The sequence below is a fragment of the Euprymna scolopes genome, chromosome 36 (assembly GCF_053919585.1).
Source record: "Euprymna scolopes isolate OS-2025 chromosome 36, ASM5391958v1, whole genome shotgun sequence".
NCBI classification, from domain to species: Eukaryota; Metazoa; Mollusca; class Cephalopoda; order Sepiida; family Sepiolidae; genus Euprymna; species Euprymna scolopes.
In genome coordinates, this window is record NC_136517.1 from 43,965,220 (window position 1) to 44,037,308 (window position 72,089).

The 72,089-nt window shown below is 32.7% G+C and overlaps 2 protein-coding genes and 1 pseudogene across 3 annotated transcripts in view; 1 reads left to right on the forward strand and 2 right to left on the reverse strand.

Annotated features, from left to right (window-relative positions):
- Positions 1–12,794: 12,794 nt before the first annotated feature.
- On the reverse strand, positions 12,795–31,094 carry LOC145260434 (uncharacterized). Its single transcript, XM_080118438.1, has 5 exons — positions 30,812–31,094; positions 22,166–22,237; positions 17,477–17,531; positions 15,438–15,474; positions 12,795–13,970 (listed from the first exon to the last, which is right to left on the reverse strand). The coding sequence occupies exons 1-5, from the start codon at positions 30,980–30,982 to the stop codon at positions 13,880–13,882; spliced, it is 426 nt and encodes a 141-aa protein (XP_079974564.1). The 5' UTR covers positions 30,983–31,094; the 3' UTR covers positions 12,795–13,879.
- LOC145260933 (5S ribosomal RNA) lies at positions 25,118–25,234 on the forward strand (annotated as a pseudogene).
- Positions 31,095–64,441: 33,347 nt separating the features above from the next.
- The window catches only part of LOC145260435 (uncharacterized), a 110,298-nt gene continuing 102,650 nt past the window's right edge, over positions 64,442–72,089 (reverse strand). Inside the window, exon 2 of one of the 2 annotated variants that reach the window (XM_080118440.1) lies at positions 64,442–68,055. In XM_080118440.1, the coding sequence (XP_079974566.1) occupies positions 67,912–68,055 (144 nt within the window). In that variant the 3' untranslated portion in view covers positions 64,442–67,911. The remainder of the gene's footprint in view (positions 68,056–72,089) is intronic. The other variant, XM_080118441.1, reaches the window with a different exon arrangement.

Below are 72,089 nucleotides of genomic sequence, written 5' to 3' on the forward strand. Positions count from 1 at the left end.
ATCTCTCTCCTTGAAGAAACCCCATTTTTTCATATGCTACTTACTTTCATCTCAGATCTCGGTTGGAAGATGTATAGCCAGTCTGTTGGTACGGTTGCTGGAAAAATGGTTGGATCATTCTACTTCTCCAGAAAGTACCTGACTCCTGATATAATTCTCTACCTAAATAAAAACCAGATACATCCAACAATGGAATACTGCTGCCACATCTAGAAAGGTACCACACCGCACTTTCTATCCCGCCTTGACAGAGTACAAAATCGACTTCAAGGTCTAGTGCAGTGGTTCTCAACCAGTGTGCTGTGGAATGATACTGGTGTGCCGCGAAGAGATAATAGCTAGAAGCCATTTAATTTCAAAGACATTTAATTTGTTAATAATGATGATGACGTGCCCCTTAACCCTCTGGGTTCATGGGGGCGCTGTATTATTTAATGCAACATGTCTTTGGTAAGAATAGCCTGGTGGCGGCCATCCATCTCCAGGCTCCGAGCACATACAGCACTTGGCATTACTAAATGGTCACTCATTTTCAGTATTGGCTAGGCTCAACATCGCTTAATTTCAGTGATCTAATCGGAACCAGTATGTCAACGTGATTATGTCGTATATCAGGATGATTAATCATGATGACACCGCCCAATTAAAAAAATCGTTGAATTTCTGGAATCTAAACGTTTCGCACACACTAATTGGTAAACTCTTTTTTTATGGCTTTATATTAGTGATGGGACGATTAATCAGAATATTAGAAGTTTTTCGTATTATCGGGAATCAGTATTGGAGCTGAATAATTCAGACCCGATTTCGATACGAAAACAATTTCTAAATACACAGGTTATAAGATAAAACGAGTTAATTTCAAGCTGATGTAACTTTATGCAGTAGCAGTATAGACTATCTTCTAAATTAATGTATTCTTACTCTTGTCAGTGGTATGAACTGTTGCAACATAGCGCAGACACGTATATGAAAATGCATGTGAAATTACGTCACCGGTAAAAAAAAAAAAAAAGGCAGATTATAAAAAAGGAAGAAGATGACAATCACGTGAAAAGTGTGAACAATGTTCGGGATAACATTCCAGATCACGTGGGTGACATCACGGTCATGGCAACGAAGAAATAAATGTCGTCGTTACAAAAGAAAAAGCGAATTGAAGTTCTTTTTTATTTTTTGCTTACTTTGCGACTGGGGCATACACTGTGTGTTGGTTCCTGGACAACGTTACACCGTGGACAAAAATTTAAAAGAATGATCATTTGTAGTTTTAAAATTCGGAATTCAACTGATGGCTGGATCGAATAAAACCTCTTTAATACATTGTTACCTAGCATATTGTTAATATTTTATTGCAAACAAGCTTTATGAAAATAAAATATTTATTATTTTCTGTGCCGCTAAAATTAATAAAAAAAAATCAATAGTGTGTCACTATGCAAAAAAGATTGGGATCCATTGCTGTAGCGCCTTGGTAGGGAAACTTGTTAAGCAGAAGGAAAACCTTCGAAATAATGCCAGCCAGAAGAGATAATAGCTAGAAGCCATTTCATTTCATTTTTGTTTAATAAAGACATTTAATTTCTTAATCATGATAACACCACACAATTCAAAATCGTCAAATTTCTGGAATCTAAACGCTTCACACATACTAATTGGTAAACTCTTTTAAAATTTTTATTGTATATATTAGTGATGGGACGATTGAGTGAAATATCAGGAGTTTTTCAAATCAACATTCACCATCATTATTTACCAGATATTGAATACAGGTAATGTTGATTTAAGTGAATAAAAATTCTTATATAAGAAATGTTTCTTTTTTTTTTTTTTTTTTTTTGCAAAAAGGCTTTACAAGTAGAAAATATGTCTCTTTTACAGAATTTGGACAAGATTTTGTAGTTGATAAATGGAGTTTTCAGATAAAAAAAAACAATGGTTTCAACTGATTTTTTTGTCAATTCTAATAAGTTACAATGGTAGCTTCCAAATTATACAGTTGGATTTACCTGAATATTACTGAATTATTAAAAAAAAGACAAAAATAACCTACTTTTATCGTGTTAGCAAGTGAAAATTTTCTGCCATTTTGTTTAAATCAAAACGAAAATTACCTCCCTTTTAAACTCTCCTGCATCTTACGATCATTTTCATCAAATTCTATTTTTTATTTTCTTTAATAAATAATTTTTTACCTCATCGATTTTCGTAATTTTTGGATATAATCTTAAAAATATGAGGAATACATAGATACCATTGTTTTCATGTGAAATTCAATATTACGATTTCCAAAATTTCATCCCAATAGTGTAGAAGTGCTGAAAATATTTATTTTTTGTGATAGATGTGGCGCAAAAATTTTTATACCTCAATAATGTGCTGCCATGTAAAAAAAAGAGTTGGGAACCACTGGTCTAGTGTGTGTGACCTCTTTTATATACCAGCAGTTCGTTGATAGTTTCTCTCTAGTCTATCTATTTCAATGGAAGGTGCTCAAATGAGCACCAGTGTTTTTTTTTTTTTTTTTCCTTATAAGATATTTACAGTAAGATCTCTAGTCTTTCTATTAGAACAAAATATGTACAACTTCTTTGCAAAAGCTTCCTTCTTGTAGACAACATTACCGTAGAACTGCTTCCCTGTTGATTACAACTTGTCTTCAAATTCAATGTCAACAAGTCCTTGTTATGACCTGCCACATAAGCAATCAAACGTAGTTCATATCATTGACCAATATAAGTACTCCCATAGTGCTCCTAAGTTTTTCAGCTGATAATCATTTCTGTCTCATTGATCCTTATTCTTGTCTTGATAATATTCAAAAAGAATTCTACCTTATTTTGTTTAAATTTAATCCTAAATAATAATAATAATAATAATAATAATAATAATAATAAAAAAAACAAAAAAAAAACGTTTAGACTGCTGAAAAAAAAAGAAGCTTCTAGCAATCCATGATACTTTAGCGACATGGTAGGTGTATAATTAATGTGCTGATAAATTATTATTAAAGTGAAATCGGATATTCCTGCAAAACAGTTAATCCGGCAAGCCTTTAGAACTAATGGTGCAAAAGCTCTACCATATATTTTATTGTTAGACAAAGTTACCTCCCTTAACATTTTTAGCATACAAAATATTTATAAAGGGACATAATTCTGCCGCGAAAATCTTATTACCTTCCTTAGTTTTCTGTAATCTTTTTTTTTTTTTTTTTTTTGGTCACCCGATTTATCGGAGAGGGACCTATGTTTTCAGTGGCGGATGTTAGTCCGGACGATTGCCAGATAACCGTCCATTAGTTTTTCCTGAAATTTTGCCACAAATTGTATTTCATTAAATACATGTGCACAGTAAAAAAAACTTTTTTTTGCAAAAATTCCCGTTGCGTCCCCAGGGGCTCAAAAGAGGTCAAAAATGCCTCAAAATGGCTAAAAATGACACGTTTTGCCCCCCATAACTTTGGATCCATCCATTAGATTTTTCTGAAACTTGGCCAAAATGTCGAGCCCATTATTCTTAATATAAATCCAGTGTGGGTGACCCTTGCAAAATTTTGGTTTGCGTCCCCGAGGACTTTCAGTGATAAAAACGCCCCTTTTTGTGGCTCTTTTTTCATATTTCTCAACAAAAACTTGATATGCCAGACTATATAATTGTTTTCCACAGTGATCAACTCAAATATACATGTATTAAGGCCTGAAACTGCATCATAATCCATTTACACTGGGATCGGCGTCCCCAGGATGTCAAAAATGCCCCCAAATTACATTTTTTGCCCATAACGTTTGATCCATCCATTAGATTTTCCTGAAACTTGGCCAAAATGTGTAGGCCATTAGTCTTAATATAAATTCAGTATGGGTGACCCGAGCAAAATTCTGGTTCGCATTCTTCTCGAATTTTTAGGGTTAAAAAAATGCCTTTTTGGAGTTCTTTTTTCATATTACTCAAAAACTTTATATGTATTTCTATACAGTGGTTTTCCATGGTGCTGAATTAAAATATACATGTCTTAAGGCGTGAAACTGCACTGTTCGTCCACTTTCACTGGGATTCGGCGTTCCCAGGAGCTCAAAAGGGGTCATGAATGCTCCAAAATTGCAAAAAAATGACACTTTTTACCCATAACTTTTGCCCCATCTATTAGATTTTTCTGAAACTTGGTGAAAATGTGAAGGCAACGTTGACCCTAGACATTTCTCACATACATCATTTCTTCACTATTTTTTGTGGTATCATCTCACATGCAGCACCAGAAGGGGATCAAGCACACACAGCTTGTTTTTCATTATTAAATGATGGAATAAGTTTCGCTTGTTAAAACATAAATATTATGTGTTGTATTATTTAAATTGTCATTAAAATACAATTTTGAATGTATCGTAGAAAACAAAAGAAATGTTTCAACAGTGCTTTGGAGACTTTTTATGTTTTTCTTCAACTCTAAAAATATTGGAAAATAAACATTGCATACATATACTTTTTAACCGGAAACAACATATAAAAAAAGGGCGCTTCTACAGAACTGGGATGAAATTTTGTAGTCGCTAAATTAAGTTTTCAGATAAAAAAAAACAAAACAATGGTTTAAACTGATTTTTTTGTCAATTCTAATGAATTACAATGTTAGCTTCCAAATTATGCAGTCGAAATTACCTGAATATTACTGAATTATTAAAGAAAACAACTTTAATCGTGTTGCCAGGTGAAAATTTTCCGCCATTTTGTTTAAATCAGAATGTGAAATTACCTCTTTCGAATTCTCCTGTGTTTTACGATCGTTTTCATCAAATTCTATTTTTTATTTTCTTTAATAAATAATTTTCTACCGTATCGATTTTCATAATTTTTGGATATAATCATCTTAAAAATACGAGGAATATGTAGATACCATTGTTTTTATGTGGAATTCAGTTTTACGGTTTCCGAAATTTCATTCGGATAGTGTAGAAGTGCCAAAAAAGGTGCTTGTGTAGATTGCCGATTTTTTAAACTAACACATTTCAGGTGAAAACATTATTACATACTAACGTGTCATATGGAAATTAATACTCCCCCCCTAAAAAAAAAGTGATCCAGTTGAAAATAATTACAAATAAAATTAAAATTTATTCAATTATTGAGTTTTATCATATGTTTTAATGTGGAATAGCTGTGCGACCAGTTCAATATGAAAAAAGACTTATCTCCCTTTACTTAAATTAAGGTCCACCATTTTTAAAACAAATGCAATTATGGATCTAGCACATCTACTTGATAAGTTTTTGTGATCTTGGGAAGTTAAAGTAATTTCAACATAATGTTTTCATTTGAACTGCATTGGTTTACAAGATCACCGATCCATGCAAATACAAAAAGTATTTATTTTCATGTTCATGTATGAGAAAAGTTTATATATATATATATATATATATAAGTGAAAGTGTCTGTGTATGCACATTTCCCTATGCAATAACTGTCAATTTTAAGTCTATAGACTCGAAATTTGATATACAGGGTATTGAGATTTGGGAAAATCGATGTGATCGACCAGAAATTTGGTGATTAAGGGGTCACAGTTAAACGATTTGACCTTTGGGAACTCCCGACAATTTTCAGTCTAAACACTTGAAATTTTAGATATTTTTTAGACAGAATCTAATGAATTCAGAAATAATGGTCTAAAAAGAAAGAAAAAAAAAAAAAAAAAAAAAAAAAAAAAGTACTTTTGGAAATTATTAGATGAAATATTTAACAAAATTTGACTGGTATATTGATATCTGTTATTAACAGAGATTTAGTAATTGTTTGCCTAAAACCAAAACTATATTTTAATGCTTAATTCAGTTTGCTATACTATTTCAGACTATTGAACTATCTTTCAGTGTTCAATTCATGGGGGGGGGGGCACTTTTTTCACTGGAAAATTCATATAGTATCTGTTGTCAGGATATGCTCAGGCATTACATTCTCTATTTTTTAGAGAGTAAATGTAGCATCAGTTATGTGATATGACCTAGCCCATTTTAAGAGTGGGTAGTGTAGTATCTGTTCTGTTGTCATGAGACAACTCTTCCCCAGGAATTATCTCCTCCATTGAGGTGAGGTGTAGTGTGGTATTAAAGAAAAATAAATAAATAAAATAAAAAAAAAGTGATTAAACTAAGAAACTGAAAATTTTGTTGATTTTTTTATTCTTTTAATAGCAAAATCAGTTTAAGCAGGAAATGTTCAGTTTTATTTCCTGAGGAATTACAAATTTCTTTTTTCATCTAAAACAAACTGTTTTTTGTTTTTTTTTTAAATCTAAGTCCAGAGTTCAACCTTAAAAAAAAAAAAAAAAAAATACAGGAAGCGTTATGTTGTTACATACCCATCATGGAACGAAAATGTCACATTACAAAAATCTCATAAATTGATCAAATAGTTTTTCTATAGAAAATCATTTTTTAATAAGTTTTAGTGATTTATAGTATACTGTGGACATTACAATATTGATTTTAAATTCTCGGTAGTTTGAATTGAGTTGTGTTCCTTTATTATAAATGTTGGATCAAAACAATATCTCACTTTCTCATAATATTTGATTCTCTTAGTTAAAAAGAATAACTACTTGATCAGTTTATGTAATTTTTGAAACATGACATTTACGTTCTGTAACGGATATGTACACCATAAATATTTTTCTGTATTTAAAAATCTCCTTTTTTTTTCTTTTTAGATTGAATTCTGAATAGGAACCCTTTTTTTCCCATAACAGAAAACATTTAAGAGACAAAACCTGGATGATAAACATCGACATTGCTAAAAGTCACCTGCCAGAACAACAACAATTTACCATCATGCATAAAATTGAGTTTTCTTTGAAATATATATTATGGAAAGTCAGTGTTGGAGAATTTAGAGCATGAGAGTCTGAAAAAAAAAAAAAAAAAAAAAAAAAAAAAGCAAATATAATCTGGTGGGGGGGAGAAAAAAAAAATTCTAAACTATTTTATTATTGCTTGTGAATTTTACTCACCTTACAGAAAGAAAAATGACAGAGCTGCATGAGATTTTTTTTTCTTCTTTCTTTCTTTCGAAGAGGTGGTTGAGGTAAAGAACACTCATTAGGAAATACAGACAAGTGTTTTATTAAGCCATTTCCCAAAGACCATGCATGCACCATGGGTTGACAAGCAATGCGAGTGAAATTCATAACAATGAAAACAGATGTCAAATGACAAACTGGAGAAGGATGGGCGCCACCAGTTCAAGACATGGTGCAGGACAAATATTCAAGATGCAGCCTTCTTTTCTCCATGTCTGGTCAGGTCCAAGATCAAGTGCAATGCTCCATTTTAATGGATGATGTAATCGTTTTATGAGATCATCCAGTAAATATTTACTTCCTTCCCATCGCAGGAATCTGTGACACAAGGTTGAAAGCTGGGGTAGAGTTAAGCCAGCGCTGTTAAAGGAGAGGCCCTCTAGCCCTTTAAAAATTCAGGCAGTAAGCAATAAACTTACCCGACCCAAAAAGACAGGCGGCAACGACCTGGGAGGGTAGATTCCTTAAGATTACTTAGAATCAAACCATAGCCCGACAGATGCAAGGTCATTTCCTTCTAAAAAAATGGCTATGGATAGACTGTGTCAAGTATGAACGCTAACAAACAAGATGACGTCATCCTTTTGTGAAACAAACAGCTTCAGACTGACGTTCCTATTTTGTATTTAGATGAACTCGTCTTGTTTCACAATCCCATTTTCTTTCAGTCTTTCCATTAGACGCAAAATAACAATCCCAAAATATCAAGTTTCAACCACCATGTTTTACAGTTGAACCATTGTTTTGATTTTCAGAAAAGCAAGAAGCAGCCTCAGGCCTTTAAGCTATTGAACAGAGAGCAACTACTAAACTGAATTAAAGTTTAAAAGCAAAAGTTCTTTTTTTTATCCTTAATATAAACAAGAGGAAACAAAATGTCATGCAGCCCTGTTGTAAAAAAGACTTCTGAAGAATATTCTAATTTTATATTATAATAATCAGTGATTAGTCTTGGAAAAAGCTATCATTCTATTTGCATATGAATGAACATCGTGTTAACTATGAAAACTCATTTCTTTTAATATATATTTTTTTTATTAAGTTCTCAGCAATCAAAAGGAGCTCTCTTCCTGGGGGCTAACACTTGATCTCTATGAGATACATAGATATCCGAATGTTCAATTGAATTCTTCTTTTTCATTCTCGAATGTTAAATTATTAAAGAAGTGAAGAATGTTAATTTTTTTCACTGCCCCCAATTAATCAGTTAAATATGTTATCTTTCTTGTGGTCCCTTGATCTTAGCGGATTCCAGGATAAGAATTCATTTATTCTGGTGGAGTATTCAGCTAAGTACTGTTACTTGAGGTAACATCACTCGGAGAAAGTGAACTATTTCTCGTATGAGCCAGTATATAGCAGTGTCAAGGAGATCTTATTTTGGCTTTAAATTCTATGTTATCTTAAATAGTTGGTCAGGGTTTACTTGTAGGAAAAAGTATCCTCATATCAGATTATCCTGACAAATCCTTGTAGAGAGCAAAATATTCTAGTATGGTGTCTAGTAAGTGATTCTAACTTTTATATGATGAACCATTTTGTAATGTACAAGATATGTCAATTGGAATACTGAAATGCATCTATTAAATGCATGAGACAAGACATAATATTTCTTAGTGGATTTATTATATCAGAAGTATAATGTTAATATTCTAATATTATGCCTTTGGTTTTGAATGTAGAAAATGTTGAAAATATTGGAGAGAGAGAGATAGAGAGAAAATATCCAATATATATTCCTCTCTATACGAATAAGATGACAAATATTTTAAAATAGAAAACATTTTTAATAATACTAAAACTGATGATCTTGTTTGCTTATTTATCTAATAAACGTTTTAAATGGTGGGAGAAAGAGGTGAATGAGACTACTGATAGTTTGTCGTATTTTTATTGTTTGGAGTATTATTCTCATCTTAGGTGCTATTGTTATTTATTTATTTTTATAATGTAAACATTAAACTTCCAACCTTCTTCAGGTGCATTTTTTTTTTAAATTCAAAAATCCTTCTGACAAACTCAACAACCCATACAGTCTTAAACTAAACCACTTGAATAAATAAAGGGTTCAATTTGAAACGATGTGCAAAAATATAAAGAAAAAATAGTGTTATACCTGTACCATATACGTTGTTAGACAGAGTTACCTCCCTTAATATTTTTAGTATGTAAAATATGTATAACGGGACATGACTCTGCAATAAAAACATATTACGGCCCTTTGTTTTAGTAATATGTTATTTTATTTATTTTCATTATAAAAAGTGATGGAACGATCTTTAGCTTTTTAAACATGATTTTTCTGTTATTTAAATTATCAATATTAATAAAAAAAATTTTTTTAATGTGCTTTAAAAAACAAAAGGAATGTTTCAATAGTGCTACTTAAGCCCCTTTTTTCACTCCTAAAAATATTGAAAAACATCACATCACAATATGTATAGAAAAGATCTTAAGTTGAATCTCTTAAAGGCAAATCTTGGTCACAGAATAAATGGTCGACAACTTGAGCACTTTTCCATACGCCACTGATTCTCCATATTGTCAGATATTTGCATCCATAAAAATCAAGAGCACAATATTAATAATGTAGAAATATAATATTATTGTAACAATACATCTATGAAAAGTCAGATGAAATATCAAACTGATGGTCTATGTCCAAAATGATGTCAGAATTTGGTTATGATTTTATTTATTCTTTAATTGTCAGATCTTGAAAATAGGTTAAAGTTTTTTTTTTTTGTTCTTTGTTTAACAACATCAGATCTTAATGAAAGTAGGTTGTGGTTTTAAAAATTTTTTTTTTTTAAAACTCAACAAATATTAATACTGATCGCAGGGTAAGGTTTAATTTGTCATCTTTTTAATGATATCAGATCTTTGCAATGAAAGTAAGTCCAGGTTTTATTTTTGAAATTTTAATGTACCAGTTTTTTTTAAATTAAAAGTAGGTCACGTTTATTTTTCCTCTTTTTTTTTTTTTTTTAAAACTTAACAGATCATGACAATGAAAGTAAGTTATAGTTTTATTTTTTCTCTCTCTCTCTCTCTTCTTCTGATGCCCTCTATTTCTTAAAAAAAAAAAAAAGGACAACAACAAACCTAAAGCACATCAGATTTTGAGATTTGGGAATGTGAAAAAAATACTCAAAGTAAATGCTACCTTAAACTTTATCCAAGATTGTACTTGTAGATGAAAACACAGCATTAATACTTGGAATGCAGATCTTTGGTTATTTTATTTTGTTTGTCTCTTTATGTAGACATGGTGTCATGAATTTCAAAAGCATCAGAAAAGAGTCATAGAAAAGATTTAAATTTATGTACGTCTGCCAATTTAAGATTTTATAATTGCAGAATGAACTAAACGCACACATAGCAGGGACCATTTGGCTACAACTAATATTTACTACTAATACTTTGAAGTAAGAATCGGTCAGAACTGATCTAAACTGACAATTCCAAAAGGATTGCAGCTAAGGCTTCAACAGACATCTATTTTGTCAATGTGGTTAGCATAACAATGACTTGTGATTTAAAAAAAAAAAAAAAAAAAATCTTCTGAAAATTAAAAGGTCCTTATCCAGAATTCAGTCTAATTAAAACATTAAAAAATCTTAATGATGCACATACCGGTCACGAAACGAAAATGTCATACTTAAAAAATTTATGTAAATGGATCAAGTTTTTTTTTTTTTTCTATAGAAAATCATTTTTAGTGATTAATAATACATTGTTAATATTATTTAAAATCTCGAATTTATTTCATTTAGTTGTCTCCCTTTATTTAATGTGGCGGTTCAGAACAGACTGTTCTCGCTTCATCATAAAAAAAAATATTTATCAATTTATGCGAGTTTTGGAATACAACATTTTTGTTTCAGTGATGGATACATACATCATAAAGATTTTTCTGTATTTTTTAAAAATTAGGTTTAATTCTGGACTTGCACCAATTAAAAAAAAACAAAAAACAAAAACAAATTTGAACTAAAATAGCATTTATGCATAGATTTCACAATAGAAATAAAATGATTGAGACGATAACTACTAACCAAATTGTTTCAGATATATGTTGATGCAAATGATGATTTAAAAGTGATGGAGATCCTTCACAAAAAGAAGGAGTCTTAAATCAGTTGCCATCTTGGCTCAACCTATTTGATTTAGTTAAAACTTATTAAAACTTTTATAATTAAATTTTGTTTTTCTTAAATTAACGTATTCAATTTACTACTACCATGAAGTCTGCACACACACACACCACACACACAATTATCAACATACACAATCTGACATGGCATTATCTAATAATCACCAATCCTACTGATTAATCCCAATAAATTATTCTATTGTCAGTCTTTAATTGCATTATTCAAACTCTCATTCTGTTTGTACCATTAAATGTGTGAAAGAATGTTTTTAGTCCGATCACACAAACACCATAATGGACATCAAAACTGCTAATAAAACTTCATTTTCCATACACATCCATTATGCAATATACTTCAATGTTGTTGAGATGTTTTACTAAAGGAAATAACAGATTCCCCATTAGAAATTTATTTTATTATCTGTCCTATTTGGTCATCGCTCGAATGTAATTTGAGAGAATGATGGTGGTCACCCAATAATTGATGCAATGGCTTCAATATATTTTTTTTTCTTTGTAACTTGTTGATATTCTTGTATATGTATCAAGAATTTGTGATTGTAAATCAAAGCCAACCTCTTTTCTTTACCATGTTGGCTTGGTCATTTCTAAAATGTTGAATGATGTAGTTTATGGTTGCTAATCTGATAGTAAGATAAAAATCTGGTGCAAGTCCAGAATTCAACCTAACTAAAAAAAAAGAAATAAATAAATAAAAAAAAGAAAAAAAAAGAAAAATCTTTATGATATACGTACCGGTCATACAAAGACAAATGTCATATTACAAAAATCATGTAAACGAATCAAGTAAATTTTATTTAACTAAGAAAATAAAATTTTATGGTGAAGTAACATGGTTGTTTCTTGATCAGTAATATTTAATAAAGGACAACTCAATTTCAACTACCGATATATAAAAGTCAGTCATTTTATGGCTGCAATATACTATTAATTGCTAAAAAAAAATTATTTTCTATATAAAAATATACTCAATCAATTTACATAGTTTTTGGAATATGATATTTTCGTTTTGTGAAGAGTATGCACATCAAAGATTTTTTTTTTTTTTTAAAATTAGGTTGAATTCTGGAAAAGAGACAAAAATTTTATCGAACAATCTACACTATTTCCTAACGCCAGTAACAAATACAATTTAGAAGTTATTTTAATGATTGCTAATAAGAGGTTTGCTGATGAAATTAACAACACAATCCTGGCTGCAACATATCGGATGGAAAAATTGTCGGTCTCACTTTACAAGCCTCCATAAGAGATAAAAGAAAAGTGGATGAAGAGGTGGAAAAAAGAAGAGGGGGAGGGAAATAGAAGGGGAAGATAAAGGAAAATGTGATGGGAAAATAGAAAAAAAAGGAGGGGGAGGAGATAGGTTCAAACCACTTTTTACATCATTTCATATTGCTTTAAAAGATCTTATGAAAGAAGTATCATTGTATATTCTGATGCGACGGTGCAAATGAAATCAATTTAGAGAGATCAAAACTGTAAAACCAGTTCGCAGGTGGGTTAGGGTTGTTGAAGGCTAAACAATTAACACACAACATGTAATGCATTTTTTTTTTTTCTTTACTCCATCAAAACCAGAGTGTTCAAAAACGCACACCGTTTTCGGCTGCTCTCAAAATTCATCTTCATCAAATGAGCCAGTGTTATTGCACAAGATTTAGGATGTAATTTTCTCTTTAAAGGCAAATATGACAAAAATGAAAGGCCTTTTTTAGAGTGCACTGATCTTGAGATGGAGAAAAAAAAAATTGGTTGTTTCTACAATTACTGTTTCCAGCGCTTGTACAGTTTAATGAAGACATTAAAAAATGAAAATATCGAAAAAAAAAAGGTTATATTGTACGTATCCGTTTTGAACTGAAGATCTCCGAAAAAAAATTTAATTTGATCAAGTAGTTTTTATTTTACAGCAGAAAAACATGGTTTTATGAGAGCGCGTTGAAGTCAGCCATTATGAAATTTGCTGAACACGCCATGGGGAGATAACTCCAGTTAAAGCGCCGACACTCCCTCCCCATCTTTATTACTGGCTTTTCTTCCTAAAAATCGAACCTTTTGCCTGGTATCATAACAAATTGTTTTTTCGCTGTAAAATAAAAACTACTTGATGAAATTAAGTGAATTTCTTTTTTGAGAACTTCGTTTCATAATGAATATGTACAATATAACTTTTTTTTTTTTTTTTTTTTTTTTTTTTTCGATATTCATATTTTTGAATGTCTTGATTAAACTGTACAAGTACCCTGTTTCCACTTCTGGGTTGCCCCTCCCCATGTTAAGAATGCTTTTTCCAAATAATAATGTAATTATTTAGTAAAGCCGTTCTTAACATGGGAAGATAGGAGCTTCCTTTATCTATTCTGTACTTTCACCTAACAATTTGATAAAAAAAAAAAAAAAATCAACTAAAAACAAAGAAGCAATCAGAAGTGGGGTGGAAACAGTAATTGTAAAGATATTAAAAACATTAAAAAAAAAAAAATAAAAAAATTGGAAAAATAACTTTTTTTTTTTTTTTTTAAAACAGCAGGAAACACAAGTTAAAAAAAACAAAAACAACAAAAACATCTTCAAAACAAAATCGGTGGGGAATGCATATGAACGAATGATGTTAGAGTCTGCCTTTTTTAAAGTTCTTCCTTCTTGTTCTTATCGATCCACGTTTTAACCGAATCAATGTCTTTGTTGATGTCATCTTTGTCGTGGAATGGTAGGGAACTGCAGAAAGAGGTGATGTAAAAGAGAAAAAAAAAAAAGATTGGAATTCTTAGATAAAAACTTCAAATAAATGACAATAGCAATATTATCAAATGTTCAAAAAACAATATTACCAGATAAAAGGAGGAAGACATGGTTAAACAAATAAATAACAATAGCAATATTATCAAAAGTTCAGATGATAACATCACCGGAGAAAAGGACAAGTAAAATATGCCCCTGCCGGCTAGTTAGTTGGCATCAGTCATTTTGGTTCTTGTCCAAAATTCATCCTATATTAAAAAACAAAAATAAAGCAAAATCTATATGATGTATGCATTTGTGATGAAATGAAAGCATCACATTCCAAAAATTATGTAAATTGATCAAGTAGTTTTATTTTTATAAAGAAACTCATTTTTAAGCGATTAATGGGAATTTGTAGGCATTACAACATAAATCTAGTAAGTATGAATTAATGCTGAGTTATCTACCTCTGCTTTGTAAAAATTTTTTTTATTTTTTAGGATGTTATTTTTAAAATGGCGGACAAGACAGCCATTCTTCGGCTATTCATAAAATTTGATTTTCTCATTTAAAAATAAAACGTTTTAATCAATTTATGTGATTTTTGGAATACGATATTTTTGTTTAGTCATGAGTGCGCACATCATACAGATTTTCCTTTATTTTTGATAGAGGGGAAATTCTGAATAAGAACCGCCTTTTTTCACTGAGTTCTCTCCCCACTTATATCTTGTTAAAATTCAGGTTAAGAAAATGACAGGGTCAATAAATAAATAAATAAATAAATAAATAAATAAAATTAAACAAAAAAAATTTTTTTTTAAATTTTAATTTAAAAATAAATAAATAAATAAAATTGAAAAAAATGTTAGACTTTAGTGAAAATGTTCACATTAATATGATTGAAAAATATTTCTCATAATTCCTTCAGCTAACAAAGCCGCCATTCGGCCATGCTTGGAGCATTGTTGCCACATCAGGGCTGATGTACCAACCACTAGTCTCCCTTTTTTGGACAGGATACACAAAAAAAAAAAATGCCTAACCCGGTTCTGCACTGTATACCAAGCCCCATCCACTATTTGATTACTGCAAGGTTGCATACCTGTGCTTGCCTCACAAATACTTCTTTAGAATGTATTCCAACAAACTGCACTTGTACTCCTGGTACAAAATCGTTCAACTTACACCATTGTTGTTCCTTTTCTTCAAAAGGTGTTGCTTTCATTTCATCTTTCAATGCATATCTTTGAGTATAAGTCCTATTTTCTCTTCAGTGAAAATTGAACCTTCTTTTAGAAATAAAAATCTCTGCAGTGAACGTAACAGAATTTGAACTTAGTTTGAATATTTCACCATCCATGTTTGTAAACATTACATCACTTGCACGACACACGTTTCATCAAATATGAATCAAATTGAAAAAAAAAAAAAAAAAAAAAAGTTGTCATAAAAACTCACTTGAGTATTGCAGCAGAGACTTTGTCGACAATTCCACCTGCAAGCACAAGATAATAATAATAATAATAATAATAATAATAATAAAATAAAAAGTAAAATGCAAGCATAAGATAATAAAAAGTAACATTCAAATTGGAAAATAAAAAACAAAAAGTTTAACTTAGTAAAGATGAAATGCCTATACCTGGCAGGGGACATTGTTTTACAACTAGTTTTATCCATTTTTCATAGCAGTGACAATACAAGGGTATCCTATTTTGAAATTCAACTACGCTAATTAATTTTGTGTATTAAAAATTTTCCCTGATACTCAGTTTTTTCTCCTTGGCAAATCTCACATCCTTGCTCTTCGTTAGATTAATCTAGATCCTTCTATTGATAGCAACGATCCACATCTGGATGATTATTTGCCTCTTGTCTGCTTAGACACTTTCATACATTTGCATGGCTCGTAAAATCTATTTTAACGTTTCTGTCTCATAACTTGTCCCACATTGTCACTTTTCGTACACACATTACTGATAATGACCATCAATCATCCTTACGTGATCTTTTTCTCACTTGTTCAATCTGGTTTTATTTTCCTTCATTAGGTTCTTCTGATTATATTGAGATTTGAGCTTCCTGTGAAATCATCTACTGATTGTCTCTTCCACAGGAAGACGTTTAACTACTGGAAGATTGATTGGGATGGTTTGGCTTGGTTCTTTTGTTTTATAGCATATCAACCCTTTTTGGGTTATTTAATGCTGAATTCGGTTATTTTAGAAACAGTTTTTACACTTCAAGTTCTTTATATTTTCAAATATATATCTGTACATTTTGGTTTGCTTGCTTTACGGCACATCAGCCCTTTTCAGGTTATTTAATGCCGAATCCAGTTATTTGGGAAATAGTATTCACGTTGCATACAGTCATTTTGTAGAAAGTTTTTATTCTTCAAGCTCTTTGTATCTTCAATTACTAGTAAGTGTTTGGTTTAGTTGTTTTATAGTGGATTTTATCGTTTTTGTTCCCTGACCTGTAGAATATGAATGAGTTTTGAATGGGAGAGGGAAAAGAGTTACAGTATTAATATTTGGTACAATTTAAGTAAGGAAATCAGTTAGAAAGTGGGAGAGATAGAAAGAGAAAGGGGAAATGGGAAGAAGGAAAAGGGGGAAAAGTAGATTGTTGTTTTTGTTTTTGCATAATATAATTAAGTTTTGTAAAAGGTTTCATTGGTTTTTGCAGTTCTTGTTAGGAGGTGTCAACATCCTCCTACACATAGTGCCTGGTATTTTCAAATGGTCACCCATCTGTCATTGACTAGGCTCAATGTTGCTTAACTTGATTAATGTGATTATATCATATCAGGACTCTATGGACAAATATGTCTTCAGTTGACCTTTGACAACTAAATATTTTCGTTTATTAGCCAAATAGAAAAGTTACTAGCCAAACCCATATGATTTTTAGAATATGACATCTTAATTTTATGACGAGTATATGCATCATAAATATTTTTCTGTATTTTTTTTAATAAGTGTAATTCTAAATATACAACAAATTTTATGTTGATACTTGAAGGTATAAACATTCTGTTTTCCTTCAGATATTTTTAAACAGCCTCCATAAAAAAAAGAGTATATTGTTCTATTAAACTTTTATTGTTTAAATAATTAAACTTTGTTCGTTTTATTAAAAAAAAAAAAAAGTTGAAAAGATATTTTTCACACAGTAGTGAGCTTTGGAAGATTGTCAGTGAAAGAAGTGTAATCGCCAAAAGATAAGCGTTTCATTATTTCTAGTCGCCACTTTGAAAAATCACTCGCAAATGCGACTGATTCATTCGCAATGTAGAGCCCTGTATATATCATAGTATTAATGACAGATATTTTCTTGAATATATATTTATATATATATAAATATATATATAAATAAAAATATATGATAAAATAAATAATATACAAAATTATAGATAAAATAATAAATAAATAAATAAATAATGATAGATTAAATAAAAAAAAAATGAAAAAATGAAAATCAGTTTCACTCACCGGGTTTGCAGAAGGTGTTGCAGGCAGCTGAACACAAGTAGCAGTATTTGCAATACTAGAAAAAAAAAAAAAATGAAGAAAAAGAAACAAACAATTTATTGATGTTTTTTTTTCCCCCGACATTCTGCAAATCATTACATGCATCACATTTTGTTTAGACTTTTTTGAAAAAGTACATTTTAAAATTGGATGCTATTTGAACGAGAATGGATCCATTCTTTAGTGACGTTTTAAACCGAAGTGATAAAAAATGCTATTTTAAACTGGAGTTTGACAAAACAGAAACTTTCAAACTGCCATGCGACAAAAATAAAATAAAATTTCAAACTAGTGAATATATAAACAATGGAATCTATTTCTGACAATATTTTTTATGTTTTCTTGTGGAATGTGCACATAATTGACCTGTTACGTTAAATTTTAAAATAGCAAAGAAAAATAAATATTGTAAGATACTTTGTAGGCTGTTATTGTACCTTCAAGTCACCAGAAATTAACACAAGAATTAAGGAAAATAAAGTATCTATAAATACCAAATAAGTCATTATAAACACACGGACGTAACTGTTTTTTTAATATAAATATTTTTTTAAATTAGGATATCAGCATAAAAGTATGTTTTAGTCCCTTTTTTTTATTTTTTTTTTTTACTCTTAAATTTATAATAAATGTGGTTTCTTGCTTAGAAAGGTCATAATGTTTTTAAAATAAAATACATGGCTATTAAAAACAAATCTATATGTAATTTGACATGCGTGACGATTCATTGTTGCAATAATTAAAACCATTTATGATGGACAGCTGTCCGTTGGATTAGCTGCTGCTGCTGCTGCTACTTCTATTCTGCATAAATATGTCTTCAAGTCTACAGGTTCATTTTACAATAGATAACTGTAAGAAAAAGTGGTAAAAAGAAATAAATGTTACCAAAGGCAAGTTAGTCTATCTAGCTGGATAAGTTTTTAGTGTTTTTGCTTATTTTAAAGCGTTTATTCAGTTCGAAAAGCAAGTAGTATCTAGACTTACGCGAGAACAAGAAAAAAATGGCCGCGTCTTGACACTTGCATCATTGAAGTCTCGATAATGACTTTAAAATGAAGCAAAATACTGTTAGAAACCTATCCAATAAATGTCACGATTATGCAATTTTAACATTAATTGATGATTTTATGTTAACAGCATTTCAATCTTGATGGTCCTTTCATGACAAAAAGTGTTCAAAGTAATAAGTATCTATACATATATGTAGTTTAATATAAGTATCTATACATATATATATATATATAATTTAAGATAAGTATCTATACATATAGTTTAAGTATCTATACATATAGTTTAAGTATCTATACATATAGTTTAAGATAAGTATCTATACATATAGTTTAAGATAAGTATCTATACATATAGTTTAAGATAAGTATCTATACATATAGTTTAAGATAAGTATCTATACATATATATATATATACTAGACAAAGTACCCATCGTTGACTGTGTTCAAAAACAGCCTACAGAAAATGGACTTTGATTTATGAAAGTATGATAGGTTATGAAAAGGAAGGGTTGTAATGAGAGCTTCGAATTTGGGGGTAAAAGCAAAATATGATGAAAGTAAAAATAAAATAGATAAATCCCATAATTTATTATACCATACCAGTTCACACTGAAACACTTATCACAATATTCTGTGGATCTATATTAAAAACCTTGTTAAACTTTGTGACATATTTCCATTCTATGGAGGTCAGGCGCGAACGAACACCCCATAATTTTATTATACCATATTTCTTCAAACTGAAACATAATTATCAAAGTATACTCGCGCAGATAGATATGAAAAGTCTTTATTAAAGTTTGTGCCTATTTCCATTCTATGGAGGTCAGGCGCGAACGCAGACCCCACAATTTTATTATACCATCCCTATTTAAGTTAAAACATACTTATCAAAGTATTCTTATGTATATCTATATCAAAAACACTTGTAAACGTTTTTTTTTTAATTTTTAAATTTTTTATTTCCATACTTTGTGGACCAGGCGCGAACGCAGACCCCACAATTTTAATGAACCACTGTTCTGCCAGATCAAACATACCCATTCCTGTATCTCGATACATCTTCTATCATTATATGTAATCAGTTTTTTAAATAGTCAACCATATAGAAGCCTATTCGTGACCAGACACACACAGACATTCAGCTTTATATTATATATATATATATATATATATATATATATATATATATTATTTAAGACAAGTATCTCTAAGTATCTCTACATATATATTATTTAAGACAAGCATCTCTACATATATATTATTTAAGACAAGCATCTCTACATATATATTATTTAAGACAAGCATCTCTACATATATATTATTTAAGACAAGCATCTCTACATATATATTATTTAAGACAAGCATCTCTACATATATATTATTTAAGACAAGCATCTCTACATATATATTATTTAAGACAAGCATCTCTACATATATATTATTTAAGACAAGCATCTCTACATATATATTATTTAAGACAAGCATCTCTACATATATATTATTTAAGACAAGCATCTCTACATATATATTATTTAAGACAAGCATCTCTACATATATATTATTTAAGACAAGCATCTCTACATATATATTATTTAAGACAAGCATCTCTACATATATATTATTTAATACAAGCATCTCTACATATATATTATTTAATACAAGCATCTATACATATATATTATTTAATACAAGTATTTCTACATATATATTATTTAATACAAGTATTTCTACATATATATTATTTAATACAAGTATCTATACATATATATTATTTAATACAAGTATCTGTACATATATATTATTTAATACAAGTATCTGTACATATATATTATTTAATACAAGTATCTGTACATATATATTATTTAATACAAGTATCTATACATACATACATATATATCTATAGTTAAATATAAAAAAGTCAATGCACTCCAAAATAAACAAATAAACGAACAGAAGATAAAACTTATATACCTATTTATGTATGTGTGTAAATGTAACAGTACATGTGGGTTAGGGTTAACCATAGCTATTTCAGCTGCTGCAAACCGTCCTGCCTGTTCATTCGGAACAATGTATGTTTTAGCATTTACTTCATACATTAACATCACTTCAGTGAGGCATGATGGGAGTAAATTTTATGTTATTTGCTTTTTTTTTTTTTTTTTTTTTTTACATAGGCGTCACCACATTATCAAGGCCCAGAGGCCACTCAAGGATAAGGGTTAAAGAGTGTACAGTAGAAATTGGTCAATATAGTAATCATTAGTAATGAAAATTTGGTAAATTTGATAACTCATATGGAACGGCTCATCAAGAACTTATTTACTTTAGACTTGAACACAACCATATTGTAGTCAGCCGGAAAGCAGGAAAACGGAAGACAATTCCACAGGCGTGCAGTTCTAAGAAAGAAGCTTTGTTCATGGAATCTACGTTTAGGTTTAGGCACAGATAAAGAGTGGGGGAAATTATTGATAGTGTTTACAGCTAGACGAGTGTTTCTTGTGAAAGTTTGGCGAGGGGGGACCATAGATTGAAGCTCAGTTGAACACTTTCCATGAAAATAACGATACATCAGAGACAAACTCGCAACATCTCTTCTGTGAGATAGAGGTTGCAAGGAGGAGAAAAGGACATCTCCTACGAGGCTACGAAGTCTATTTTGAACTCTATCAAGGCAGGACAAGCCCTTTCTAGCAGCTCCTGCCCAGATGTGGCAACAGTATTCCATCCTTGGACGTACCTGGCTCTTATATAGATAGAGAATAGCATCAGCAGTGAGATATCTACCGGATCGATAGAAAGATCCCACCATTTTTCCAGCGGCCTTGGCAACAGATTTGATATACGTGTTCCATTTAAGATCAGGAGTAATGGTCAAGCCCAGAAGCTTGTCAAAACTTGAGGCCTCCTGAAGACGAGAGCCATTCATTTCAATTGATGACAAATGTGGATTAGAATGTTGATGATGTAAAGAGAGAAGCTTGGTTTTAGATGCATTAAAAGTAACCAGCCACTCCTTTCCCCATTGTACTACGTGCTCTCCTACTCTTGTTTAAGAAAGGAAAAGATGAATGCAAATAAATTGCAAGAAATGGCCCGATTAAATACTTTCTCTATTATACAATATTCCAAAAAGATTATTGGTCATACCCTTCCTTCTTCTCTGCAACTTCTCTCTTACAGATGTTGCTAGTCTCAGTCTTTTCTATAAGTACTATTATAACGTGTTCTTCAGAACTGTCTGATTTATCCCTTGCTTCCTTTGTTCCAGCTCGTTTGACTCGTTGGTCTCGTGGTCTCCATCGATTTTCTTTTTTGATACCTCATTGTAATACAGCCTCCTATTCCAGTAGCTTTTTTCCATTACTGCAGGCTTGTGGAACTCTCGTCCTGCTGACTGTTTTCCTCTTCTACCTACAGCCTTGGTCTTTTCAAGATTAAGGTCAATAGGTATCTAGATATCCCCTATCTTTGCGACAATCATCCATCATTTTTGCTAGCTCCTTACAGACTTACTTTGTCCCCCGTCCCTTACTGGATTTAAAAAAAAAAAAAAATAAAAATAAAAAGAGCTCTCTAGCAACACTGTTTTTTTGCTTATTCTTTTTTAGAAGGAGAAATATACTTACTTTGCACATCTTACAATTGGGTTTGGTTGGTGACACTTCACATGGACAATCCTTATCGCATAATTTGCAAAACTGAAAAGAGAAAACATTTTGCTGATTATTACAGCTATACAAAACATTTTGCTGATTATTACACCTATACAAAACATTTTGCTGATTATTACACCTATACAAAAAATTTTGCTGATTATTACACCTATACAAAACATTTTGCTGATTATTACACCTATACAAACTGAACATGCAAAAAAAACAAAAAACAAATGAATGGTAAATGTTAGGTGTTAAGACATTATGTTGAACAAAGATGGCAGCAGTAAATCAAATCGACGAAGAATCAATGTAGTCTTGATCTTGAGTCGTTCGGTGACAGAGGCGACGGCGAACTGATCAAATCCAAAATTCGACATTTTTTAGAGTAACTTTTGAAGCTTCTGATTGGTTGATTATTATAACTATGGTTATAAAAATGATCGTCAAAATCCAATATTGGAGTCATACCCCCCATTATGAGTCAAAAACATTTTAACAGTAAAACATGAAGGATTTTTGTCAAAAGCTCACCTCCTACCCCCACCCTCACTACAAGCAAATAAATAAAACAAAAAAAAATCTTACATATAAAGTTATCTTGTTGTCAGATTTTCAGTCAAACCCAAATCGCATTTAAACTGAAAAGTCAAACTTTGTTTCTGGTTAGCCAATTTTCATTTGTTATTATTGTGCCAGGTTATTAGCAATATAATAATGTCCTTAATTAGAATTTATACGAGGAGAGTATTGATTGTTTTTGCTGTTAATCTAATGTATAAAGTTATTTTGTGGGATTGTCAATCAGACCCAAATCGCATTTAAGCTGAAAAAATCAAACTTTGCTTCTGCCAATTTTCATTTGTCATTGTTGTACCATGTTATTGGGAATAACATAACATACTTCACTAGAGTCTATATAAAAATCAGTCTGGCTCAGATGACCGACATGGCAGCAGTACAGGATGGGTTATAGAAAATAAAAAAAGTTCTATGTTCAATGTGTTAAATTTGAAATTGATGAGCAGAGGCATCCTTCAAGAGTTTTGGAGAATAGCAAACAGGATAATCTAAAACTTCTATCATTAATCACCAGAGGTGATTTCTTCAGCGTCTCATAAAACAAAGCTTTTTGCAAAGAACTTTGTTTCAAATTCTACCTCTTGCAATCAGAGTTACATACTTCGAAAATTTCTTCTTATGAATAAAATTACTTTAAGTAATACCCATATATCTGCCTGAGGTGCTGCCAAACTTATTGAGAACCTTGATGTCAGCAAGGCATCTGGTTGAAATAACATTCTGATCATTGTGCTTAAGAATCTGAAGCTGGAACTAGCTCCTATCCTTACAAAATAGAAATGCTTTTGTGGCTAAATTATTAATTGTTAACAATTTTGCACTTTCAACTAATAATGTCTGGGGTTGAATTTGACAAACTTGTCAAAGTTTGAGACTCCAAAATCCAACATGCCGCTGTCAAAGTTTGCCACTCCAAAATGCGAATGAGCTCAGTCTCTGAAAAACAAGTTTCTTTATTCAAACCAGCAGCATCTTATTTGCATATGATCAGTGAGAATTCACATTAGTTTGTATGATCGTCAAAGATAAAATTAAACTGGGCGTCACCATTTTGTTTTTTCTTATTATTCAGCAAATGAACCATTCGAACTTGTGTAATATCGTTCCTTGATAGAACAAAATACAAAATCGACTTCAAAATCTAGTGGAGGATTTGATCGTGTCTTTTTTTTTTTTTTTACACACTTTTCTCACAGAAGAGAATGTTGCTAGTAATCCTCTACTATCGTTATTTCCATGGCAGGTGATCGACTGAGTTCCATTCTGTTTCCAGCATGTAAGACATTCACAACAAGAACTCGTCTTTCTACCGCAACTACAAAGCACTTTCCTTTCTTGCTTCGTGTACCTAACATCCTATAGTATTTCCATAAGCAGAATCTTTCCAAGAATTTATCTGTGGGACACATTAGCAAGAGACTGATTCCCTCCAGATTGTCTTTAAATACAATGTTAACAGATACTTGTAATAAAACAACCTCATAAGTAAATAAATTTTATTCATTCCAGTCTTCATTTTCAATCCTCTCATAATATTCTTCATCATTCAACTGAGAATTCGTCCATCTCATTAGTCCTTATCCTTAAATGATTTTTAGTGTTGATATACGGTGACTCAGTATTAAAAAAAAAGGACTATTAGAATATCTTACCTATTTAGTGTTTGGTTTTTGACCAAATTTTAGATATCATTGATTGTTGGCATCATATTTCTTGTTCCAAAATGAAACAAAATTTTGTTTTTAATAAATATAAACTTATTTTAATTTTGTTGCAATTACAACCATCTTTCTATTCTTTAATTATTAACTAGTTATACTTTAACTTCTTAATTTTTGCTTTGCAAGTTTGTTCCTATTAAAATTTGTGGCAAAATAAATATTTAAGCGTCCTGTAAGCTATAAATTGACTTTTGCATTGCCATCCGGACTTAGGGTTAGTGTTAAAGGCAAGTGCTTTTTAAGATTTAGATTAAAATTTAATTTTGTGTTTAAATCGATTTTAAAAATCAGATTTTAGCCAGCCATGTTGACTACAAAACTTTCTCCAGCACGCCATTAACGTTAATAACGCCAAAATCTTCCTTTGAAATCATCAGATTATTGCTTCTTTTATTTCCCAAATGTCCTGATTGTTGAACAACAATGACAAGAATTTAAAAAATAGCAGCCTTCTAATCTATGTTAATAACAATGCCATTTTTAAGCGACTTGATTCCCTTGAGTGCAAATATCATGAGGTTATCTGACTATTACTAACAATTTAGCAAATTTGCTGACAGGTTTTGCATATCAACCACCGAGTGCTGACATGTCTATTTTACTGCACATTGAATCATCTATGTACGGCATAATCGCGTTGACACACCGGTTCTCGTCAGATCACCGAAGTTAACCAACATTGAGCCTGTTTAGTACCAGATGGGTGACCATTTGGGAATTCTAGGTGCTGTATGTGCTCTCCGCTTATCTCAGCATTTGTTTTCAGTCGTCCTGACCTTCACTTGCCACTGGTATTTAACAATGTCATCTCAGGAGAGGTGTGGTTGGAGATTGCACACCTCCTGCCACAAAAATTTCATGCGCAAGCAACCCTTCGTGGTTATCCATAGTCTGTCCAAGACTGAAGGAGCCTGCTTTTTTGAATCATCTATAGATTCATACTGTGTATCGCACAACACTACATATATGATACTCAGCGGTTTCAACTGTTGGAACTCAAATTGATTAACAACCGATGCAGATGATCATTGACTTTTTTATTGACTTTAGTTTTACTCAGATTGTAAGGACTGCGACAAGATTCCCTGACAGTCCTACCTGACGTCCGTCTTTATTAGATGTTATTTTAATATCTGAGCCTAAAATATTTAGTGTGCTGTCATCAGACCCTCCTGTGGATATGTCGAACCATGCAATTGTTTCCTTCGGTTTGCATGATGCTACAAATTCAACTGAAATTCCTAACATACCAGAACAGATTGGTCTGATTGATACAGCAATCAAGGTTCTGCCCTGGGATATATTTTACAAATATGATGATCCTGATATTGCTTGCAATTTTCTAATCTCTCAGCTCAGCTTAGTAATACTGGATCATGTGCCTAAACATGCTGCAAGATTGCATAATCACTATATCCTTATCATTGTTTTGACTCTCGAGTATATATCTGACAGTTAATCAACCGAGAACCACATCACTCTATATAAAAGCATATAAGATATCAACGGATACACACTCGAGAGTCAAAACAATGAAAAGAATATGCTGTTGTCATAGCCCTAGTAATCACTCATTACCATTTGTAACACTAGAACTCCAACACTTGTCTCTAATTAAAAAATTTGCCTGGTCTCAATATCGATCACATGATTCGGAGTACGATCTACAACTATTTTGAAATGCACAAAACCGTCTTCTGAAATAAATCGTATCAAGGCACACAATTATTACCAGGCCAATAACAGTGTTGATAGTCTCATCATGTAATTATTGGTGACTTGCCAAAAAACTACTTTGGTGCCTGACATCATCCCTGACGAAACAGTTACCGGTAGCATATCATTTGATAAAGCAATACTATGCAGGTCCAACCCGCTTGAGTGCAGTGCACTATGCTTCAACACCTTCAACAGGTGCGCCTTTACTGATATTCGGTTCACACCAAATATTCTTTTTGCAAAACCGAATAAATTTGACACTGGAAAGAGTATGGGGCCAGATACTATTCCCAATATTCTGTTCAATCAGTGTGCTTGCTCATTATCAAAGCCCTTGAGTTGATTCATTTGTTTAATCTGTTTTTTGTATCTGATCGCATATCTCTTCTATGGAAGATCTCCACCGTGGTTCTAGTTTACAAGCGTAAAAGTGATAGATCAAAGTTATCTAGCTATTATCCAATTTCTCTGGCCTCGTCTTGACAACATTGTGAATGACCGCTTTACTTCACATACATAGAAAATAAGCTCATCAATCCATCTCAGTTTTGTTTTCTAAAATCGCACTCTGCCATGGAACAAGCTGCCTGTCTTTATCAGCATTTGGCCTCCGAACACGAGCCTAAGAAGTGCACGATTTCAGCATTTTTAGACCTTACCATTTTTAGAGATCTTACCAACGCATTTGGAACCGTTACTTACTCGTCCCTGCAGCAGAAATTACCATCATTTGGTGTCCGAGGCAAGCTTTTCTCTTGAATCTGCAACTACTGGTCTGATCAGTTGTAAGCTACTTTGGTTGTTAGCTGTTTGTCAAATGAGTTTCCTGTCTCAGCTGAGGTGCTGCAGGTAAGTGTTATTGCGCCGTTATTTTTGCTCTTCATCAACGGCCTGCTGACATCAATGGACAGTGCAGCATCTCATTTTAACTGTGATGACTTGACTGTATTCTCAAGCTATTATGCCGATTACACAAAATTTCTGTGTCACCCAGACCTTACATAGTATTGCAAAAACAGTTGTGCTATTGCCTTCTAGATAGCTCTCCCCTGTTCCTGTCCATGGGATTTGGTTTCAAGACACCTTTGTGTCATTCTCGAAACGTCATAATTATCTGAGAGTAATAATATCTAGCAACTGCAGGTTTGACAACCACTTGTCTTATACATCTAATAGTTAATAAGGAGCTTTATGTGTTGCATATCTTGAGATACCAAATTCCTCATGATTGGCATTTGCTGACTAGGCTTTACAAGGTAATGATTCATCACCACTTGGAATATGGGTCCCTAGTGTTCGTTGGAGTTGGCATGGTATTCTCTGATTCTTTTGAGTGCCTACAGCATTGTGCCATCAGATATATATACTACATATTCCTTGACACAACCCTGTTTTCTCTGGAGTATATTATCTGCTTGGATTAGATCTGTTGTCTGCTCGCCGGAATGTAGCAGCTGCATCTGTTGCCTATAGATTATTTCATGGTTTTCCTGGCATTTCTGGGGTAGGCCACGCATGCAATGTTGTTTTCCAAGGAGACTTCGCAACCAGTTGACATTCGGCACAATTATTTTACAAGTTCCTCTAACTGCCTGTCCATGTTTGGCCAATACACATAGCCACGTGCCAAAGCTTTCGTTCAATTAATTCCCTAATGTCCATAGTGGAATTGCTTGAGAATTCTGTTCTGGAGTTTGAATGGGACAACATGTTCTCCAAGGAGAAATGTTTGATTGATCTCAAATAAAGAGGAACTCTGAAAAAATGGTTGAAGTTGCTGGTCAGGGCATGCGTTTTGACCAGATTGTGAGATGAAAATGTCGAATTTTCTGTAATAATGGATCTATGGCTACAAATCTACTATTAAACCCTGTATGGAGTACTGTTGCTATATTTGGGCTGGTGAATCTGTGTCCCATTTTAAGGTTCTTGATAAAGTGCAGAAACATATCTGTAATTTGATTTGCCCCACACTTTCTTCTGTACTGCAACCTCTCTCACAGACGTGATGGTGCTAGTCTCAGTCTTTTTTCTATAGCATGTGGTCCTCAGAACTGTATTAGGTGTGTCAGAAATTTCGTGAAAAATATTGAATAATTCCACCCCGTCTTTCCAAGCTTATAACTCCTTGAAAAATGTAATTCAAGCCTTAATTTTTTTTTTCAATTAAAGGAGCAAGAACCAAGGTTCCATTAAAAACAAAAAAAAAAACAAAAAAAAACAAACAAAACAAAACATTTAAAAAAAAAAAGGTTTTAAACTTCGGCCTTTACAGGTAAATTTCTAAAAAAACACTACCTTTTTTTGTTTTAAATTTGAATATATTATTTATTGATCTTTTATCTTCAATTTGTGATATTTAACACTTTGGTGAGTAAATTAATTATTTACTTTTTAATAGACATTTCAAAATGGGAGGCGTGAATTAATTCGACCTCCGATCTTTCCAAGCTTATAACTACTCGAAAAATGTAATTCAAGCCCTATTTTTTTTTTTTTTTTCAATTAAAGGAGCAAGGACCAAGGTTTCATTAAAAAAAAAAAAAACCCAAAAACAAACAACGTGTTTAAAAAAAAAAAAAAAAGGAAGTTTTTAAACTTCGGACTTTACAGGTAAATTTCTAAAAAAACACTACCTTTTTTGTTTTAAATTTGAATATATTATTTATTGATCTTTTATCTTCAATTTGTGATATATAAAACTTTGGTGAGTAAATTAATTATTTACTTTTTAATAGACACTTGAAAATGGGGGGGGGGGGTGAATTAAAAAAAAAAAAACAACGTTTGTCTAAAATATTATATTCGGTTTATTGGAAAGAGCATAAAATTTCACATTGACCCTGAAAATATCGTAAAAATTGAATCAATAGAAAAATTTTGATAGATTTTTAAAGTTTAAAAATTGAAAAATACTGAGCTCGTAAAACTCAATTTCATTACTGTTTAAAATATATATATATATATATATATATATATATATATAACTTTTAAAACAACTTTAATAGTTTACTTTGGAAGTATAATCCATAAAGAAAATAAACAACCCACTTTTAAAAGAGAAATTACGAGTTTTTATATTTTATTCGCAGTTTCATGTTAGAGGTGTGAAAAATTCCTACAAAAATTCTGATACACCTATTGTCTAATATATTCCCTTCTTCATTGATTTTGATTCGGTCTAGCTTCCTATTCCAGTAACTTCTTTTCAAGGATTACAAGTTGTGGAACTCTCTTCCTGCTCACTGTTTTCCTTCTACCTACAACCTTGGTCCTTTCAAGATTAAGATCACGAGGCATTCCCCGTCTTTGCAATGATCAGCTTTAGTGAAAATGTTCCGATTACCAACCGGACTGCCTCTTTTTTTTTTTTTTTTTTTAAAGTTTAAAATAAATCTATAAAATACATTAAAAAAGTTCAAAAGTTTCACATATTTTCACTAAAACAAGAAATCCGGTTTGGTAATCGGAAAATTTTCACATCGCGACTAAGTTTTCATCTGACACCGGTAGGGTTACTTATGCTTCCGAAATCGCAATTGAATGATTAAACCGTCCCGCAATAATTAAATTTAATTTTTACTTACTTCAACAGTGTTCAATATATGAACAGAGCTTAGAAGTATATTTAAGGTCATTGTACTTATTCGGAATAAGGACAAAAATCGAAAACCAAAGTTGAATTTCCATTAAAAGCCGATGTTATATCTACTCAAGCTGTCGTGTTGCAATTACACGAATTCACGATTCATTGAAACGCCATCATTTCGGAGGGAAATGTAATAAGACAGACTGCAGTTACCTCTTCTACCTATTCTGTTTATTATTTATGTATAACTTTAAATGTTTTTCGAAAAATATTTTCATTAATAATTAATTTTCTACTTCATTATTTTTCGTAATTCGGGGATATTTTACTAGTTTCGACATGACAGTTGAGTAGATAACATTATTTTTAAATTGAAGTTCAACATCTCGATTTTCATTCTTATTCTAAAGAAACGCCAAGGCCACCGGGCAAAAATGTTTGTGTTTCATCCAACAAAGAAATTCTCCAGGCCAAAACTACATGTTAAATATAACAAGGCGTGTCCAATTTTTAATAATAATAATAATAATAATAATAATAATAGTAATAATAATAAAAAACGAAGACCGTATATTAAAATTAAAACAGTATATTCTTTTCTTTTTTAAACCGAGTAGTTAGTTTATATTTTATAACATTTTACAGAAAAAAATACCATGGCATTAAAATAGCGGAAGTTTAAACTATTTTAACCCCTTTCTTAAAAAAAAAAAAAAAAAAAAAAAGCATATAGAAACGTAGTGTGATTTTGATAATATAATTAATTTCTTATAAAGATTTTAAAAATTATTTATTTATATATATATATATATATATATCTTTTTACTTTTATAAAATAAAAGTAACATATAAATGTTAAAATCTAACTACGAAAAATAAAGGCCGATTTCATTTAAAACATTCGTGTACCAAGAAAGGTGACTTCGAACTAACTGCTATGACGACTTCATTTTCTTTTCTTTTTTTCACCAATAAACGTTCTTAAAATAAATATTATATATTTACCTTGCAATATTCGCAGTAGCCACACACCGATCCTCGGGCATATTCTAGCTTTTTCTCGTCTATGACCGACGGTTCTTCTTCCTCTTCGACCTTTTCGGATCCATAGACGAAAGTAAATAAGTAAATAAAGAGGAAAGTATAAATGAAGAATAGGTTTTTTCGGGAAACCATGCTTGCTAAGTGTTGAGAGTGACTTGATTTCAAATTTAAGGCTCGCACTGAAGAAGTAGAGGGAGAGAAAAAAAGTTAAGTAGAGTTAACTTCTCTTGATTCGAATTGTCAAATGTCAAACCAACAGCATATCTACCTTTATTCTTTCTTTATTTATTTATTTATTTTACCCCTATTGACATCTGTTTTATTCTCATCTCGTTTTAATTACTTGCCTCCCTACGAGGGCAAAGTTAACACGAAACCAGATTATTTTTTTTATGGAGGAGAATATCTAGCTGCCTAAAAAGGAGTACTTTGGATAAAAAGAAAGAAAGAAAGAAAAATGCCTCGTTCAAAAAAGGATCTTTCCGAGCAAAGACAGATACAAAACTCTGACCGGCAAAGTTTCTACCTTTTTTTTCTTTTTTTTTTTAATTTATTTTTTTAAGGATGTCTATTTTATACATGGTTCTGTATTGTTGATGCCCAACCATCCAGGTTTGAGAAGATGTTAGTTAATTGTTAATCGCCCGAGGAATGCCAACGGGGTCGCCCAGGCAATCTTTGTTTGGCCAGAGTAGTGCTCTTCCTCTTGGGAGCTGGTTTCAAACCCCACTTTCCGACCTTGTATAATATATTCCCACTGTGGAAGGGTGACAAATACTCAGAACAGAATTTTTAACCCCATTAATTATTTTTGTAATAGAAGATACTACTCACACAGGCGGTAGCGTATCTATTTGCCCTGTCAGGTGACGGACGGGATTGGGAAAAGAAAAGGAAGAAAAGTAAAACATGAGTTTGTAGACGGATTCTTTATATACACATGGCATTAATTTGCATTATGAGAGGAATTGTGGCTATAAGACGGACGAATTGGAAAGGACAATGAGTCGAATTTTTGACAGCCAAGATAGAGATAGATAGATAGAAAGAGAGAGAGGGAGAGAAAGAGAGAGAGAGAGAGAGCGTGTGTGTGTGAGAGAGAAAGAGAGAGACAGAGAGAGTGTATGTGTGGGTCTACATGTGTGAGGGAGAGAGCATAGATAATGATAGTTGGAATTTTAAATTACAGATTAATTTAAGAGGAGTTGGTGTGAATTCTGGTGTTGGTAAGAAAGGAGTTCTGTCAATTTTTTTTTGTTTTTTCTGTTGCATTTCAATTTTGAATGTCTCAACTAAATCTCCCTTCATTTTTCTTTCTAGTAAAGTAGTTAAATCTTGAACAGTTGAACGAGAAGCCTGTTGTAGGTCGTCTTTTTTGTTGTAAGGTTGCTACAGCTGTATCCATCTTTGCTAGCCTTCTTGTACATGAAGAGAAGGGTCACCAAGTTTTCAGTTAAAAGCACAAACCTTTTTCTCTACAAATCAATTTTAGTGAACGCAAAATATGGCCTGGAAAGAGTTATGTAAACAGAAAGATATGACGGGTTCATTCAGCCGACATGAATGCACCATGGAAATGGAAGATTATTATCTAACTAGTAGAAACCATAGAAATTCCACAAAATGAGAAATATGTTTAATCAACAAATATGTTTCGATAAAGGCAAAGTGAGTTGAGTATATCCGTTCCTCAATGGTAGAACGTTTGCACACGTCCAGCTTGGTCGTGTGCCAATTTCAGACTCCTGGGCACCGGTACTCGATACCAGAATTGACGTCACCAACAGAAGTGATGTCATGAGATAGTCTATTAGTCCCCTGGAGGGGCGTCTCCAACACCCCCCTCCCAAGCTTTTTGTTTGTAAAAGCTGTCAATACCTCTTCCTTTTAGGGGTTACCATCAATGGCTCAGTAAAGTTTCTCTTACGGAATGACTACCGTAGTTCAGGTGTTGGTTGAGGAGGTTCAAGATCAAAAGTTTCAAAGACAGTGTCTATCGGCTCATCTTCCAATGGTGGACTATCGCTGGTTTCAACTAATTGACATCTTAGTTGGTTCTGGTAACATTTGTTGGTATACGTTGGTCCTTGGATGATATATTCCATATCACCGACTCTCTTAGTAATTGTACCCACCACAATGATGATGTGTTGTTTTTATAACTTTTGAAAAACACTCTGTCACCTGGTATGAAACGTTTACTGGATACATAAGTGGTCACTAATGGCTTTGACTGTTTGGGTAAGAGTTTGTCAAAAACGGATCTCACTTTCCATCATTTCTGCAGGTTAGACTGCTGTTGGTGTGTTCGGGTTGGGTGTAATCCTATACACGTGTAGAAATTGTTGAAATGACTTGGGAAATTCTTTTGGCGTGGGTTTTTTAGCTTCTGGCTTTGTAGTTTCAGTTTTTATGCATCCTTTGGCAGATTCTGTCGAAGCTTTCTTTTTCGATTTGTCTGTTGCTACGAATGGGACGTTTTGTTTCTTCTTGAAAACATGCAGAGTGTTTTCTTTTAGTTCGAATCTCGCTATAGCCTTTTTACATTTTCCTAATCCTGGTGAGAATACTTCTGGAAATTCCTCTTTTAACTCGTCCTTCAGTTGTTGCTCCTCTGTAGATGAGTCTTCTACCCTATGACAGAATTTATTCATAGGTTGGTCCCACAATTCGAATTGCTCCATCCAGTCAGTACCGAAGAGGTTTTCGGATGTCCTATGTGCATACACTTTTACTTTTTTAGTAACACCGTTTAAGGTCACCAGGAGTGTGAGCTCTCCCTCAAATTCCACTTTATCGCCTGTCACAGCTCGAGCTGATTTGTTCATCTTCTGCATGGTTGGTTTCCTTAGCCTTTTCCATATCTTAAGATTAATGATGGACAGGTCTGATCCGGAATCCAATTGTACTGGGTGGCCGAAAAGTCCCAGGACACTATACATGTATTTTTAATAAAACACAGTATTTTTTAATGAAACACACAGAAAACATATATATATTCAACAAAAAAAGAGAACTTTATTAGAAACAAAGCAGAAAACAACATTAGAATATTAAAATCAATCATATTTAACAGCATTAAAATATTAAAAATAGAGTGTCCTGGGACTTTTCGGCCACCCTGTAGATGCACAGTTTTATTTGCGATATTAACTGTGACATATTTGCGCCGGTTCTTATCCAAGTCGAATCTAGTCTGTCAGACGCTGTTCCTGACCTTGTTCTTCCTGCACTGGGTTGCTTTGTGGCCTTTCCTGCCACATTCATTGCAGTACTTATATTTGTAAAAACATTAACTCAACCAATGTTTCCCGCCACAGTGATAGCATGGGCTTGTAGGGGATCCACGTCTTGTGACTGGGTTGTACTTATGAGGTGTAGCCTGACTTTTCTTACTTCCAGCTTTGCTTTTTCAGAGTGAGTATTTTTCCATCCTTCTAATGCATGTTGCGCCTGACTCCTTGATGTGTCTCGAGTTGTTCGTTACGCAGACTACTCGTTGACAATCCTTCTGGAGGGTGAGGCCTTGTTCGCTCTCAAGTCTAAAGAGAACATGTCTAATTTCAGGTTTTTGGATGAGACTAGACCCTGCGCAAAAATTAAACACTTGAAGTCATCTGCCGATAAGTCAGATAGACGGAAATCATCACAGTGTTTATTTACCACAGATGCAAAGGTTAGGTAATCATTGTCGTCGCTTTTTTGCAGGTTCAAGCACTTCCATCTTCTATGAAACAACGTAGAATTTGGGCTGAATAGTTTGGATAAAAGTTTGACCACTTCAGAAAATTCCAATTCACTCGTCTTCCTGGGGAGAATATAATCCACAAACTTGCTATGTTCTGTGGTCCCTAATTTCCCCAAAAGTAGGCGAACTTTTTTTAGCGTTGCTCCACTCTTGACAATCCATGCTGAATAGGTCCTCATATCTCTGATAGAAAGCGTCAAACGTCCCATCCAACTCCACTTATTCTATAGCATTCCATATTGTACTTTGGGAAAAAGCAAAACTGTTGTCTCTGGGTTCCATTCTATTGAATATTTTTAACAATAGCTCTTCTTGTCTCTTTTGTTGAAGTAACATTTTCTCCTCCAATGCTTGTTGCCTTTCTTGAAATTGTAACTGGAGCTGTTTATCACGTTCTTTTAAATTTTCCTCAGCTTTCTGTTGCTAGTCCATCTGAGCTTTGATTAGCTGTATTAATACTGCTTTAACATCCTCTATCTTTTAATGTTTTTTTTTCCAAACGCACGAAAGAAAAATTTATTTCCGTTTTTGAATGGAGAAGAGAGATAAAATAATAATTAAAAAAAAAACAGAAAATGTCCTTTCCTTGCGTGTGTGCGTATGAAGAGGTAGCAATTTATCCCTTTCTTCTTGGTAAAAACCTTAGAGATAACCCAATATGAGGGTGGATAAAAACTTTTTTTTTACTTTTTTTTTATTTCTTGCGAAACAAAAACAAACAAAAAAAAATATACATGCACTACAGTTGCAAAAGCATAAAAATAATTTTGGAATTATCTGGAAGTTAACCAAAATGGCTGTTTTTTTTTTCTTTATGTGTGTGTGGGGGGAAGGAGTTGTCCCCATGCGGCAGAAAACAAAGTTTTTCACTTTAGAACCGACAGTTAAAAATAGAATATTTCAGAAAATTTCACTCAATGAAAAAAGTATTTCTTTTTTTTTTTTTAGTCCAAGTAAAATGAACAGCGGAAAAAAGAAACATTTCTCTCTCATTAAAATATGCATAAAGTTATCAGCAAAAACAAAGGCAGAAAAAACTTTTCACTTCATTTGAAAAATGTTCAAATTTGCATAAACCTAAACAGTCGACATTTTACAATAGAATTGTTCACGCAGTGAAAATTAGGTCAGCATTTTCTTTTTTTTCTTTCTTCTTTCAACAAGCCAACAAATTTATTTTTTAAGCATTACAAAAAATGCGCTTAGCACAGTTTTTTTTTTCAATTTAAATATAGAGACAAAAAGAGTAACTTACAATTTCTTCGATAACTTTGCCATGTATTCGTTTCTTTTTTTTTTTTTTTTTTTGTTTTTAGAACGTAATTTCCAGCAGACTTCTTAGCTTGTAAATCCATCATTCTTTTGAAGTCAATCAGAATTTTGTTTTCTCTTTTTTGCGGAGTTAATCCATGTGAAAGTCGAATCTTCACCACGAGTTGTTATAGGGTTAAATGGTAATAAACGAAGGAACACAAGATTTTTAGGAACAAAACATGTATTCACATAAATTACAGACAAATGTGTTGAGTATATCCATTCCTCAATGGTAGGACGTTTGCACATATCCAGCTTGGTCGCAGGCCAATTTCAGACTCCCGGGCACTGGTACTCGATACCGGAAGTGACGACTGAATTGCCGTCATGAGATAGTCCATTAATCCCCTGGAGGGGCGTCTCCAACAGATAGCACAAAAAATTAGTTTTTTGGGACAGAAAACCCATAACATGTAGCAAATATGAGTTTATTAACATTTCTATGAAAATAGTGTCTATTGTATTTTAAATATAGAACTGACCCAAATGAGATAAATTAATAAATACTAATATATACTCGGAAAGTAATATTGTGCTACATAGTTCAATACAAATAATAAAATCACATTGTAAAAGACCATCTTTAAAAATGTCCATTTTCTTTTCCTTTCTCACACCATTACAACAAACATCACACATTATTATAATGATATTTGAAAACGAAGCCACATCAAAGAGAGCTCACACTCATATTCTTGTCCAGGGTTGCCATATTAGCATTTTAAAGCCAGCTATTGCGAATTTGGCCTTTTTAGAAACAGTTTGGACTTCAAAAATTGTATTTGACTTTTTTCAAAGACTAAGGAAGGAACGAGCACAATATTACATGACCAATTTACATGACCAAAATATGTATTTAGGCAATTAAGTCCTATTTAAATCACATAAATTATTTTGAGTTGAAAAGAAAACACACTCGAGTTGGGTTATTGTGGGTTCTTTTTTCTCCTATGATGGAGACGTCCACTTTTTCACTTAAGCAGCAGTAGCAGTCATTTTTTTTCTTCTTTTCTCAATAACCAGCAATAAAAGCACACTCAAATGAGGCAGCATCCAAAAACCAAAAGTTTCCTGGAGAGCAAAAATCTGTCTTTTTATTCTACCACCTTGGACTCCCAACACTGCCTAAATTTGTATAATCATATTATTCTTGTATCTGAAGGGTTCTAAGCTTATGTGCCACTGTTACCCTACAGTGGGCACATGCCAACACTTACTACTATGCCTCTCCACACCATTAACATAGTCCCTTAGTTTCATCGCATCTAGTAGTGCCATTGCTAGAAACGAAAATGTCTTGTCATTGTAACATCTGGAATGGAACTGTTTATACTTCTGTAGGAAACAGGCTTAGGTAAAGATAGCCGCCCACACGAAGAGTATTCTTATTTGCCCAACAGCGTATTGCATACTAGTGAGAACATTCCATTGTGTTCTTACTGGACCATATACTAATCACTCTGTGAGCAAAAACACAAAAGAAAATAGATCAGGTCCGTGGTTAAAAAGTGTAAAGGCATTAATTTGCATATGAGAAGAATGGCTGTATGAAAAAGGACAAATTTTGGAGGATACTGAGTGTGTTCTGTTGTGGGTGAGAGGTGATGAGGTGTATATATTCTCGAGTATATATATTGTTGTATATGTGGTGTCTATATAATTTGACATGGCAGTGACTGTCTGTCGTCTGTGTGTGCATATGTGTCATGGGTGTGTATGTGTGCGTGTGTACACATGTCATGTATATGTGTGTGTGTGTGTGTGTGTGTGTGCACATGTGTCATGGGTGTGTGTGTGTGTGCGTGTGCACATGTATCATGGGTGTGTGTGTGTGTGTGTGTGTGTGTGAGACATATATGAAGATCTTAAGACGCATACCTTTTTCTCGTTCTTGGTCAATACCCCTCGTGCCGATTCATGCCTGCTCTCCAAAAATATGACTTGATTTTATTGGTTGGAGAAATCTTTGTTTGGATTTTTTTTATTCAATTTTCACCCCAAACAAGGCACAGTGCCACTTTGCAAGGGTATTATGAAAGGAGATGGATAGCAAGATGTCTGTTCATATTACACTTGAACTTCTGCATGTCAGTACAGTTTAGAAAGCAGAATCCCGGAAGGGAGTTCCAAAGTCTAGCAGTTCTGAGGAAGAAACTATTGGAGTAGAAGGCTTTCTTACACCTAAAGATTTCTACTGAGACGGGGTGAGATTTTGCTGCTTGTCGGGTTTGTCGGGGGTATTTACGTTGAGAGGGTACAAGTGCTTGTAGTTTGTCAAAGTATTCACCATTAAAGTACTTGTAGAACAGACAGAGGAATGCAACATTTCGTCGTTGGGACAGAGGCTGAAGCCTAGATGACAGTTCAGGACCTATCAGGTTGGCGACTCTCTTTTGAACCTTGTCCAGGAGTGAGAGACTGGTAACAGATGCACCAGCCCAAATGTGATAACAATGCTCCATACATGGGCGAATTGTGGCCTTATAGAAGTACAGGATACTTTCAGGCATAAGTAGTTTTCTAGCACAGTAAAGGGAGCCCATCTTCTTCACAACAGCCTTGACAATGCTCTCAATGTATCTATTCCAAGGGCAGCCTTGCATCACTGGATCGATTCAGATCTTTTCTTCTTTTTTCGTTTTCTCATCTTGAATCAAGATTATTTCGTTAACTCTAGACTGTAGACTGCCGAGATATTTACAGTATTAATATAATGTCAATAAACATGAAATTCTATTAAATATCGCATCCAATACTTCCCTAAAAATGCGCGCTTAATTCCTTTTTTTTTCTCTCATTATTTCTGAATCTATCTTCAAATCTTCTATATTATTGCTATTGTATTTTATTTTATCTCCTTGGGTAATTACCTTGTCGCGGTGAAGGAGCTAGAGCATTTCAATGATCCCTAAAGCTATGCTGGCGGGAACGAAAGCTCCTGGCAGGGCCACCCTTGCCAAAAAGGTCGACGGATAGAAACCAGACAAAGAGTGATCCCTGGTCCTCCATAATGGCATGTGTTCTTCGAAATTGCCCGATTTATTCCCTGCTTCCTTTGTTTCAGCTCCTTTGGTCTAGTGGTCTCCATCAATTCATTGTTTTAATACCTAATTCTAATACAGCTTCTTATTCCAGTAGCTTCTTTCCAAGAACTGCAAGGTTGTGGAGTTCTCTTCCTGCTCACTGTATCCCTCCCATCTATAGCCTTGATCTTTTCAAGAATAACGTCAATAGGAATTTCTTTTTTTTTTTTTTTGTAATAATCATTTTTTCTTCTTTTTAGCACCTTATATCAATTGGCTTCATGACTTGTCTTGTGCTATTTCCAATAAAAAAAACAATTTTTGTTTTTGAATTTTTGGGATGAAGACTGAAACTTTTTTAATTCCATTTTCACCCCAAGCAAGCACCTATCAGAGACATAAGTTGCAGGCATGCTATGTAGGGAGTTGAGCAGCAAGATGTCTGTTCACATTACACTTGAACTTCTGCATGTCAGTACAGTTGAGAAAACAGGAATCTGGAAGGCTGTTCAAAAAGTTTAGCAATTTTGGGGAAGAAACTATTAGAGTAGAAGGCTTTCTTGCATCTAGGGATCTCTACTGTGTAGGGGTGGGATTTTGCTGCCTGTCGGGTTTGTCAGGGGTATTTACATCAAGGAAGTACAAGGGCTTGTAGTTTGTTGGAGCATCCATCATTAAAATACTTGTAGAACAGGCAGAGGGATGCAACATTTCATCGATGGGACAGAGGCTGAAGTCTAGATGACAGTTCAGAACCTATCAGGTTGACGACTCTCTTTTGAACCTTGTCCAGGAGCGAGAAACTAGTAACAGATGCACCAGCCCAAATGTGACAACAATACTCCGCACATGGGCGAATGGTGGCCTTGTACATGTCAGGATACTTTCAGGTATAAGTAACTTTCTAGCACGGAAGAGAGCCCACCTTTCTTGCAGTGACAATGGCAATGCTCTTATTGTATCTGTTCCAACTCATATTCTCTGTGAACGTTAAGCCGAGGAGTTTGAAAGAAGTACTTGTAGGTAGTGTATCTTTAGCCATAGCTATTAGTGGTTGAGAACTTTCTTGTAATTATTGAAGGTAACAAGCTTAGTCTTGACAGCATTGAATGTGACCATCCACTTTTGTCCCCATTCCACCACAGATTGGAGGTGTTCCTCTAGTGTTTCTTCCATTTCCTTAGATATGTGTGTCATGTTACAGCATACTTTCAGACGTAAGTAGCTTTCTAGCATGGTAGAGAGAGCCCATCTTCTTTGCAGCAGCCTTGGCAATACTCTCAATGTATCTGTTCTAACTCCTGTTCCCTGTAAACGTTAGGCTGAGGAGTTTAAAAGAAGTACTTTCAGGTAGTGTGTTTCTGGCCATTGCTATTGATGGTAGAGAAGGTTTCTTGTAATTGTTGAAAAAAACAAGTTTAGTCTTGGCAGCATTGAATGTGGCCATCCATTTTTGTCTCCATTCCACCACAGATTGGAGGTGTTCCTCTAGTGTTTCTTCCATTTCCTTAGATATGTGTTCATTTGTTTTCCCCTTATGCCTTTTATAGAGCGTGGTGTCATCAGCAAATATACCCATCTCAGAGACAATTTTATTAGGGAGGTCATTTATGAATATCAGGAATAATAAAGGTCCAAGGATAGACCACCTGAAGTACACCCACATTTATATCATATTATTTGGATGTACGACCGTTGAGGACAACTTGGATTCTTCTCTTATTTAAGACTAGCCTGGGTGCCCGGCGTTGCCAGGGTGTTTGGAGATGTGTGTTGAGCAAAAAAAAGAAGAAATGTGGTAGTGGGTAGACGGGCTCGAACCTGTAACACAAAGGTGGAAAAGAAACGGAAAGAAAATCTGACATCTTACCGCTACTCCATGACACGACCAGAAGTCTAAAGCATTCAAATTTAATGTAGTCAATCAAAATCAAAAGATGACTTGCAGAAATGGCGTTGTTTTTAAACCTCCCACGAAAGCAAATTAGACACAAGGTTGTTTTTACTCGGGGGGGGGGGGACTAGCTCCTCCCAAAAAGGGACACTCTGGCAGTATCCAAATAAATAGTAATTGTCTCAGTATGAAGGGTTTCCCCTGCATTGACTAAGGACCAGTTACAGAACAGATACTACCCATCAGCCCGAAGACCAGTTGTGTTCCAATAGTTTTGCTTTATTTATACGAAAAAGACAAACAAACACTGGAGACAATAGCACGGTGGGAATTTTGTTTAACTCAATCAAAAAAAAGATAGAGACAATGTCCGTTTGCGAATCTGAGATATTACGATCTGGGAAGTATGTGAAAACTTCTCGTGGAATCTAACCGACGCGAGAAGCCCGATGCAAAAAGCCTTTTGTGGACGCACACAAACGCTTGCGCCCATTTGCCTTTTATATAATAGAAAGATTTAATTATGTTAAGTATTTGGCCAGTGATACCGTATGATCTGATAATTCGGACTACTGTTTTCATCTTGAGTGTTATTCGCACAACGTTTTGGTCAATATAATCTCCGACTTTCTTCAGGTGCCTCAAGTCAAACTCAGGAATCTGTATAGAAATTTTAATGGAACTTTATTTAATCCCCGAGGTAGCTTGCTCTCATTCTATCAGCCATAATCGAGTAGAAGTCTTAAGTAATTTGTAATTGTATTCTTAGTATCGCCTGTACTGAGAATTGAACCGTTACCTGCAAGAGACTGACACATATTTCCATTTTATGGACATCCGGTGCCAACGCACACCCCACAATCTTATTATACCATCTTTGTTAACATTGAAACATACTATCTAACTACTCCAGTTAATGTTATACACATTGTGACATGAGTCCTTGCAAATTCTAGAAGATGAGAACAGTAGTCTTAATAATCCAAATAATTCAACTTATCCATCCTCATCTCAAAAATTCCAAAACATAATACCCATCTTATATATATATATATATATATATATATATATATATATATATATATATATATTACCTTGTTACCTTCAATAATTACAAGAAAGTTCTCAACCACCAATAGCTATGGCTATATATATATATATATATATATATATATATATATATATATATATATATATATATATATATATATATATATATATACATATACATATATATATATATATATACATATACATACATATATATATATATATACATATACATACATATATATATATATATATACATATATATATATATATATATATATATATATATATATATATATATATATATATATATATATATATACTCACGTGATTATAGCGGTCGTTGTATAATAAAATTAATTACATAAAAATATATAAAATATTAACTACATAAGACTCAATTTTTTGAATTCATAGTATATATATATATATATATATATATATATATATATATATATATATATATATATATAAAGTATACACAGGTGTAATCAATTTTTTTTATTAAAATCTTTTTTTTTGAATTCTTAGAAACGAGGATTCATTATTTGCGCATTCATTCTTTTTTGCAGACTGTTATCCTCATCTTCATAGTTGTTGTTGTTTCACCACGTTTCGGTCAACTCATCCTCTGGCCTTCTTCAGGTATCTCTGCTGATTCTAGTTAAAGTTCTCATTCACCACAATACTGCAAGCACACCGAGGGGGGTCACCCTACCGAAGATTCACAAATCACATCGTGTGTGTGTGTGTGTGTGTGTGTGTGTGTGTGTGTGTGTGTGTGTGTGTGTGTGTGTGTGTGTGTGTGTGTGTGTGTGTGTGTGTTATTATAAGTAATAAAATAAATTTGTAAACATAAAATTTTATGAAAAGTCAACACTTTGATCTTGGTCCAAAGGCCAAGGGGGAACGATAAATGTTAGATGGAATAGATTCTGACCAAGCAATCTCACCCTCTTTGTCAGAAACATCGCTCATGGAATATGAGAACTAAATGAAAAAATAAAGGAAGCGATAGTTACGTGACTGCCGAAAGTAAATTCAAGGTCCACTTTCGAATCTCCTCAGCACAATGACAAATTTATTTGAATAAATAAATTTAGTTAATATTTTTATGCCAGCAAACGTATGCATCGTTATTTAACAGTTGTATAAGAAAGATTAAGCAAAAACAAAACGAAAAGAACAAGTGAAAATAAAACTTTATTGGTCACTTAAGAATACAAAGCAATTTTTTTAGCATATCGAAGAACGGTGACAGATATAAGCTAAAGCAAAATAAAGTACATTATTTCAACTAAAAAATGTAAGCATCTTCAACGTGTAAATATTTGATTTTTTGTTTTGTTTTAAAAAAACATTACATAAACTTGAAAATAAATTTTTTTTTTTTAAATTTCTAAAAGATAACAAAAATAAAAGAATATTATATAAAATTGAAAACTAAAAAAGATTGAAATGAATTTTTAAAATCTTTACTTAAAATAAAAACATTACTTGAAGTATAAAAAAAAATTAAAACAGCCATATAATTGAAATAAATTTTAAAATTTACTTAAAATTGAAAAAAAAAAGAGTAAAATAATTATTACATAGAATGATACAAATTAAAAAAAATTAAAATAAAATTGGAATGCAGAATAAAAACGTATTAAATTAAACATTTTAAAAATTACGTAAAACTGAAATATTTAAAATTGAAAAAAATATTAAAGCAAAACTACATATATAAAAAAATATTGCATAAAATTAAAGACAAAATAAAAAATATATGAAATTAAGAAATAAAAAAATATTACTAAAGATTGAAATATTTTAAATTACTTAAAATTGAAATAAGTGAAAAGAACGTTACATAAAAACAATATTACTTTAAATTTAACATTATTATTTTTTAATATTACCTAAAAACAATCAATATTTTTTATTTCCAAAAGTATAAGAGTGACTTCTCTCTTTAGCTAGTAATTATTAAAGGGAGGTAAATTATATAGTTCAAGGGACATAACTCACTGATAATTTTGCCATTACAAGTATCATGATTCATCAATTAACGTTTTACCTGGCAACATTCGCGGGTAAAAGGATATGAATTTTAAGAACTTTTGTTTATTAGTTTGTAGCAAATTGTAGGGAATTTTTTAATTTTATTTCCACAAGTAAGTACTGATTGCAACGATTTCAGATTAAAAGACGAGTATTTTTTGTTTGTTTAACTCCATGGATTATTGTCGAATTTGTAGCATTTGAGTAATTTGAATGCCATAGCTATATTAATTATAAATTTCATTTAGAAACAATTTAACGTTTTATAAGATTTCTTTTTAAAAAAATATTATTTCCTTCAAAAGTAAGTGATCATTACAGTTTTATGGCCCGGAAGTGGGTGATCATTTTGCATTAACTTTATATGCAAAAATGACCCCCCTTCACTCTAAAGTAACAAAAAATTGTTTGCTTTTTATTTTCTTTTTACCATCTACTTTTATTTTAAATTTTTTACATGTGTACTCATCTAAAAAAGAAGAATATCCTTTTTATTTTTAGGGGAATTAGCACAAGCTGCAAGGTGCCAATAATACAAATATTTGTTCTTATAGAATACTAGCAGTTCAACCTGGCTTTGCTCGGCTCTTATGTACTGTTAATAGCTTTATACGCATATGTATATATTAAAAAGTGTGCATATGTATGGTAATGCCTTTCTATATAATAGGTTCCTTAACTACCATAGAGAAAAGTTGATAGAAACCGCAGAGGTCAAATTTTCTTTTACTTTGACCCTAATTTTGACCCCTTAACATTTATAGTTTGGGGCTCAAATCGAATTATAAGTTCGATCCATGTCCAAGTAACTTATATCTAAAATTTCAAATGTTTAGACCCTAAATTGACGGAGGAGTTTGGTAGAGTTCCCAAAGGTTAAATCGTTTAACTTTGCCATCTTAACAAAAATTTCTGCCAGAAATCTGATTAAAAAGATTTTCCCAAATCTTAATACCCCATATGTCAAATTTCGAGTCTGTAGATCGAAAATTGACAGTTATTTGGTAGGAAAACACTCTCTCTCTCTCTCTCTCTTATCTATACAACCTCTCTCGTTCTTTTCTTTTTTCCTTTTAAAACTTTAACCTCACACACACACACACACACACACACACACACACACACACACACACACACACATTTTCACTTTTATAGATATACTAGCATGGGTGCCCGGCGTTGCCCGGGTGTTTAGAGGTGTATGCGGGTGTTTAGAGGTGTATGCTGAGCAAAAAAAAAAAAACGAAACAAAAAAAAAAAACGGTCAATTTTTTTAAAATTTGACCCCTATTATGGCCCCTTAAAATTTATTGTTTAGGGCTTAAATAAAGTTATTAAGTTAGATCCATGTCCAAGGAACCTATATCTAAAGTTTCACGTGTTTAGACGGAAAATTGTAGGAGGAGTTTGGTAGAGTTCTCAAAGATCAAATTGTTGAACTTTGACCCCTTAATCGCTAAATTTCTGTCCGAAAACCAATCACATCGATTTTCCCAAATCTCAATACCCTGTATATCAAATTTCGAATCTGTAGGCTTAAAATTGACAGAGTTATTGTGTAAGGAATTGTACACAGACACATAGACACAGATACAGACATGTTCACTTATATATATATATATATATATATATATATATATATATATATATATATATATATAGATAGATAGATAGATAGATAGATAGATTTATTGAAACTTGTTTTCATTTAATTAAAAAAATAAATAAATAAACAAAACAAAACAATTCTATGAGGGTCGTTCCAAAAGTAAAGCCTCCTATTTTTTTTTTCAAACTAAATAACTAAAACGTTGAAGAGTTACAAAGACATGATTGATACCATTCAAGCAAGCGACTTTTTGTGCTCCAGAATTTATTTTTCTACATAGGCACCACCATTCTCAACGCTCTTTTTCCAGCCACTTTTAGTGCCTCAGATGAAAGAAGTTCGGAGCACGCTTTGTCACTCAAATCTCTGTCTCCAGTCTGAAATCAACAAACCAAACTCCAAGCTCAACTGCATCAACTTTATAAGCGTTCATCAGGCGTCGGTGAATATTGATTGGTTCAAATTTTTTTTTTTTTTTTTTGCATGAAGAAATTCAATGATGCATCTCTGTTTCTGACACAAGTCCATGACAGGAGTTGCTTTCTTAAAGTTTCACACTATTATATTATTACATTATTATAAAAGCAATATCTGCAACAGAGAAATGAAACTTTCCGGTCATGAATTTATAGCTTCAGTCATTACAACAATGCTACTTGCAATCCGTCTGATTTATTCGGGCAGAAAAATAGGAGACATTAATTTTGGAACATTCTTTGCATATAAAAAGTTTAAAGTTCACATCACATATTCTTAAATATTAAGTTAGTCGTTTATTTTATTGTGCTGTGACCTTATTCTGTGACTTTTTTCCTTCGATATTAGTTGTCTTTTATTGGAATTTATTAATTGAAAACTCTATTACTTCAAAACAGCACCATATAAAAAAAAAAAGGAAAAAGTGTAAAAGTCTCCATCTCAGATGCTCGTTTGAATCGTGGGTTTTATCTAGGGGAGATAACTCAAAACTCACTTTTCGCTAATTATCTTCAAAAACTGTTTTCATTAATAATTAATTTTCTACCTTATCCTTTTTCGTAGTTTTTAGATCTTTTAATTACTGTGACATGGAAAGTAAGCAGATACAATTGGTTTTACCTGAAGTCCATTATTTCGATTTTCGATTAATGGAAAAACGTTTTGAAGATAATTCCCGAAAATTGAGTTTTTAGTTATCTCCCCTAGATAAAACTCGCCTAATCTCAAAACTGAGTGATCGTAAAGCGATTTGGTAACGCAGAATTTAGTTGAATCTCTAAAACTGTAAACATTACTTTTTAAAACTGAACATTGTTTATAGTTACAAGGAATTTTTTGGTAGGAACTAAGATATTTCACCCCTTTTTCACCATATTGCTATCCTGGACTAAGAGTTAGTGTTTGGGTTAATGAAGGGGGGGGGCATGAGTTTTTTTTTGTTGTTTTCTTTTTACTCCCCCCCTCCTCCCATAGTAAAACACACGCTGTTTTCAGTTTATTTTCAGTCAAACAACAACAAAAAAGACATGAATGTTCATTGGCTCAGAATAAAATGTTGCTAGGCTTAGTTTATTCTGTTCTCGGTCAGTAAAGGAGAAATCCTTCTAGACAGAGGCAAATTTTTAGTTTTGTTCTAATGCAGAGTGCCCCTTTCTGCAGAACTGAATTTTCCCCACATTATAAACCGGCATTATGTCCTTGTGGAGAGGCAAGTAAATAAGAATGAAAGAGAAGGGCTTTCATTACCCTAACCCGATTAACGCTAATGTTAAGGTTGACAAAAAAAAAAAAAAAAAAAATCTAGTGTATAAAATTAAGCCCGTCGTATTTTAAAATTTAGATCTAAATAACATTATAGTCGATAAATAGATATTTGATTCTGCCTAGCCTTTTTTCTTTCATTGAACATTGGTGCATGTTATTAAGAACAACTGTAAATTTTATTTTGATTTATTTTCTTTGCAAATACAATTTATCCTGCTCAGAATATTTTTCATGGGGAGCAAATGTAAATTACAAATAGATGCAATATTATTTATATCAGTAGCATTGCCACTTTGGTGTAGGGGGCTACTATCAGGGGCAACAACTACTGGGGTACTATGTAAGGATTTGGGCAGCAAGATGTCGGTTCACGTTGCACTTGAACTTCTGCACGTCAGTACAGTTGGGGAAGCAGGGACCTGGAATGGAATTCCAAAGTCTAGCGGTTCTAGGGAAGAAACTACTGGAGTAGAAAGATCTTTTACATCTAGGGATCTCTACTGTGTGGGGGTAGGATTTAGCAGTCTGTTGGGTTTGTCGAGGGTGTTCACGTCGTGGGAGCACAAGTGCTTGCAGTTCGTCAGAGCATTCACCATTAAAATACTTGTAGAATAGGCAGAGGGATGCAGCGTTTCGTCGATGGGACAGAGGCTGAAGCTTAGATGCAAGTTCAGAGCCTATCAGATTTGTGACTCTCTTTTGAACCTTGTCTAGGAGCGAAAGACTAGTAGCAAATGCACCAGCCCAAATATGACAGCAATACTCCATACATGGGCGAATTGTGGCTTTATAGAGGTACAGGATACATTCGGGTGTTAGTAGTTTTCTAGCACGGTAGAGAGAGCCCACCTTCCTTGCAGCGGCCCTGGCAATGCCTTCAATGTAATTGTTCCAACTCATGTTTCCTGTAAATGTTAGGCCAAGGAGTTTGAAAGATGTACTTTCAAATAAAGAGTCGTTGGCCATTGCTATAGGTGGTAGAGAAGGTTTCTTGTAATTATTGAATGAAACTAGTTTAGTCTTGGCAGCATTGAATGTGACCATCCATTTTTGTCCCCATTCCACTACAGATTGGAGGTCATCCTCTAGTGTTTCTGCCATTTCTTTAGATATGTGTTCATTTGTTTTCCTGTCGTGCCTGTTATAGAGTGTGGTGTCATTAGCATATATACCCATCTCAGAGGCAATTTTGTTGGGGAGGTCATTTATGAATATCAGGAACAGTAGAGGTACAAGGATAGACCCCTGGGGCACTCCCGCATTTATATCATATTGTTTAGATGTACGACCATCGAGGACAACCTGGATTTTTCTCTTATCTAAGAAAGATTTAGTTATGTTAAGTATTCTACCAGTGATACCGTATGATCTAATTTTCCTGCATGCCATACCCTGTCAAAAGCCTTAGATATATCTAGAGCTACTGCTCTGCCCTCCCCCGCTTTGTCCAGTGAATGGTATATACGTTCAGAGATTACAGTTAGGATGTCTGCTGTGGAACAGGCTTGTCTAAATCCATATTGTTGGTCAGTCAGAAGTTTAGCATCTGTAAGGTAATGGACTAGAGCACGGTTAATTAAGGTCTCAAATATTTTAGCAAAAAGTGGGAGGAGGCTAATGGGGCGATAATTTAATGGGTCAGTTCTTTCACCAGAATTCTTGAATACTGGTACCACAGAAGCAGTTTTCCAACAGCCTGGAAAGCAAGATTCATTAAGGTATTTGTTGTAGAGTTTGGAGAGAACTGGAGCTACTTCGGCTGAGCAGTTTTTTAATAGCACAGCTGGGATGAGATCGGATCCACATGCTTTTGAAGTGTCAAGGTTTTTTATGATAGCATGCACCTGAACAGGGGTGATTTTCAGATCGTCTAGCGTGGCGACTGTCTGCATAGGAAATTCAAATAGGGGTGGATGGAAGGGTCCAGTGTGGAGTTTTAGGCAAACCAGCTGGCAATTATGTTAGCCTTCTCGGTTGCTGAGCAAATAACCTTGTGATTTTTGGTTAGTGGAGGAATTGTTGATTGCCCATCATTTACTACACTGTTGTAGATTTTCCAGAAGTCACGAGTTCCTAGTTTTTGTGCTTTGATGCGTTTTCTAGTGGTTTCCGTAAATTCTCTCTTAGCTGTCGCTATTTCTTTCTTAACGTTACTTCTAGCTTCTATGTACTTCTGTCTGTTTGAATTGGACTGAGGTCGGTTAAATCTGCGGTATGCATGCTGCCTTTGAGCAATGTCAGTTGCGCAAGTTGAAGTAAACCATTGGGGAGAGTGGGGCTTGCTATAAAATTTCCGCATGGGAACATGCACTTCAATTGCAGTTTTGAACTATTTGGTGGTCTCGTTTGCACACTGTTCAGCAGAAAGAGAAAAGATATTTCCCCATGGGACATCTCTGATAAGATCTCTGATGGCTTCCCAGTCAGCCTTTTTATAATATCTCGTTGTTTTGAGCACTGGCTCTTCAGTTTTGGCTCTAGAGTTTAAGGCGATTTCAACCGTTATCACTGCATGATTAGCGTTCATAAGTGGGCTGTTGGCATTCGTTATACAATCATTAGGAACTGTGGTCAAAAACAGATCTAGAAGTGATGCATGTTGTTCTTCCTGGTCAGGGAAACGGGTTGGAAACGTAACAATTTGTGATAGGGAATGAGATATAGAGAAGCTATGAGTTGTGCTGCCCACTGCATCTGTGTAAGTAGAGAATCCAAGCCAGTTTTTGTGGTGGACATTAAAGTCACCAAATACATGTACTTGTGCATTAGTGTTGAGGGAGAGTGCAGTGTCTATGCTGTCGGAGACTTTGTTTATTATGGTGCAGTCTTGGGACGACGGAGAGCGGTAGAGAAAGTAAAAGTAGCTAATGTTGTGTTGCAAGTTTAGTCTAAAGCACATAAAGGTTTCCCTAGTATTTTTCTCTTTTGTCTTCTCTTCTGGCCATGTCGTTATCTCTCACATTGGTGGCTGCTGACTGAGTACACATAGGTTCCCAAGTCTAATATTAAAATAAAATAAAACACAAATTCCAACAAATTCTGAGAATATGAATTGCACTCTTGATGTGTGTGTGTGTATGGGACATCCTCAACCCTCTGAACACTAAGGTTCACATATGCATCCACTGTTGAGGCTATGTTCGTCAGTCAGTTGATCAATTTGTTTCCCCATCTACTCTGAGCCACAACCTGCCTTCAACTGTTCCCAATTGGAAATTGTCACCAACTGTCACAAACCCAAGACCATCCACAACTGTTTCTAACTGTTGTGAACTGTCACAAAACCCATGACCACACTTAAAACTGCCTGTAAAATAACTCTAAATATATATCCGGTACTTTTGTTCCTGTTCACTGCCACACCTTGATTAACAATCCCCTATCAGCTTCCTTTTGGGCGCTTTTGTGAAGAACTTCCTATACATTGTTCTACCGATAAACCTATTGTGGACATTTTTTTTATCATACTTGTCTTTCTCTTTCTTCCCCACCTCCCAACACTTGGGGAAGGGAATGTTGATAGTATCACAGCAACTAGTATCAAAGACAAAAGTGAAGGTAACGCTGTACTTTTAACGTTTCAATATTCACTTTTATAAATCATTAAATTAGTGTTAAAATAAGGGTTCTCTGACTTTGTTTGCTGACTTCTAAAATATTTCATTTGCAATCTCTTTCCACACACACACACACACATACACACAACAGTCCAATGTAAAAGGCTTAAACTTGGAATGATAAAATTAAGATTTAGTGTTAGCGTACTGAGATTTCTTTTTTATACTCTTCAAATAAAACCTTTAAAAAAACTCAGCAAACGTCTTCTTGTTTCTTTCCTGCATGAAATAAGTTGAGTTTGTTTTATTATGCACATAAATTCAAAAAAGTTGTCAAAACGAATATATAACAAATAAATGCTATCAAAGGAAAGAGAAGTTAGTTTTCTACCTAACTGAATAAGTTTTTAGTGTTTTTATTTTAATGTAAAATGTTTATTCAGTTCGAAAAGCATACAGTGTTTATCGATATATTTGAAAAAGACAATTGGCAGCAAAATCTCTGCTGAATACGTTAAGTTTGGGAAAATAAGTTTAAACTAAAAAATTATACGAAATACTGTTAGAAACTCACTCAATATATGTCAGCCTATGCCACAGTAACATATTGAGTGAGTTTCTAACAGTATTTTGTATAATTTTTTAGTTTGAACTAATTTTCCCAAACTTAACATATTCAACAGAGACCTCGCCACCATTTGTCTTTTTCAAATATATCGATAAACACTATATGATTTTCGAACCGAATAAACATTTTACATTAAATCAAAGACACTAAAAACTTATCCAGTTGGGTAGAAAAGTAACTTATCTTTCCTTTGATAGCATTTATTTGTTATATTATTTGTTTTTTGACAACTTTTTCGAATCTATGTGTATAGTAATACAAACCCAAGAAGTTTTATTCGGCTAGCAACACTGATGACGAATCACGGCCAGAAGAGACGAGAAAGAATTGAATCATGTAATAAACACGAGATGAAACTGCAATGACAAGAAGAAATGGAAAGCATGTAAAAAATCAGCACATATAAAGGCCCGCACATATGCATAAGAAAAACTTCTATTTGGTTTATTGATTGTTCATTAATGAAAACCTTACAATATGAGAAATCCGACGTAGATGTGTACTTCAGGTAGTATAATCTATAATACTAATTTTAATTGTTCTGCATTATCCTGAAGGTATTTTTTTTTGGAACTTTGAGTTATAATTGACATAATTGACATAGGATTTCTTCACTTGTAAAAAAAAAAAAAAAAAAAATGGAGTCATGGATAAATGTAAAAAAAGAAAAAAAGATTTTGCATCTTCTTTAAAACACACACACAAAAAAAAAAAAATAAGGCCATTTAATCAAATAAATTGAAACTGAAATTAAAAAGAAAAAGAAAAAAGGCAGACCAATATTGACCAAAACTGACTGATTAAATAGTTGTGATCAACTTTTTGGTTAACTTTACGATTCAAATTTCCCTTTCACTTCCGGTTGCTGCTTTGTTTTTAATTTACATTTTTACAGTATGTTTTGGTTATCTAATAGGTAAAGGAAGCCCCGCCCCTCTTCCCCTCCCATGTTAAGAATGGCATTTCTAAATAATGACGTTAACATCTAGAAAAAAGCCATTCCTGACTTGTGGAAACTTGAATCGTAAAGCTAACCAACTTTTTTTTTTAACAAAGCTATTATGATCATAGAAATAGGAGAAAAACTGGCTTGATTTTGTATATAAGATATATAAGATTACAGACAAATTCTGAATGGGAAAAGTTTGATAAATTATAATATTTTATATTTGTTATATTTGATTAGGAGATTTTATTTAAAAGAAAAAAGCGGTTTACAAAAAGTAATTAACAGATTTAAGCAGACGAGATGAGTAGATTATCCATTGCTGTAAAAAAAAATTAAAAAAAAAAAAAAGGCTTAAACGAATCCATATATTGCAAATAGAGTCTGTTTTTACAATATGGCCGACACTTAAGAATTACGAATAAACAAACAATTATCAGAGAACATAGGACTGAAACACAAAGGGAAATTATTTACTTTACATTTAAATTTGCTGGTGCAAGTCTATAAATGGTCCACAAGTAATCTTTTTTACTATAAAAATCTGAAAAAAATCTTTATAATGTACGTACTTGTCACTGCATGAAAACGTCATATTCCAAAAATCATGTAAATCGATCAAGTAGTTTTTTTTTTTTATTTAAGAAAATCAAATATTATGAGACATTTTATCAAAGAAAAACTTCATGCCATCTTGTTTTTGAATGATACACTGCTAGCGACACCTGTTGGGAATATAAGACCAGAAAGGGGCAGACAATCGACTTTCCACACTATAGAAAAAAAACTTGGAAAATTAAGACATTACAAGTTTTTGAGGATGTTGAAAACGAAAATAACGTTTAAAATTCCAGCAAATGAGTAGTTTCCAAGATATGAAGAATTTTTCGTAAATTGAGCACTCACACATTGACGCTCCTCCAACAAAAATTCGGCAAATGTGTATTTCAGTGGCGTAAATTCAAGTTTTTTACTAGTGGTGGCCATAAAGTGGGTGATCATTATACGTTAAATTATTATACAAAAGTGATACCACACTTTCTTTAAACAAACATTTCTTCATATCTTGGAAATATTGTGGAAAGTCGATTGTCTGCCCCTTTCTGGTCTTATATTCCCAACATTCCCAATAGGTGTCGCTAGCAGTGTATCATTCAAAAACAAGATGGCATGAAGTTTTTCTTCGATAAAATGTCTCATAATATTTGATTTTCTTAAATAAAAAAAAAACTACTTGATCGATTTATGTGATTTTTGGAATATGACATTTTCATGCAGTGACAAGTACGTACATTATAAGGATTTTTTTCAGATTTTTATAGTAAAAAAGATTACTTGTGGACCATTTATAGACTTGCACCAATTTGCTTTTGAAACTGGCAAAAAGGTTAGAATTCTTTATATCCTACCTCACACCATGACCTAGTGCAAATTATATTAGAACGTTGTCATCGAGACCCTTCGTAAGTAGAAAATCGACTTCCCAATCTAGTGGGGGGGGGTAACAACCTCTTCCCGTATATACAGCAACTTTATCACAGAAGAGATGTTATTAGCTTTTCTCCTCTTTATCGTTACTTTCATAGCAGGTGCTCGACTGAGCTCCAATCTCTGGTTTCTCTCTGTAAAAGGTTAACAGCAAGAACTCGTCTAGCTAAAACCACTGTAATGAATTTTTCATTTTTTCTTCTGTATAGCTAAAACTAAATAAAACTGTCATGGACAACGTTTATTTCCAAGAACATCTTATTTATGGAACATAACACCGCAGTGACGCATCTCTTAAGTAAGCTTCTATCTATCACTCTCACCCTCTCCCATACAGTATCTTTCACTAACTTCTGTCATTCATTAACGGTCGAAGATAATGAAGAAAGGAAAGATTGGAATAGTTCATTAAAAAAAGCCAAAAGAAAATATTACTAAAAGTAGTAATACTATTTGATCTGTAGTTGGAGAGCGAACGGGTGAGCAAAAAGAAGCTAATTAACCATCACTCTCACTTGTCTCTCTCTCTCTCTCTCTCTCTCTTTCTTTCTGTCTGTCTCTGTTTCTTTTCCTCTCTGTTCATTATCAAAGCTAATGAAAAAATGAAAGGTTGGAATAGTCCATTATAAACAAGAAGAGGGTAGTTTTTAACTTTGTCTTTTTTTTTCACACTTTTCCGGAGGTTGCTTTTCAAACTCGTTTTTTCTAACGGGTCACAGTTTTTTAAAATCTATAATATAAATCTCACCTGTCTGTTTAAATGTATGTATGTATGTATGTATGTATGTATGTATGTATGTATGTATGTATGTCTTGCAAAAACTTTAGACAGAAGCAACGCATTTTCATGCGATCGGTATCATTTTGAAGCTCAAACTTTCAAACGACAAATATCGAAAAATTGGCCAAAAACATTAATTCCTTCACCTTCAACTGGGCACTTTTCTACAGGGAGGGATCGCTTTTTTCACCGATATTTTCGAAAGTCATCGCCTCTTCTTGATTGTCTAGCCTTAATTTAAACCTACATTACTTCCAGTTTGGCGATGGGCGCAACAGCTAATGCGTCACACATTTTCTTTTTCACTTTCTTTTCCTCCTTCACGGTACTGCCTGCCTACTACCACTTTTTTTTTGTGCTCGCAATTTTCCTTTTTTATTTTTTGCTCAACCAACACCCTTATACACACCTCTACTTTCTTTTCTGCCTTCACGTCATGGGTTCGAACCTGCAATTTTTTTTTTTTTTTGCTCAACACACACCTACAAACTCCCGGGCAATACTGGGCACCCAGGCTAGTGTTGTATAAATTCCATCTAATTTTGGCATTTGGAATCTCTAACCTAATCTGCACCAAGTCGTGTGAGGAAGAAGTAAATTAAAAATTTCATTTTTTTTTTTCCAATATAAAAACGTGGCACGCCAGTAGATTTTAAAATACTGAAAATCTCATAACATAGAAAAACTGTAGAAAAAAAAAATTATTTACAAAGAATTTTTCTCTTGATAAATAATCGTCCATAAAAATTAAAATCAAAAAATCATCCAATTATAAAAAAGGGTATCGATTCAATACCCCAGTTATACTGGCAACTAAAAGGAACAGTTCGTATCACTTGAGTTATTTGAACTACTGTTCTCATCTTGAGTGTTATTTACACAACGTTTCGATCGATGTAACCTCCAACTTTTTTCAGGCGTATTTTGTTGAACTCAGAAATATTTTTGTCTAACCCACAAATCTTTCTTTCAAATTCTCAAATCTTTCTGTCAAACCCATGGATCTGCAAGGAATTTCAAAAGGAACCTTTTATTTTAATCCGACGGTGGGGGTGGAGGTGGTGGAATAGCATGCTTTCATTCTGTCAGCCATGACTGGGTAGAAGCCTTCAGTAAATCACAAGCTGTATTTTTAGTGTCACCCACAATGAGGATTGAACCTTAACCTACAGAAGAGTGTAACTTTACAACTGAATTTTACCAAGTACCTTATTTACTATGCCACGAAGCCTTGTAACAAGATACATTTGAAGAAGATCGGACATTACATCAGTTGAAACGTTATGCAAATAACACTCAAGCTGCGAATAGTAATCTGAATAAACCGAAATAATACGAATTATCGCTCCTCATCTCAAAACTTCAGAAATATAAGAGGAACAGATTTAGGAAGCAACAGTATCTGACATTTCAGATCTTTACAAAAGCATTTTCAGATTGAGTTGATATCTCTTCTCTTTTTATTATTATTATTATCATCATCATCATCATCATTATTATTATTATTATTATTTATATTATTATTATATATAATAAAATGATGACATTTTTCCCACCTAAATATCCAACCTACAGAAAACCAAAGAGGCCATTCCTATGCAAATATTTTGCACTCACCATTCAAAGTTAATATTGCAGTGTCTTCTCAAGCTAAAGTACATTTCGTCTGCATTCCAAATAAAAATATAATTTGCCCTCGTTGTCTCACTCTCTCAGCTACGTCATCCCACATAGGTAGTAGCAAATATTTTTCCCCTCTTTAATTTTAGTCCTCACACAAAGCTCTAAATCACCGGTTCTTTTTTCAAAGTAATATTTAACTATACAACAATGCTTCACTATTCCTTTACTGCATGCATTACTATATTACTTTCATACATATTACGTTGGCCTAAACCTACAAATTATGGAATGCTCCTTTTTAATTCTTAGTTTATCAGAATGACAGAATGGCACTTGAACCAGTCATACTTTGATGAATGGATTACTGATTTCCAAACAGTGTTTGCTTTTACTTTTGTTTACATTTACAGTTTTCGTGACAGTTCAGTGAGAGTAGTAATATTGTTATTATAAGGTTTCTATTTTTATAATATTTTTGTTTTTGTTAGTATTATTATTAATATAATTTTTATTTGTAGTAGTAGTAGTAGTAGTAGTAGCAGCAGCAGAAGTATTGGGTTGCTGTCCCTTGATATAAAGTGACAGTAACCACTTTTATAAAACAATGACAACTATCAATAATGAAAAATCACTGGTAGCCATGTCTATGTGTTTTTTGCTTTAAAAATATTTCTATAAAAATGAAATGTTCACACACACACACACAATAAATTAAAATAGATACAATATCATTTGAACAAATTTTGCCAATATTTTAGATCATATCCATGTACAATGTGTTTGTTTAAGCCTTTTTTGTACACAGTTATACTTTGTCCACCTATTTGGTACGTTGTTTTAGTTCTTATTATTATTATAATTATAATTATTACAATTAATTGTTATTATTATTATTATTATTATTATTATTATTATTATTATTAGTAGTAGTAGTAGTAGTAGTAGTAGCAGCAGTTATAGTGTTCGTATTAGAATTTTTATTGTAATTATTATTATTACTATTATTATTATTGGTAGTAGAAGTAGAAGTAGTATTAATATTATTCTTAGTATTATTATTCATATTCTTACTATTGTACCGTCCACTGACATGAAGTGACATTAAACGCCTTTAAATAGCATATTATTATTATTATTATTATTATTATTATTATTATTATTATTATTGTAATCATTAGCATTTTCATTGTAATTATTATTGTTCTTGTTTTTGTTGTTCTTCTTATTATTTGTGATAGTAGCAGTATTAATATTATTATTAGTAGTATTTTTATCATTATTATTTTACTGTCCTCTGACATGAAGTGATAGTAACCACCTTAGAAGGACAATGACCACCATCTATGATGGTGCCCGCCACTAGATGACAGTGCTTGACATCTGAAGACACATGATTTGCTTGCCCCAGTCAAGTAGTGACGGTAACCACAGTCGATTTCATTTCAGAGCAGTCCAACAGGGCCTGATACTGATCATGATCGAGGAAGCCAATGCGCACCAGTAAACACAAATAACTGTTTCAATTTATTTTCAGAGCAGTCCAATGGAGGCCAATACTGGTCATGGCTACTAGTGACCGATAGTATATGCTGGGAGCCAACAGTGACAGTTGTAAATGTAGCCAAGGTCCACCAGTACAAGCCAGTATATGCCATTAAATGCAAGTAACCACCTCAATACAGCGTTAACTGCCAGTGACCATCAGGCCCCACCACAGTCATCCAGTTACAGCCAGTGGATGCAAATGCTTGAAGTTGAAAACAGACGATTTTAGTTATGAGCATTCAAATGGAAGCTGACACCACTGCTGACAATCACAAACAGTAGCTTCTGCCAAACAGTGCATAACAGTGGAAGCCAGATGATTTTATTTTGGCCATGGCTGCCAGTGATTGCTATTTTCCAAACCACTAGTCAGAAGCAAAAATCGATTTCTTAGACCGATTTTTAGTGAGACCAAACATGCAAAATCCGAGAATATAACTTCATATATGAGATGATGAATCAACATTTTCTCTTGATTAATAATTGTCTATAATAATAAAAAAAAACATCTATTACATAAAGGGCAGTTGTCTGTGTGTATGTGTGCATGTTTGTATGTCCGGCTAAAACTAAAAACAAAAATGACTACAAAACAAATACCCACAAAATTGCTATTTCCTTGCCCTGAATGGGTAATATCTAAAATTTAGAATAAATTATTCGTTTTTTGACCCTACACTGGCGCAGATTTCGTCAGACGTATGTGTGTGTCGGGGAGGCTGTTTTTCAGACAGATTGTGTACTAACTAATAAAACAAAAAAAAAAAACAGTTTCTTCAACAAGATTGGAAGAAATCGTCGATCTTTGGCTACACTATAAGATCTCGACAATGAAACAAAAACATTGTCTATATCAGATTTTAAAAAATCCTGTATTGTGTTATCCCATTTTCGAATCTTTCATTATGCAGATACTTCTACTGTAGTAAAATTGATCTCACTATTAGCAACAAATCAGTTAATTAATGAGACGTCCTTTTGCAAAGCAACATGTAGCTTGGTTAACCATACGACTTTGATCGCCTACACATGATCAGCATATTAAGAAGACATTGTTCTTCCATTGTGAGAACTTGAAACTAGCTTTTGAATCTCACTGTAAGCGCAAGAACTAGTGCAAGTATACAGATACATATGAATACATATATATTTTTGTAAAACATAAATATAAACTGGTTTTGATTTCTGAATGGGAGAAAAAACTGTTATTCCGAGCGAAAGTCAAATTGAAAGTTAAATAAACTTCTGGCCATTCAACCCATCGTTTCAAATCCTTTCAAAGTGTTGCACATTGCCAACGGACAATCTCATTAACCTCTATCCTCGAATGGCCTTCTGGCCTAGATAAGACAGATATTCCCAACCACTATGCTGCGGCACATTAACGTGCCATGGAATGATTACTGGTGTGCCGTGAAGAGATAATAGGTAGAATCCATTTCATTTCGTTTTGTTTAATTATTGTTTAATAATAATTAAGGCATTTAATTTCTTAATCATGATGACAACACGCAATTCAAAATCTCTGGCTTTCTGGAATCTAAACGTGTTGCGCTACTAATTGATAATCTTTTTTTTTTAATGCTTTATATTATTGATGGAACAATTAATCGGAATATCAGGAGTTTTCCAAAGTATCGGGAATCGACATCGGAGCTAAATAATTTAGATCCAATTTCGATACAGGATATATTAATTCATATGAATATAATAAAAATTTTCCTTATCTAATATTATTTGTTTTTATTTGATTTTATTGCAACAACGCTTTATGATTAGAATATATTAATTTTTTTTTTTACGATGGGTGTGCCGCGAAAATTAAAAAAAAAAACAACAAAAAAAAAAAAACAGACAAAAACAATTGTGTGCCACCATATTAAAAAGGTTGGGAACCACTGAGCTACATAGTGATTAATCAGTATATACATAAACATTGTTTATTAAACGATTAAGAGTTAATCAATGCTTGTTTCCCGAAGGCTTTTTCCTGATATATTTAAATCACACTTAATACATGCTAAAGTATTCCCCAGTTTTGACTTATACCCCCCCCAAAAAAACAAAAACAACAAAAAAACAACAAAATCTTGGAATTTAATTGTTCTAATTAGCTACAATCTGCAATTAACTCAGCAAGTGATACATCTCTTAGTGAGGTTCTGTTTATCACTCTCACTTCTCTCACCCACTAGCAGTCGAAAATAATAAAGAAATGAAAGAATAAAATGATTGGAATGGTCTATTATGAACAAAAGGAAATATCACCACAAGTAGTATAATACTAGTATTCAACCCGCAGTTGGAAAAGGGGAGAATGAACAAAAAGAGCCTAATTATCTATCACTCTCACGTTTCTCTCTCTCTCTCTCTCTCTCTCACACACACACACACACACACACACACACACACACACACACACACGCGCGCGAGCGCGCGCGCGCGCACACACACACACACACACACACTCTCTCTCTCTCTCTTTCTCTCTATTCATTATCAAAGATAATAAAGAAAGGAAAGTTCATTATAAACAAATGGGAATATCACCACAAGTAATATTACTATTGAACCTGTAGTTTGAGAGAGATAGAGAGAGGGTGAACAAAAATAGACTAATTATCTCTCTCTCTCTCTCTCTCTCTCTCTCTCTCTCTCTCTCTCTCTGTTCATTATGAAAGGTAATAAGGGGAAAAGAAAGACTAACAAGATTGGAACAGTCCATCATAAACAGGAAGAGGCTATTTTTGGCACTTCTGTTCTATTGTTTCGTTTTGTGAAGGCGTGGCATTTCAATGACGACAGATACAGTGGCATGCTAAATCCATTCTTTTCAGTTTAATCTTAAAGTTAAAACAGGAATTATCATTTAACATTGTTATTCAAGATTGTCTCCAACTTTCCTTGCCAGAATAATTATTTTCAAAAAAGAACTAAAGCACTAAACACTTTTTAGTGTAAAAAAAAAAAAAAATAACAAAACAAAAAACATGCTGAAACGATAAAAAATTTTTTTAGTCACAATCAAAATACGACTTTTTCAGATGCATTCCTATTTAGACCCAACATGTAAAATCCGAGAATTTATAAGTAAACAGATCAATATGAATATGTAAATTATTTTGTAAAAATTATATACCAGCTGTTTCCGATTTCTGAATGAGAAAAAAAAAATGTTATTCTAAGCCTAACTTAAATTGAAAATGTTTTCTATTGTTTTGTTTTGTGTAGGTATCGTATTTCAGTGACGTCATATACAGTGTCAAGCTAAATTCATTCTTTTCAGATGCCAGTAGAACTTGAGTGTTGAGTATACGTTTGGTGCAAAAACAATTGTAATAAAAATTTTTTTACAGTGAATGTAAAATCTTGATAAGTAATAATAACAATTAAAAAAAAAAAAATCATCCAAATAAAAATCTTTTTAGATGAATCTAAAAATGATCATCATTCAAGATGGCGGACACTTGCAAATTTCAAGTGATAAGTAACATTGCATAATACAGAAAACCGTAGCAAATAAATTCTCTAAATGAGAATAAAATTATTCAGGGTATTTTTAAACATTTGCTTTGTATAGAAAACTGTTTAAAATATTTTTTATATATATAAATCACAAAAAAAAAAAAAAAGAATTATCGTTTTTGACATGGAAGCATGTAAGACAATTACTGTTTTTCTTTGGTTAAAAATATAATAATAAATGGATCGACTGTAGTCGAGAGTGCCCTACCAAAAGCTCCCTTTCATTGGTTACTACACCAAGATATAGGAGAGAGCACTATTCATTTCCCCCAACTGCACCACTTAATGAAAATGTTGAGTGTTTAGTAAGGAGTATTAACTATCTTTTTTTTTTTAGAATTTCTGGTATAAATCGACTAAGGATTGAATCACGATTCCCCTATGATTAATGAATACACTAACCATTATGTTAAGTGGGCCGTTTTTTTTGTTTGTTTTTTTTTTTTTTTAGATTAAAAGCACAAAAGGATCACAACACTTAACTTTTGTCTTGAAAGTTTAATTCAGGACAGAAATTTCTGGCAAACGTCTGTCTATATGTAGGTCTCACTAAAACTTGAAAAATGCTAAACAAACCCCTATAAAGTTGGCATTTTTTAAAATCTAGAAAAATAATATTTAAAATTTCGAAAAAAAAAAAGTTTATTCTTTGGAGATCAAATATATATATCATTTAAAGCTATCAAGAAGTAAACATGATTCTTAATGTTATCATGTAAAGGGAAGTAACTCTGAATTTTAAGGAGTTATTTTCCTTATGCCTATTCCATTTATATAGGTGTGTGTGTGCATATCCAGCGAGAGGAATAACATTTTACATTAATGTAATAATAACAATCACATCTCAGCAATTTTTATTAATAGATTTAAAGATGGCCGACATACATTTAGTGTCATGAGTCTAATTACTCTAAAGCAATTTAACCTGGATAATAAAAAAATGATTTCTGGACTTTTAAAAAATAAAAGTTTAAAATAAAAGTTTGAAATAAAATCAAGTATTAAGGTTTATTTGTGCTCGTAAAGGAAAGAGAAACAGTAATTTTCTTACAAGCACTTTCAGTAGAAAATTCAGAACAACTTTTTAAAAGGAAAAAAAAATGGCATAAGTGAAAAAGTTAATATTTTCCAATATGGCTGACACTTGAGATAATACACAAATATCACATAACACAATGTAGCAAAAAAAGCAAATTCTCAAGTAAGAATCAGACGTTCAATTGTAGCATAGGGACTGTTGGATTATCTCACTTATTTCACTTGATTTTTTTAATTTTTTTTAAATCAAAGTTTAATTCAATTGTTTTAATCGTGGTTTGTCCTGTGCCAAAAATATGTTTTAATTTTCTAGAATATTATCTATAAAAATAAATAAAACTTTGCTCCTGAAAAAAAGAGTTTTCATCTTTCCTTCTTTGGCATATTACTATCACATGCGAGTTATGATCGTAAATTATTACTGAAATATTATTTGAATTATTTGGATTATTTAGACTATTGTTCTCATCTTGAACGTTATTCTCACAACGTTTCAGCTGTTGTAACCTTCGATCTGTTGTTTTGTCGTATTCAAGAATCTGTAACGAATTTTGAACAGAACGTTTTATATTAGTCCATTGGAGTAGCTTGCTCTCGTTTCGTCAGACATGATCGACTAGAAGTCTTAAGTAAGTCATAATTGTATTTTTTGTAACAGTATGTATGGCAGTAGCAGCAGCAGCAGCAGCAGCTGTACGACAGCCAACATATGCAAATGACCGAGCCGTGTGTGAGGTGATGTCACAGCGAGGGAGAAAGAAAGAAAAAGATTATATATATATATAAAAAAAAAAAACGTGGCCCAAGAAAGAGAGAAATAGATGTGTTACACACGGGAATGGGACGTTTCGGCGCGGCTAATCCAGCGCTGTCATTTCAGCTTAGCCGATTCAACGGTGTGGCCGATTTGGCAGAGGGACTATTTGGCATCGACCACGCCAATCACATTTTTATTAAGATTTTAGAACTTTTTAAAAAATTAAAAAAAAAAAAACATGAAAATATATCACTTTAACTGGTTTTAAAAGAAAATCATGTTTTTGCGAAAACTATTTTTAGTTAATTATTTTCTGATTAATTTTTTAAGAATCAAAAACTTTTAAAATATTTTAAAGTTTTTTTTTAATGAAGAAAAACAATATGAAAATATAATCTTATCGTTGACGACCGAGTGTTGTCTGTTTTTGTGTTGTGTTTTAAATAAACACAGTTTGAAGTTTTTAATGTTTATACCAATTTAACTGTTTTTAAGGAAAAAATCATGCTTTTGCAAAACTCTTTTTGGTTAATTATTTTATAATTAATTTTTTAAGGATTAAAAATTTTTTAAATATTTTAAAGTTTTTTTTTTTTTAATTAAGAAAAACAATATAAAAATATAATCTCATTGTTGATGACCGAGTTTTGTTGTTTTTTTTTTGTGTTTTATATAAACATGGTTATTTTTAAGTTCTTTATTCTTTCTAAATCAAATTAATTTTCTTTGTTTATATAATTTTTATTTTAATTTTATTCGAAGACAAAAAATATCTGTTTAAAAAATAAATTTTGACTGTAACAACAAAGCGCTAATTTGACACCAATCCTGTTACACGTGTCACTTAGAACTGATTAACTTAGCACTTATATCCATTGTGCCACTAGTCCAAAACATGAAATCTAATTCTTACAAGAAATAAGTGTGATAAAAAAATTGTATAGTGTATGGTTTGATTTAGAATTCTGTATAGGTGCCAGCATTTGCTACCAGCTTCTCAACCTACCTGGAAACCACATTAACTGATTTCACCAATAACTGATGTTTTTTTTTAGTAAAACTGTAACGTTTTAAAGGACATATCTTTTATTTTTTTTCAGACTGTTCAGCTGTAAATTGCCAAAGAACAGCAGAATTTCATTTTTCAGGGGAGGGGGGATAAGCAAATAGCATAGGGTTATAGGTTTTACCTCCTTTTTTTTCTTAAATGAATTATCAGTTATCAAGACAAAAAATTACTCAACGGTAAAGGGTAATGGGATACATAGATTAACAATTGAAAATAATAATTTTTCACTCTTTGTCAGAAACATCACTCATGGAAGTGAGGACTTGCTGTTTTCTGCGTCAGCTGTTGCTTTGTGTTGGTGATCTTGTGGCGATTTTCAATCCTCTCATATTATTCCTCAGCATTCAACTAGTAGAAAACTAAAAGCCAAAAAATAAGTTACTTGTAAAATCAGATGATGCGGATCTCCAACAATTTAAGAAAGCTGGTGGCAAATGCTGGCACTCATATTGAATTCTAAATAAAACATCCTACTCTACAACTCTGTCTTATCACATTCATTTCTTTGAACAGAAAAAAAAAAAGAAAAAAAAAAAGAAAGAAAATGAGCTACTTGTAAAATTAGTTAATGCGGTTCACAGGCAGCTTGCGAAAGCTGGTGGTGAATGCTGGCACCTATGCGGAATTTAAAATAAAACCTTACTTTTTTTTATCACGTTCATTTCTTGTACGAATTATATTTTAGTGATAAATTAAGAACACTTAATAATAGGAAATTACGTTCCACCCCTTATTTATTATATAATAATAGTTGTTTGTGTTTATCGGTCCAACTAAAACTGAGAAACATTAAAAAATACACTTACACTGATTTAGTATGACGTCAAACAAGTTATGGTAAAAAAAAAAAAAAAAAATTGTAATATTCATTATTTAGGGTTAGTGACTGGTAGTGGCGTAGCAAAAAGAGGGGCAGTCTGCCCTGGGCGGCACGTGCCAAGGGGTGGCATTTTGAGGAAGTAAATATAGAAAATAGAAAAAAAATTAAAATAATAAAAAGCTAACAAAAAATCTGAAATGTTATACTAAAATGAGTTTTTAAGGTTGCAATATGTTTTTTGTGTTATGTGTATAATACTGTTTTTAAACGGTTTTTAGATCCTTGAATGTAATTCCATGAAAATAAATACTTTGTGGACTTTCTGGAATTTTGAAGGTTAACGGATTATCAACAGCCAGTGGGCGGGCAGGGGGTGGAGGTCTTATGACTACCCTGGATGGCAAAAAATAGTTGCTGTACCACTGGTGACTGGGGACTATATAGGTTATTCCATTTGAATATTTTTTTAAAAAATAATCAAGGGAGTTAACTCTATAATTTAAAATTTGAGTTGGGATTGAAATTATCATTTTTATTTCTGAATTGTTATAAAATAAAATATAGAATTGAATGTTATTGTTATGTAAAGAACAAACAAACATATTTTAATTAAATTTGAATTGAAATAAAAAAAAATGTATTAAATTTGATTTATGTAGATATTTGGGCGAAAATCAAACACCTTCCATTTCCAAACTCCATCTTTATTTCATTTTCTTCCACTTGAGTCTTACTCCCATTTAGAGATAAGCCCACCTGTTTTCGGGTTTTAAACAAATTGGAAAACCGTGAGCGGTTTATTTTTAGAAAGGGTTGAAGGAGAGGGTTTTACTGACCTACCTCTGTTTTCATTTAGTTTTTTTTTTTTCCTTTTTTTTGCTATTTCTTTCTTTTTGAGCGTTTTTTTTTTTTATGGTCCCATTCGCCATCATTTTTGAGAAATAATATACATATATATTTTTGTTTCTTATTTAGAATTCAGCCTAATTTTAAAAAAAAACAAAAAACAAAAACAAAAATACAGAAAACACTGGCAAATGTTGTACCCATCACAAAACAAAGATGTCATATTCCAAAAATCACATAAATTAATCAAGTAGTTTTATTTTTAACTACGAAAATCCAATTTTGTGAGTAAGCAAAAGAGACTGTCTCGCGTTAACATTTTGAAAGAAAATATCAAAGGTAGATGAGTCCACAATAATTAAAACTTGCGAGATCAGCCTTGTAATGCTAACGATTTCACATTAATCGTTTAAAAAATGATTTCCTTTATAAAAATAAAAAAAAACTACTTGATCAATTTATGTGATTTTTTTGGAATATGACATTTTCATTGCATGAATAAAAATCATTCTGTATTCCTGTTTCTTTTTTAATTATGTTGAATTCTAAATAAAAACCATATTTTTTGTAAACAAAATTCAGTTTAAACTAGTGGAGATATCTTAATAGAGTAGTCCATAGAGTAAATGTGGTATTGTGGTGAGAGCTGAAGTGAAGTTGATGGACAAATGGTGAAAGAATGAAAGGAACAATGCCTGTACAAGAAAGTCAAAATGTGTATAGTTATAAATAAGATACACAAAAGATGACTCCTCCCCATGTCTCACACTTCTGATGGCCTTGTGCCTAATTTGTAAATGAAATATATATATATATTTTTTTTTATCTGCAAACAAATTATTCCAAGCTAAATATGTGGGCGATCATGCATATTAACCAACTGCATGAAGTACAATGGCCACGTTTAGACGAGAGACGGTTATTACGAGTCATTTTCTGTTTCAATTCTCAAAGAAACTGCTAAGAGATTTATAAAGCTAGTGACTCCATTTGGCGATCACACATCTAGACCTACCCGAGCTGTTGCTTTGTATCTATATCATAAGAAATAGACGGCGTCAGTTCTATTATTAAATAAATAAATAAACAAATAAATAAAAAGATTGTTAAAAAAAAAAAAAAACTCATTAAAAAATATTTTAAAATGAGTGCAGGTAACGTGACTTTACCGGAACGACCTTTTATTTACGTAGGCCACACCTGAGTAGATTAATATGCATGATCACCTAAATAGTTCTGTTTGGGAATATTGTTTATTTTTTGGAAAAATGTTTAGTAAGTCAATAGAATTTAGAAATGACAATGATGATAGGTTCTCCTTCTCTAGTAGAGTCTAATTATTGTGTGTGTGTTTTTTTTTAATTCATCGATTTTTTCTAAAAATTTTAATATTACAAATAGTGACGATTCACACATATTAACCTACTTAAACCATTGATTGGTGTCTACGCCATGACACCTTATAGGATTCAGATGGTGTCAGCTGTATTATCAAAAAATCGAAAAATAAATAAAATAAAATAAAATAAAATAAACGGTTGCAAAAAAAAGTATCTTATTAAATAAATATTTTAAAACGGGTGCATTTTAAAATTAGCAATTAAATATACTGTTAACAAAATTTAATTTCACTACTTCCCGGTAAAAATATTCCATTTTACTTGAACGTGTCCAAAATATAAAATAATATTTGATCTTTCAGAAAATAAAATAAAACCAATTTTGGACGAGTTTTTCTCTGAGAATTGAAACAGAAAATACCTATCCTCGCAATAACCTTCTATCGCCTAACCGTGGCCATCGTATCTTATTCTGTGACGTCAGCAGACAACATGACTTTAGTGGAACGGCTTTCTATTTATGTAGGCCACGCACGAGTAGTTTAATATGCGCTATTACCAATATGTGATATATTCCAACGGTCTGTCTTATATAATTGAACGTGAATAAAAATTATTGGATTGTGCCTTTCATATTTTTTTTAAAAAAAGATTCATTCTTGATAAAAAAATCATCCAAAATAAGCTTTATATTTTGTAGCCATGGCATATATCGAAGTGTCGGTTTGCGGCATTATAAAGGATGGTGCAGCATAAAGTCCTTGTCGCAGTGACTTCCACGTCCAGCCAGCAAATTTCTTCATATGTTTAAAAGCCTGCAAATACACAAAAGAATAATAATACAAAATAATTCAGTTAATTGTAACAATAATAAGATTTGTGTTGTAACATTACGGCAATAAAAAGCTAGTATGTAACATAATGCACCGTCACATAGTATCTCAATTTCCTCGGACACAACAAATATGCTAAAAGCTGTGTTTTGTTGGCATGCAGTAGTAGTAGGCTCAATCAATTGTGATGTCCCTCTCTTTCTTTCTATAGTAGTGTCAGTAACGGCATAATCACGTTGACACACCGATTCTCGTCAGATCACCAAAGTTAAGCAATGTTGAGCCTGCTTAGTACCAGATGGGTGACCATTTTGGAATTCTAAGCACTGTATGTTCTCTCCGCTTATCTCGGCATTTGTTTCCAGTCATCTTGTACAAACACTTCAGTTGCCACTGGTATTTAACAATGTCGACTCAGGAGAGGTGTGGTTGGAGATTGCGCACCTCCTGCCACAAAAAATTCATGTGCAGGCACCCCTTCATGGGTATCCATACTGTCAAAGACTGAAGGAGCCTTGTCTCGAGTGTCATTAAAATCGTTTTCTCTCTTTGTTGCCTTTGTTGTTATAGTAACTGTAATTGTAAGAAAAAAATAATAATAACAATAAAACAACACCAGTACTTTGGTCAAGGACTTTCATACTCTTTGTGTAGATTATTTATTGTTCACAAATGCAATCGTATTATATACAGTATATTGCAGAGTTACATTAGTATCACATAATATCAAGCTTCCCCTTTGCCTGCTCCTTAGAGAGGAGCATAAATAGAGTTCTAAAAATATATCTATATTTGTTTAGACTGCCAACCACAAATAATGTTTCATTATTTTATTTGCTACGTGCCATTCGAGACTTCCAGTCCATAACTTCATACCCTGAACACATCAGCTTAATTTCTACTCTGAGACTTCTAGTGAAATTTTCCCTTTTATTGTTCAGTGTGTGTTGAGCTTTCCCTTGCCTGCTTCCTGAGAGGAGGGAAGACAAAGATAGAGTTCTAAAAAAAGACATCTGTATTTGTTTAGATCGCCAGCCAGTGAAAATGTTTCACTATCTTATTTACTATATGTCACTCGGGACTTCCAACCCATAACATCACATCCTGAACACATCAGCTTAATTTCTACTCCTAAATTTCTAGTGAGATTTTTCACCTTACTTATTTCTAACTATGTGGAACATCTAAATCATTACATTATATGCGTCTTTCCATAACAGGTATTTAAGACAAGGGTGTGTTTATGTGCAATTTTTCAGATACTGGTGCTTTTGTCGAGGCTATGAATGTGATAAACCAGGTTCTTCTAACCCGAGCAACATTTCTTGAATCCTCTGGTTACTGCACTGTAATAAACTGTATTGTACTGAAGTGGCATTCACCCTAGGTAGGTTGAACCGGCTTTCTACAAAGGAGGAAGTTTCATGGGGGTATGAAATTTACAAGTGGTCCCCAGTTGCATGTATATCCCTGTTAGGGAAGATGACTATGTTACTTTTTGCAGCTCTTCCTGAAAAATGTCAATGTCCTCCTACATATAGTGCCTGATCTTCCTAAATGATCATCCCCCCCCCCTCTGGTACTGACCAGGCTCAACGTTGCTTAAATTTGGTGATCAAACAAGAATATGTGTGCTGTAATAAACTGTTTTCATGTAATGCAGTGGTTTCCAACCTTATTTTGCTTGTGGACTCCTGAGAGCAATTTTATCATTTGTGGACTTCATATATAGTTTGATAATAAAAGGATTAAAAAAATCTAACGATATGAATTTCAAATTTGGAAAGGAAGTAACTAAATGACTGCTGATTCGTCTGTTTAGTTGGTTTTATTCAAAAGACTGTTTTCAAATGTGAAGTATAGCCCTACAGCTTCCAATTAATGTCGGGTATTCAGGATAGAATGGAATTATCTTCCGTTTTCCTGCTTTCCAGCTGACTGCAACATGGTTGTCTTCAAGTCTAACGTAAACAAGTTTTTGATGAACCGTTCCATATAAGTTAACAAATTTACCGAATTTCCATCATTAACGATTACTATATTGTCCAATTTCTACTGAACACGCTTTAACCCTTATCCTCGAGTGGCCTCTTGGCCTTGATAAGTGGTGATGCCTATGTAAAAAAAAAAAAAAAAAAAAAAAAAAAATAGAAATAGGGGTCGTTTTATCACCTTATTGTAGTTATTTCTATCCTGAATACCGGACACTAACTGGAAGCTGAAGGACTATACTTCACACTTGAAAACAGTCGTTTGAATAAAGCCCACTGAACAGACGAATCATCAAACATTTTGTTTTCATTTTAAATTCATATATAATTTTTATAACTCAAATAGTACTAATAAATTCTTATTGACATGCGCACAATGGTTTCATTAATGTGATACATTTACAGCAGATTAAAATGTTATAAACGACATAGAAATAAACGAAAACCCAATAAGAAATATTTGCCTACATGACCGTATAAATATCGAGGATTGAACGCAACATGCGATGTGATCGTATGTCTGGTTACCTGGCTCTTCAATATATATTAACAAAAAAAACAAAAAAAAAACAAAAAAAAAAACAAAAAACAAACAAACAGTGTTTATCTATATTACATATTCTTTTTTATATTATTATGAGGAACGTTCCAAAAGTGATACCTCCTATATTTTTTTATTCCGCCCGAATGGATCAAATGGGATAGCAAATTGCATTGTTATGATGACTGAATTTATGTATTCATAACCCAAAAGTTTCATCTCTCTGCTGCAGATATTGACGGTGTGAGACTCTAAGAAAGCAAACCCTGTCATGGACGTGCATCAGAAGCAGAGCTGCATTAGGGAATCCCTGGCAAAAATGCACTGAGAATGGTGGTGACTATGTAGAAAAAAAGTTCTGGAGCACAAATGATTACTTGCATTAATGGTATCACTCCAGTCTTCATAGCTCTTCAACTTTTTGAGTTAAAAAATAAGAGGCTATACTTTTCGAACGACCCTCGCCGTATATATTTACCATGTAATGGTTATACATAATAATAGTGATATTCAACAGATTTCCATATGGACATCTTATTATTAGGGCTATGACAAGAGAATATTCTTATTGTTTTGACTCTCGAGTATATATCCATCACAGTTAGACACAATTAATCAGTGAAGGACCACATCACTCTATCTAAAAACATATAAGATATTAACTGATATATACTCGAGAGTCAAAATAATGAAAAGAATAATCTCTTGTCATAGCCCTACTTATTACTTACCATGAACTCCCAATGCACAATTGTTTTTGGAGGCCTCCTTAAACATTCTGTGCTCCCGCCCCCCTAGGAATCCATATGGACCTCTGTTGGGAATCCCTGATCTAATGCAACTCATCAAAATAGCCAGTAATATTAGACTATATCTCTCTATTTGTCTCTGCCTGAATAATATATCTGAGATATATTATTCTACAATGCATTCCATCTCTACACTACACACTATCCAAAGAAAGCTGCGTTTATCTATATTATATATTCTTTTTATAATATTATTATATGCTAGACTTTTTAGCCGATTAAAACTGGAAAAGGTTGTAGCCCATTGACTCAAAATGAATACTTTATGCCAATATGACGGTTGAATATCGTTAAATTTGTGCACATTTTTGCATTAAGTGCTAATCCTTATTAACCCCTATTAATCTTTAACCATGCATCGAACAAGTGCCATACTATTTAGTTCACTGTACCTGATCATGATAAAGGTTCATAGAAAATTTCAGCCAGATTGTCCTAATAGTTTCCAAGGAAAAGTCAAACGGACAGACAGACAAAGAGAAATATACAGTAGATTTACAATATAATAGTTGTACATATTATCTACATTCAACATATGGACATATGGACAGCTTTCCATATGGATACCTTAATTCTTACCATGGACTTACCATTACAATTGTTTTTGAAGGCCTCCTTAAAGTTTCTGTGAACCTTCAGGAATTCATATGCCTGGGAATCCTGATCTAATGTAGC

Bases quoted from the DNA above. Each gene is read 5' to 3' on its own strand.
- LOC145260434 (XM_080118438.1), bottom strand. From the start codon at position 30,982: ATGGTTTCCCGAAAAAACCTATTCTTCATTTATACTTTCCTCTTTATT. The intron at 17,532-22,165 runs GTAAGTATATTT...TTTTTTTTCTAG, and splicing joins CCAATTGTAAGATGTGCAAA to TATTGCAAATACTGCTACTT. The intron at 13,971-15,437 runs GTGAGTTTTTAT...CTCTTTCTGCAG, and splicing joins GTCTCTGCTGCAATACTCAA to TTCCCTACCATTCCACGACA.